This window comes from Bacillus rossius, chromosome 3, assembly GCF_032445375.1.
Source record: "Bacillus rossius redtenbacheri isolate Brsri chromosome 3, Brsri_v3, whole genome shotgun sequence".
In the NCBI taxonomy this organism is placed as follows: domain Eukaryota; kingdom Metazoa; phylum Arthropoda; class Insecta; order Phasmatodea; family Bacillidae; genus Bacillus; species Bacillus rossius.
This window is the reverse complement of record NC_086332.1, coordinates 53,815,210-53,887,298: the sequence shown is the minus strand read 5'-3', so window position 1 is coordinate 53,887,298 and position 72,089 is coordinate 53,815,210. Positions and strand designations below refer to the sequence as shown.

Sequence of the window (72,089 nt, the reverse complement as noted above, 5' to 3'; positions counted from 1 at the left end):
GATGCTTAAGCCGCTTTTAGGACTTTTCGTATCACAGGTATTTTCCTGGACTTAAACAGGAAATTGTTCTTCAAAACGGGAATTTTTGAGTCATTTTGAGTCATTTTTGAGGAATTTTTGAGTCAAAAATGGCCGCCGTGATGTCACAATCCAATATGGCGGTCCGGACACCACACACCACACTCCGACTCCTGGCGCAGGAGCCCCCAAAACATACTGATAAAGTTGATAGAAAATCCTGTACTGGTTATGTTGTTTTTTTTGGTGGGGACTGCAGTTTCATGGCATTCCAGGAAGCAAAGTGTAGTTGCACAGTCCACTGTTGAAGCCGAATTTGTTGCCATGGCTGAAGTAACATAAGAAGTAGCATGGATAAGGAATTTGTTGTTTGAGCTTAGACAATCAAAGTATATCAGTACCCCATGTCTTGTACAGTGTGATAACCAGGGTGCTATCAGCCAGGCATCAAACCAAATAATGTCTGAAAAGGCAAAACATATTGACATAAAGTTCCACTATGTCCTAGAATGTGTAAAACAAAATGTTGTCAAATTCCATTACGTACCCACAAACCAAAACTTGGCAGATCTATTTACTAAGGTACTAAATGGTGTAAAGACAAAGGTTATGACCCAAAAAATTGGAATTAATGTATTTATCATGATTGTACAAACCAACTCAACAAGGGGAAGTGTTGTGATGGGAAATTTAATATGTGTAGAGAATTGTTTTGTACTAATGTTGGTACAACTGACCATTTTTTTTTTGTAAAAATGTTTCGCAGTCTCATGTGTGATAAAATGTATATCTATGTAGGATGCAGCAATGTTGTATTTTGTTGCGTATGAAGGTGGTTAATAAATAGGTAAAAGAAGTATATCTACTTCCTTCATTTTCAAAACAATATATTTATCACACTTGGCATTATTTTAAAGAACTCTGCGTTAAATTGTGTGTCCACATTTCGTAATATAAAAGTATTTGAAACATGAGAACACATGAATTTGCTCTTTACCGAAGTTATATTTTTTACATCACTGGCGAGTACTTAATGACTCGCTTACATTTTTTTTAGGAATATTATTTGATATAATTAGTCTAATTTAATTAATATACAGATATTCTTATTTAATCTGTGTACAGAAATCCTTCAATTAAACTTTATGAGACGTTGCGACGCTAGTGTAAGTAACGTGGCTGAGTTCGGTGATAGTAGAGTTTTCAGTTCCATGAAGCGATGCACGAAAGCGGTGAGCGTTGTAATCGGCCGTAGGATGAACGTGTAACGTCACAGAGAGAATTAAACTGATGGAATGATGGACAAGACTTTGGACAGTCGGCGACTAAGGACAGGAAAGCAGTACACCAAAGGTTGGGTTACACTCGCTGGCTACGAGAGCGAGTTTCGCGATGACAAGCATTGCAGGGCTCGCGAGTCGATCGCGATGGCGAGCGAGTTGGTTGGTGACACTAGCCAACGAGTGGTCTACATGTTGACGGTCGCGGCAGTGAAACAGATAGCCGGGTGATGTGGCAGTACACTGTAATTTTGTTTTGTAAATGAAACAGAAATATTCGTGTAAAACTACAGATATTTGTAAATTTTGTACATTTACATGAAAACAACTGTATCACTACAAAATAGTGTTTGCATTGAGGGGCAACGAAAGACTACCTTAATGGAAAACTACCATAATGACAGAATTCCACCTGGCCTCTTCGGAAAAGGCGGAAAAGTACCATAATGGAAAACTGCCATAATGAGACAGAATTCTGCCATATTTATTTATACACTCTATGGAATGAGTACAACTGCTTTGCTCTCAAAGTAACATATAGAATACGTCGCTAGGTAGCGCTGTCGACCCCTTAACTGTTTCTTAGGTTAACTTAAAAGGTTTGTTATACTTTACTTGAGAGTGATTCACGTTTGCAGTTTTAAGTTTTATTGATTAAGTAGTTGTGCAATTAGGCCTATATTTTAACTGTGTCAATGATTACGAAATCGTTTAGAAATACTCAAAAGAGCTGATTAAGTGAAAACATTTCAGAATGTTAATTTATGAAAGCCTTGAAATCATTTTTATGTACCTACCTATGTTTACCAGAGGAATAGCCTATTTCTGAAATTATATTTCTTCTTATTCTGAAATGCTTGCTTGTTCATGAACAGATTAATAGCGAGACGGCCAAACAACGCCACAGCAGAGTGACAATGTGAAAGGAATTAGCCATGACCTACAGCAAGGAAGCATCCTACCAATTTTCTAGAATTATTTCAGGAATCAGCAGAAAAAATCGGTGGGGCTGTATCGGGACTCGCGGCCATTGGTTTCGCGTAAAACGTCTTTGTCAGCGAGTCGCTATTAGTGTAATGGTTTAAAATAAAAACAATAAATACGAGACAGTGACTACGCACTAAAAAAATGTAATTTAAATTATTTTTAATATGCTACATTGCTATATAAACTGTTAGCATTTTCTATTTATTAGACGTTCAATCAGTGATGCACTTTTTATTATTTACATTTTATTTCCATTTTTGTTGGTTCAGACATAATATCTCGGTTTGGATTAAAAACAGCTAGAAGTTTGACAGCGCTACCTACCGAGTATTCTATACACTACTTCGAGAGCAATGCTGCTGTACTCATTCCATGGAGTGTATAAGAAAATATGGCAGATTCCGTCTCGTTGTGGCAGTTTTCCATTATGGTACTTTTTCGCCTTTTTTTCGAAGAGGCCAGGCGGAAATCAGTCATTATGGTAGTTTTCCAGTATGGCCCCCTGCAGTGATACTATGTTCAGATTTTTACCCGGACATTAATGCTTTATGTTGTCCTAGTACCTCCAATAGTTAAAGTTATTTGTAAACCTTAAATAGATTTCCAGTATTAATTTTGCACAATAATAAGCATAATAAAACTAATTGGCACCCGTCTAAACACACTAGGTAAGTGGTCCTACCTAGCCTCTTCTGAACTGTATAAGAGGCTCCCCAATGGAGAGCTAGTCCTCCGCAATAGTTGTGTGACAGTGGGTGTATTCGCACAAACACCTGGTCTTCCACCCACATGGAAGGAGGGGGACTTTAATCACTAGGATAATTTATTGAGTTTAACCCCTCTGATGTTGCTGCACATCTCTTTATGTGCTGTGGCATGACACTGATTATGTTCTTCCCTTCATTCTGCTGATTACAGAGGCCATTGGTGATCCACACGCGGGAAAGTGGTAGGTTGTGTCTCTGTATCATCATGGCAGGTTTCATACTGGTTGCCACATTCATGCAGTGATGGATGCAGAACAAATTGTAAGCCACATGCAGATCCCATTTGGTGTAGTACACACCGACGTGTAGGCACATTTGGAGCTTCAGTTCCTGGTTCTGATACACTGTTGGATTTGCCCTTGGGTGGTAGACAGGCATTGTGTGGTGTTTGATGTTTCGACCGCAGCACCACTCTTTCCAGCATCTTCCTAGAAACTGGCTACTGTTATCCAAGAGGATAGACTGGGGATACCCCAACATGGCAAAAGTTCACTTATCAATACATCTGTAAGGGTGAAGGCTCATATGCCCCCCCCCCCCCCCCAATGCAGGCCTCTGTCCATCTGTCCCGTTACCACTAGCAAAAATCTCTTGCCTCGGGTATCAATTCCTACGGTCTGGCTCGCAGGACACCTGGTTTGGCAATTGGTTATCTGCCCTGGGGACATGTTCCACCTTGAAGTCGAAAGAATGCAGAAACAGCACCCACCGAATTAGCTTGCCTTTCCTCCCCTGCATCATTTGCAATCAGATGAGGCACATTTTGTCGCGGTAAGACATGGCTTGATAAACATTAATATTATTCAATGCTGATCAAAATTGTCTTATTATTGGTTAACTAACATAACAGATTTAATTAACTGGAATAAATGGTTGATTGCTGCTCGGGTGACAATCGTTATGTCAGTGGCATCGGCTGTTCTTAGAGCTCTACTGACTTGCCCTTCACTTGCACTAAGGGTGCATTATGGTCGTACATGCAGCTACACATGCTCTGTTGAGGCAGCGATGCATCATAGTGGCTTGTGCTGATTGAAGTACCATTAATGGGTGTCCTCACACTCTGTAGTTGTGGCTCGTGCCGACAAATTACACTGTTACGCAGTTTTGCACTGCGTAACTGTAAAGACTACCAGACAGCACCCCTGCCCTTCTGATGGATACCAACCGCAGCACAGGGGCGCGTACCTTTCGATTCCTGCGCGTCTGCCGGCAATGCATCGGGGCCGCTCGGGCCGCTTCGACTCCACTCGGCTTCGCAGGCTTCGTCCGTAACTACCAACATGACGTACTTCCACTGCGGGTATCCAGACTGTTCCTCGGTCGGGGCCCGACGGACTATAAATATGGGCCCAGCCAACGCTTCTGCAGTCAGTCTCTGACTCGCCCGGCTGCGAGAACTTGCGGTGACCACGACCCGCACCAACGACCTCCTCCATCACGCTGCCCGCGGATGTGCCGACCACTTCAGCAGGAAAATACGGTAAGGGACGTCGTCAGAAACTAAGTCCGTAAGGGACTCTGAAATTATTTTCAACCTAGTAGAAAAAACACAAGTCCACGAGGGACTTAGAATAATTTCAAGCAGAAATAATTTGGACTTAGAATATTTTCGCAGAGTGAGGTAACAGAAGTTTTGCCTCGTCTGTAGAATAAAGGGAATTGTCTCGTGAAGGTCATGGGAAATTGAAGTGTTTGACTGGAGCTGATAGTAAAACGGCAGTGGGGCAGTGTGGCAAGTGTCGGAGGAGAGGTCGAGGCCATTCGCATAACGTAAATTGTATCAACCAGCAGTATGTTGATGTTTAGCATGATGTAACAAACTGACACGTCCGTAACCAACGTATCAATAACGTAACTGGATCCGACTGAACATTTCTCTAAGTTCCTGAACAGTGCAGGTCAAAGTAACGACCTTTTCTTTTTAACCATCATTACATAGCTACTTCGTAGGAGGCGTAGAACGACTGACCGGGCGAGTCCACATAGACGTCGCCAACTCCATGGCAGGCATCGATCCAAAACCTCCCTGCCCATTCAACTGATGTAACGGGCGCGCTACCAGCGGGGTTGTCTGCTGAGTTCTCCAGAAGGCAGCTACCTACCAAGGCGAGTAAATAAAAGAATACTCGCCGCAATATTGGCGGGGCACCACGGAATACAAATGCCTACCGCTGTCACTAGTCAGGAGATATGTGAATAGAACTCTAAGCCTATAACAAAATGTGTGTGTAAGAACATAAACATTTTAGTGTAATAAATTTGCAATTTGGGTCTGGTGAGACCTATAATAAGTAAGACCGAGACTATGCACACCTACACCAGGAAAACTGTTTGATAACTTTAAAGTATTGTTTCCTTTAATCATATCACAGTGAGAGTGTATGTATTTTGAATTTAATCGATATTTTTATAAACTGTGTAACATAGTTACAGGAAAATATTTAAACTGTGCTATAAGCAATTTCATTTCAGTTGTCCTTGATTATATTCTGTAGCATGTCTTATTCTATAATGGTAAATTGATATTGTTTGGCAATGTTAAATTCAGGCTAGTAAAGATAATTAACGTAATATTTGAATGTGCCAAAAACCTGAATTGTAAGGAGCCTAATAATTTGACGTTCATTGGTTACCGTGATATTTGCTAAAAATAAAATTTAGATTGCTGTTTGCTTTAGAAACAGGCACTAATTAAATTTGTGTAGTTTGTATAAGTGATCCAATATTGTTAATCTTGTTAATCTGTTCACAGACACCTTGGGCACTTCTCATTGTGCTAGTCATTCAGTAATACCTCAGAAGTTTGTCAAGCCTGATCATTTGTGTAATGAAGGGTGTGATGTTGTTACAAGTTTTTGTCAGTAAAAAAACTTTTATTTCACGAACTTTTGAACCAAATCTCTGAGATTCTAAACCTTGTCCTCCCGCCCTTCCGGACAGGAGGTAACAACACTGTTGAACCTTAAGCAAGAAAACACACATTGCACTAATATAATGTACCTAGCAGCATTCTGAATGAAAGTTTGATTAGAGGTGGCCAATCCAGTAAGTTAGAACCGTGAATCTTCATTATATTAGATAGTAACACCTTTGGTTTATTTATAAAAAAAACTTGAATCCTGGATTCAGCCAGTCCTATAAGTGATTAACCTCTTGGCATGGTCATGTGGTGAGGTAAAGTTTACGGGTCAAGTTAGACACTGCACTGCAATATGGTCTGGGGACACATGTGGAGTGATTATAAAAATAGGATTAATGATTTATAATGTCCAGATTAAAAAGATGAGTAGAATAAATTTGAAGTCTCCCCATAGAACAAAGTGTCTGCCGCAGGCCACAGTCTGGTGAAGAGTGCCGGTAGGTAATGGTTAGGTGGAGAAGATATCATTATGTGACAAAACCACTAAATAAAAGTAAATAAAGTTACATGAAAACTTACAGGTTCAATACATTACAATTCCCTTGTATTAATTACTGCATGAGAAACAGATAGCTAAAGGCCTAGAAATGATGTAGGTAATTAAAATTAAAGAAAATAATTAGTTTAAATAGGTGAATAATATTGGGCTGTTTGCTGTAACTACTCCGTTTGTTGATAATTGGCTTTCGTATAGCTACATAATGCACTCAGATGATGGTAAGAATTAATTAAGACCCAAGGCTGCAAGATGAATTAAGGAAATTCATATAGCATTGTTCCCTTTAGGGACCAACACACATGTCTCACATCACACTTTCCCTTGTGGGCATTACAGGGTTATATGATTACTGAAGTTTTCGTCGACAACTTATATGGAGTGGTTACAATAAAACACTGGGTAAGCTATTTGCATATTGATGCTGGGCTTTATTGCCATAGGAGGTACTGACATCGACCCAAGTGTCTCCCCGGCTCTTTCAGGCCGTTATGCCTCGTCAGTGCCCTCTCTTGCATTATTGGTGCAACGAGAGTGTGGTGCTGTGCGATGTGTTTTTTCTTTCAGGGATTTGACATTTATTTTATTGTATACATATTTTGTTTTTAAATTTATTGGAGTGGGAGGGCAGTCGTCATCCCGGCATGAGAGGCAGCGGATGTGCGAGAGACATCGCTCCGGGATGATAAGAAAGGACTCGACCGGGCGTGGTGTTTTCAGTTTCCTTTAGCTGTGCCGTGCGGGAGCTAACCACAATCTTTTCGAGAAACTTTGGCGCAAGGGGACGCCGGGGCAGTTCACCGCCTCCAATCGACCTCCCCCTCAACCTCGACTGGCGTGAAGATTTAATATTAGTGACGGCGCATCAGAGCGCCCAGTGTCAATTTAGAGTAATTTTTGTAGGGAAATTTAATGTGCAACGTGTAACTGTAAAATGCAAGTGTAACTATTCGTTTAATTAAACGTCCACTCCACACACTCTGTGCGCGATGTGTATATGACAGTGCAAAACCAAACCCGTGTACGTTATTGTGTGAAGTTCCCAAACCCAGTCAGGAATGAGTGTGTTATGCTGTGTAGGGCCCGTAACGTATCAATAGCCAGGGATTCCTACAACAATGTCCACCGCCGCCGGTCCTAGCGGGCCACGCAGGGGCATTTGCACCCAACGACCCAACTCGTGGTTAGCCACAGAGCTAGCCTGGCACCTTCCCAGATACAATTCAATAAAAAAAACAGCCTTCCCGCTAGGAACCATGCCGGATCTCGAACACGATAACCCGGACGACGGCACATGTGTGCAAGTTAGTATAGAAAGGGAGAAAGGCACTGTCTATCCTAGGAATTGTGCTAAAGTGAGCAGGCAGGATGTTAAAGGTAAAATATCTTACACAATTATGATCAGGCTAATCCTTAAATATGAAGCTGCGATCCAGGATCAATTCTTATGACATTGGCAAATGATTTGGAGAATGTACAATGGAGGGTAGCCAGATAGTTGATGGGAATGTGTAAAGCCGGGTTTATAGAAAATGCAAGAACGCAGAAACGCAAGAAACGCAACTACGGTAAAAGTCCAACCTTAACTCTTCTACCAGCACGTTTATTAAAAACGCAACACACGCAATAACGTAAGAACGCAACGCAGAAGTTGTTCAACTTTCTACTTCTTGCGTTTTATACTTGCGTTTCGGCCTTATATACTGGTTGCTTTAGTATGTGGAAACTGAAACTGTCATGTAATGCATATAGAAGGCTCTGCGATTGTAATTAATCGTTACGCTTGTGTTTCTTTATTTATGTTTTGGGCTGGCATTCTTCTAGTGAATACAGCACAATGGAGGAAGCTGATGAATTTCTTTTTCAGCTTATCCAAAATTTTCCTTGCCTGTATGATAAGTACAACAAATATTTTAAAAATAATCATGACTTATTCCTGAAATTTTATTTTTTGACGTTGGCGATGGCCAGCGTCCTTGCTTTATTTATAAATGACTGTGAATTTCTTGCGATTGTCGCGTCCTGCGTTCTTGCGTTTCTGCTTTCTTGCGTTTTCTATAAACCCGGCCTAAGAGGTGTGAAGGCTGGGAGCAGAAGACTCACATACCTTCAGTTATGGTTAGTTATGAGTGATAGATTACACTTCAGGTTGAGAGATGGACATGAAGTTAGATAAGGTTATTTAAACTTGTCGTGTTCTACATTTGGCCTCGGCCCCCTTGTGCGAGTGCTACATGCTCATCCCTAAAACAAACATGGCTGCCCCGACACCGCAGGATATTTTTTACCTAATATCTATGCCTAAGCTAGTATCCTGTAAGATGGTGATGCACCCGGCGCCGATAGATGGCGCCTGCTGCAGAATGTAAATAATTTGGATTAATTGTGTCATTACTCAGGAAAGGAGCGGGCTTCCGCTCGTGTTGGGAGCATCCCGAGAGTCAGAAATTAGTATATGATCAGGACAGTCAGTGACATCTTATAGAACATGCTGCAAAAGCTAAATCTGTAAATATTGACTGTAATGATAATGTAACCGACTTGTATACACCCTTGGCTTGTACTGATCGCAGCAATGCCCTCCCCTCAGGAGGACGAGATGCAAGGAGACTGGCAGACGGTTGCCAGAAAAAAAGTTAAGAGGTCGCACCACGAGATGGCGGCCTCTCCCTCGACCGAACAGGACCCCTCCCCCCTCCTTCCCCAACTCAACAGTCACCCGCGGCAGCACCCAAGGCCCCGCGCGGAAAACCGCTGTTCATGTTCCTGGACCAGGGACACCAATACCCGCGGGTGTACCACGTGCTGAAGAACGCCCTCACTGAGCGTTTCACGTGCTCCAACCGCGGGAAGGACGAAATACTGGTCCACACCGCCACCATCGCGGAGTACACGCGAGCAATCAAGGCCCTTCAGGCCATAGGTGCGCAGCACTCCAGCACCACGAAGTACCAAAAAAATTCGTACTGCGAGGCGTACATCGCCACACGCCCTCGGACTTCCTACAAGAGGAGTTCGCTGCCCTTAACCTTCCAGTCCAGAACCACTGGTTTCTGGAAAACAGACAGAGGCGCGAGAAGTGCGACGCACTGGTTATCGAGGTGCCGCAATCGTGCGACAGCGATAGGATACAGTCTCTGCGCGAATTTGCTGGTATGCAAATCCACGTAGATGACTACCGCCGTCCAAAGGGACCAGCCCAATGTAGCAGGTGCCAGCGCTTTAACCATGTAGGGAAACGATGCTGCGCGGAGGTAGTGTGCAGGTGGTGCAGCGGCCCGCACAGCGCAACCGACTGCCCCACTGGCGGGCAGCAAGAGCACAAGAAGTGCGCCAACTGCCAGAAACCACACTGCAGCAACTAAAAGGGCTTTAGTGCGTACAAAACAGAGAGTTGTAGGCACCTCCCCCCCCCCAGGTCCGTCAGCAGCGAGAGAAACAATCACGCCGCGACATGCGCGAGAACAAGAGGGCTACCGAACAGCCCCCTCTCCAGCATAGAGCGCCGCAGGGCTACTACGGCTCCCCGAGACCCAACCCCTGGGGCCCTCTGCCTCCGACCTTTGGTCAATATCTGGCGCAGGCCAGCGGAAGCAGGTTTGAACCCCTGCAGCACCACTGGGAGCCCAGCCACAATAAGCTGGACTACCCAGTCCTAGCCAAACAACCCGTGGCTGAAGAGGGGGGTTCAAGAAGAACTCAACGGGCCACAAAAATGGCAAAGGTAAGCCCCCGTGCCCCACACATGACAGGCCCCAACAGCCCGCACAAGACAAGCTGGTAGCAACCAGACCCGCCCCCACACAGACGCAGAAAGCGCCCATGCAGCCGCAGGCCGCACCTGTGGCCGCAATGGCAGTCAACGCAGCACCAGAGCTGCCAACTGCCCCTCCAGCACCCTCCATCAGCGCACAGGCACCGCAACTCGCGGATATCCAGGCGGTCATACAAACAAATGAAGCCATAATGAGCAATGCCCGACTGCAGAGTGCCATCGGCCCTCTGTGCCAGCTTCTGGTCATCTGGCTAGACACGAACAACTCTATGGCCGACAAAATTAGAGCCCCATGGATTGCGTGTGTGCGCTTGCTGGGGTCGTCAATGACTAGCAATAATTCGGCACCGAATTGCAGCACTAACGCAACCACTAGTAATAAGTTACACTCCCTCCTTTTGTGGAATGCACGCGGCATAAAAATAAATTACCGGAATTTATCAACCACCTGGATGAATATAAAATAAAAATAGCTGCAATAAACGAAATGCATCTAATACCGACAGACAGATTAACAATACTGAACTATGTCATATATAGGAGCGATCGAGACGTACGAGGCGGAGGATGAGTAGCCCTCGCTGTACACACTAGTGTCAAACACTCTGTTTGCCAGCTCCCTGATTTTCAACATTGAGGCAATCGGAATTAATATAAACATCAATAGACAACAGATTAAATTAATCTCAAAGCATGCTCCACCAGGTAGGTCCCTCAGTGAGGCGGATCTGGACGCTCTGTATGGGGCGGCCCCGAGCCTTCTTGCTGTAGGCGACATGAATGCCAAACACATAGAGTGGAACTGCAGGCGCGCTACAGCGAACGGCAGACTACTCTACACTCACCAACTTAACAAAAACTACCATGTACATGCTCCCACAGAGCCCACACACGACTCTGGCCGACAGAATGACGTGCCTGATATTTTAGATATCGCCCTGAACAAACGTGCCAACACGGGATTTGAATTCGAGGTTGTAAACGATATGTCATTGGATCATTTCCCAGTCCATTTGATCTTCGATGATGCCAACATAGACTCCAACCCACCACGCAAAGTCAGGGACTACAGAAATGCGGACTGGCAACAATTTAAAAATTATTTAACAATAAATCTCCCCGACGCTGCCGAAATAAACATTGAAAACAGCGATAACTTAAATACCGCGATTCTAGAATTAACAGAGAAAATCCAGGTTGGTATTAGCCAGTGCATCCCAGAGAAGGAGGTTAGGTTAGCACACGACGATCTGCCAGAACACATCCGCAGCTTGATTACACAAAAAAAAATCGACTGCGGCGCGAATACACACGGCGTCGCACACAACAGACGAAACGCCGAATAAACGAATTACAGACAGTAATATCCGACGAAATTTCACTCTGGCGAAGCAGCCAGTGGGAAACTAAAATCGCAAGACTCGACACCCAGGATGGAAGCGCCTGGACAATGACGAAGCATATTTTAAATAAATCGGACAAAATACCGCCCCTTGAAACAAACAATGGCGTCGCTTTCCAGCCCCACGACAAGGCACAAGCTTTCGCCGACACACTGTAAACGGCATTCCAGCCCAACATGCAGCCCTGCGATAGGCTATTCACGGCGCAAATTTGCCGCGAACTCTGGGTTAAATTGCGACTTCCCACAATCTCTGAGCCGCTGCTTGCACAGGCATAAGAAATAAAGCGTGCTATCAAAAAAATGAAGCCGCGAAAAGCTCCCGGGAATGACGGCATACAGGCTGTTGTTCTCAAACAACTCCCGAACGAAACACTAGAATATCTAGCCGAGTGCATAAATGCAATGTTTAGGTTAAATATTTTCCCCTCCCAGTGGAAAGAGGCTAGAGTTATAGTCTTCCACAAGCCAGGCAAAAACAAAACACGGCCACAGAATTAAAGACCTATCAGTCTGCTAAGCACTGTGTCTAAAGTCGTGGAGAGTGTTATACTACACAGACTTAATGTACACATTCACGAGAATAACATACTGCCGAATGAACAGTTCGGCTTTCGTAGTACACACTCGAAAGTACATCAGCTAGTGCGCCTGACTGAGGAAATCACAAGCGCATTTAACATACAAGACTACGTAGTCGCTACGATTATAGACGTAGAGAAAGCCTTCGACAGAGTATTTCATGTGGGGATAATCTACAAACTCTACCAAACAGGATTCCCGGACTGTTATATTAAACTAGTCGCGTCCTATTTAGCAGACAGAACCTTTAGAGTATTACTGAAGGAGCTCTATTTGACATAAAACAAATAATAGCAGGTGTTCCACAAGGAAACATTTTAGGTCCTGTACTCTTTAATATATATGTCAGTGACATGCCACGCCCCGCACACCGACTAGTAAAGCTGGGCTGTTATGCTGATGACACAGTGCTGTATAGCAGGTCCCACAACCTCCGACTAGCTACAAACAGATTGCAAGTTGCGCTCACTTAGTTCGAACAATGGTGCACGACTTGGCGTATAAAAGTAAACACAACTAAATCAGAGGCTATTGTGTTTACCCGTAAAAATCTCCCGCCTGCAGAACACAGGCCGCAAATACGTTTGTTTGACGAACAAATATGGCATAAGGATGTAGTGAAGTATCTAAGTGTACACATGGATAGGAAACTACTCTGGCACAATCACATTGACACTAAGCGAACGCAAGCACAGGCTAGGATTAGTGCACTATACCCAGTAATAAGCAGGCGAAGCGGCAGCAAGGTTAAAACCAGCCTACTGCTGTACAAAGCTCTAATTCGCCCAATAATCACGTACACAGCCCCAGTCTGGTCATCATTGGCGTAGCTGTGTTCATAAAGTTGGGGGGGACAAATAATGATTTTGATGTCATGTAAACCCATTTCCCTCCTACTAACACGGGAGGGTCCGGGGGTCCTCCACCAGAAATTTTTTTATTTTATAAGTGCAAAATAGCGCTTTTTAAGCAGTTTTTGTACCTTACCATTGGATATATCGATGTTAAAATTATTACTGTTTCCTTAAGATAAAATTTGATGAGTGAAGAATTTACAAATAAATTTGGGCAGAAGGCAGGGAGGGCACAAGCTCTCTTTTTTTACTCGAATGGAATTAAATAGTATTATTTTACAATCATAATGATATTTTTATAAATTATTTTCTATAACTAATTCATTTACGATATTTTCAATCTAAATTTAAAAAAAAACATGTACACTTGGAAACATTAAAAAAATTGTTTATAATTCATAACCTTCTTCTTGTCCACATAATAGGCTACATCTTATGTCACGACTACTTTGACTGATTAGCCCTTCACATTAGAATCTCCAGCACACGTCACTATTTGATACCTTAAATAACACTGCACATTTTTTTTTGTATTAAAGTATTTCTGCTGTACTAGTGCCCGACTGCCTGTAGCTCGTTATCGTTTACCAAACACATGTCCCCGTCTTACTTATAAATTGAGACGCCATGACGTTTTAATCAAGTACGTCCAGCTCATGTTGATGAGCATGTAGTACAGCTACATAATAAAGTCTTGCCTGTGTCTTAGTAGATCTGAAAAATTAAATTTAAAGGTAATTACTTTCCGACACATGAAAGTACAAAAAGAATATTTTTTAAAGCCAAATAATTTTTTGAGGTTTCACTAAAAATCAAACATACCTACCTGAGATAAGTTTTAAGCCTTCGTAGAGAGCTGAAACTTCTTTCAGCTAAACAAGAAGAGCTGGGTACAACAAGCAGCAATCTCAAAACCACTTCTATATTTGAAAACAGCTGCCTAACTTCTAGCATAGAGTTCAATAGTATTTTTGATACATCCTTAACAGATTTTGGATTATGCTTCTTCAAAAATAGTTCAAGTTCAGTCTTCAGTAACTGAGAATTCACTTCTGGATAACTTGCTAGCTCGTCACAAATTTCTCCCTTTAGCAAACAGTCTTCCAGCTTCTGCATTTTATTTATGCCTTCTTGGTTGAATCTGCAATGCAGCACACTAACAGCAGACTCGACCATCGTGAAGAACTCTCTGCGGAAATATTGATCAACGGTTGTTGCTTCAAAAACATCTGCTGGCCCAGTGAAACGTTTCGTTGGTTTCCTTTGTCTTGGTAACTGCAACTCTTTCAAGTTGTGCTCTGTAGTAAAACTGTTTACCTTGACTTCGTACCGACTGAAGGCCATTAGCCCGGCCTCAGCCCGCAGTACTGGCTCCTGCTGGCGGAATGCACCCCTCGCCAAGTCTCCACCCAAATGAGACGAGCGGCGTAACCTTGTCGCATGGAGGGAGTGTCCTCCCCTCCGCACGCCAACCCCTGAGGCAGTTCTGATCAGCTCGCGGCCCGGAGCGGATGTGCGCGTACCGTGGGGAGCCTTCAAGTTTTGTCTCTGATTCCTCACGACTGGTAACTATAGTCATCACCAAATACCTTTTTCAATGCAACTCCCCACGCGACTCCGGGTCGATTTTTTTTTCTACGGTGCAGGGATTAACCCGGCCGTCGCTACTTTCCAAGTCAAGCCACCGAGTCTAGGGGACACGCTGGGGCCGATCGACCCACTTATGGTTAGACGACAGAGCAAGCCTGGCGCCCTCCCGGAAAACACCCCAATTTTCACGCACAGCTCCTTAGACTCGCCGCGGGAATCGCACCCGAAACCGCGGCTGATGGCAACCTCACTAAGTATATTTTGAAATTTCATTTCAGATCTCATTTAGCTTATTGAGTCATCTATCAGAGTAACTGCTTCCATCATTCCACTAACTAATATGCTAAAACAGTTTTTTGTCTTTTCATTGTCGATAAAATGAACTGCTAATGCACACGTAAGTAGTTTGACTCTGCATCTACAACTCTCTGGTCTACTGCTCAACACATGTTTCTACAACACTACTCCTTACACCCAACACGACAACAAAATTGCGAAATACTTAAGGTTATTCAAGAAATGTGCAAGTACACTCACAGGCGATATGTATAGGTGTATGATAAACGAGGAGGGAGGGAGCTAAGCTGTCTAATGACAGCAGACATTAGGCCTGGTTGCAAAGTGGAAGTGGCATAGTCCTGCAGGTATACTTTATTTCAAATAACATCGGTACATTTTGACAGTTTAAAGTAAAGTCACTTTACTATTTGTTTTTGAATGTTATAATTTCGATGCTGGACATATTTCTTGCACATGAACCTTTGATACATGGCAACCGATTCGCTTGAAATTGCTTAGATTATTGATTTACTCAAATAGCATAACAGTAATGCGGAATAATATTATAAAATAAAGAAATCACGGTCTAGAAAGTTGGGGGGGGGGGGACAGTCCCCTCCACCCAAAAAGTTCAGGGGGAAACGTCCCCCCTGTCCCCACCCTCGGTTCCTACGCCCCTGCTGGGCAACAACTGCCCCTACACACTTACTAAAATTACAGCGAATACAGAACAGGTGTATTCGAAACGCTACAGATGCCCTGCGATACTGTCCAGTAGAAGCATTGCATAGGGAAACCGAGTCGGAAACTCTGCAAGACTTTTACATTCGTACATTGCAAACTTTCTATGATAAATGCGAAAACAACTTAAATCCGCATGTTTCCTCACTTGGAAATTACGATCCAGACATAACACAAAAATACAAACGCCCGAAATACATCCTGGCGCACAGACCACCATAGTGGCTTGTGATTGGCTGGCAGCTCCGGCCAATCACAGCACACCTGCGATTTTTTTTTGTTTTCCTAGCCTAAGTTAATTCTAAGTGTGTAGGGGAGGGTCCAGGTTAGGGGAGGACCTAAAAGTGTCTCAGGCCGAAGCCTATACACTCTACCATGCAGGTTTTTAACTATGCAGGACAAGGGCGCGTGCATCATGTGCTTATTGGGGTTTACTGGCCAGCCATGGCTGCGATTGGCGCCATGACTTCCACCCCATTGGTCACCTAGCTTAAAAGCTAGCTAATGTGACCCAGGTAAAACCTGCATAGACACAGGGGAAACCCTGGGCCGGGTCATGCAGGGAACAAATATCATGCATTATGCAAGCAGCTAACTACTGGACAAGAGGGAAGAAGGGTCCAGGTAAGAAGAGTTGGAGGGGCTGAAAAATCAACCATGCTGAAGTTGGGTGCTTGGGCCTTGCAGCCCGCATTTAAAGGTTGGGAACTCCTGGGTTATTATTTACCAGGGGCACATGTGCCCCCAGCGGCGGGCGACTTCATTCCTCAGCCCAGCCCAGCTGCCCAGGCAGCCACAGTTAAAACAGAAGTGGGCAGACGAGCCAGTAAACCGGCTCGAACTGCGGGCGCACGGAGCGAAAGGCAGCCTGACGTTGCGCCATCTTCATCTTCCTTCTTCAGGTCAACAGCAGTACTTTTCAAGCCAGGGTGGGGGGAGGGAACCAACCTCGCCACCCAAAATCCCCGAGACGATTGAAGGTCGCGCCGCTCGAGACTACTACTGCCACACCTACAGTAGCCCCAGCAGAAGGTCCCTGATGTCTTCCTTCAGAGTTACGATGCATTTCAGTTCCGTTCAGTTCAGTTCAGTTCGCCCACAGTTCGTCTACACTTCGCTACTGTGGCACATCGAGCTCCCCTGCGGTGCCTTCGCCGACGAAGCTGCTTCCTGCCATGCACCGAGCTGCATTCAGGCTACCTTTCACCCCGATAGCCGTAATAACTACTCCACAGGCCGGCCATTGGTCCGCGGACTGCTATTGGTTATTCACAGCCACCCCAGCGAGATTGGAACTCTCGAGCTGGGATCCCGTATCCGCCACCCGCGGGACGCGGTCGGTAGCAGTTGGCACTGCTAGGCTGCCTCCCGTATGCCCACAAAACCCCCATGCACTGCCAGCCTTCGGTTACCCAATAGGGCACAAGGAACTCCCAGCCAACATCCCGCGAGAGAGATGCGCGCGCCCCGAGAGACGACCACCGACTGCACCTGCGTGCAGCCGAGGCCTGACCCCAGCACTGCGGTTGCGGACTGGCGAGAAAATTCTGCGCAGATCGACACTCGTATTCTGGCAGCTTCAGAATTAGAATTAAACATACTGTTATTAGTATAATAATAAGTATTAATTAATAGGATTTTGACCATGTGCCTGACCACATCCTGCAGTGCATGTAAGCAACATTGGACTAGCCTATGATTGACATGCCCAGGCTGGCAGCATAATGTGTCGGATCCCACCACTCCCAGTACACTAGCTGAGCTGTAACCCAGCAGCGAGGCCCGCCAGACACAGACGCACGACACGGTAAGACAATATTGCCTTCAGCTTTGTGCCGAGTACATTGGAGTGCGTATCCGCGTAGCTTAGGCTACAAAATTTACCCATTATTTTTTAGAAATGTGTATTTTTTATTATTTAAGTGAGCAGACTCACCAATGGTTTATAGGTGTTTGACCATGTGTCTGACCACGTTCTGCGGTGCAAATAAGCAAAATTACACTAGCCAATGATTGACATGCCCAGGCTGGCAGCACAATGGGTCGGCATACATGGCTGCGGCAACTGGGGCAACCTGGGTGCTGCGGACATATAGTTATGTTATTTAATATGCGCATATTTTAATTATTAAGTGAGCAGTCTCACCATTGTTTAATAGGTGTCTGACCATGTGTCTGACCACGTCCTGGAGTGCAGATAAGCAACATTGGACTAGCCAATGATTGAAATGCCCAGGCTGGCAGCACAATGTGTCGGGCATACATGGCCGCGGCGACTGGGGCAACCTGGGAGCTGAGGTCTTATGATTAAATTTATTTTTCACTTCACTTGGCTGGCTGGCAGCCTGGTGGGAAACGACTAAAGTCACCCCCGAAACAACCAGTGCCACCCAAACTCAATGCGCACAGCAATGTTCAAGCCCCCAACCCCCCCGCATGGTAGACTCTTTTCTACTCTGTTCAACTCTTCTTCCTGATCCATCCTTCTGTTTCCAGTATTCAACCTGCTTGCCAATAATGCATGAATTTTTGCATCCCGCATGTAAGTGGCCAGGGTTTTCCCTGTGTCTACGCAGGTTTTACCTGGGCCCAACTTATCTAGTTTATAGTCTAGAATTGTCAGTGAGGGGAGTTAGTCATGGCGCCAATCGCTGCCATGGCTGGCCAATCCCCCTCCTAGCACACGATGCAAACTCCCTCTCCCGCATGGCTAACCCCTGCATGATTAGAGCGTATAGGCTTCGGCCTGAGACGCACTTTGAGTCTCTCCCTAACCCAGACCCCTCCCAAATACACTTAGTTTTAATTTAGGTTAGGAAAAAAAATAATAAAAAAATAATCTAGAATTGCAAATCTAGAATTGGTGTATTACTTCTTGCTCTCCTCTTTCCTCCTCTCTCACTCTCTCTCTTTCTTTCCTTCCTCCGGAGTGGCCTTCGGGATTACGCTCTGGAATCCTTCGCTGGAGCGGCCCTTGGGATTACGCTCTAGCATCCCTCTTCCCCTGGAGCGGCCTCTTGAGGATTACACTCTAGGATCCTCCCCCTGGAGCGGCCTTTCGAGGATTACGCTCTAGGACTTCCCTTCTGGAGTGGCCTTTCGAGGATTACGCTCTAGGGCCCTTCCCTCCCTCTTCTTCCTTGATCCCTGCCCAGCAAGAGGACCAGCCGCAGCCCCTCTCTGTCCGGCGGACTGCCGACTACGGGAGCTGTTCAACAGTGACGACTGAGGAAGTCACACCCCACCTCAAGCCACTCCAGCACTGGATGCTGTTGCCGGGACACGCGAAACAGAAGGAGAAAGGAGTGAAGTTAACTCCATAGTATGCTACACAGTTCTTCAGGATATTAGTTAAAGATAATGTTATATAAATAAAGATGAATCTAATCTATACTTCATGTAAGAATAAAAATGAACCCAATATATACCTCCTAGTGAGGAAGCGACAGCATTTAAAAAGTTTGTGAGAAAGGATGTAGGAGGTTTTAAAAGCAAAACTAAAGTTTTGTACGTGTGGAGGTAGTTTTTAAGTAAATGGGTGTGAAGCTCCTTTCCACCGAGCAGTAGTCAAATTTGCAAGACAGAGAAACATAAACACATAACATGCAGCCAAAGAGGAAATGATAAAATTTGTGCCCTATTTATGCTGCATCTCCCTTCCTGCTGTCAGGAGCTGGTATAAATCTTTACATTCGAGTTAGTGGCAGTTTTCTTAAAGTTTTTTGCTGTGCAGTTAACACGGTGCTAGAGACAGAAAAGTTTATAATGCTTTTTGTTTTGTCAAAATTATTTATGTGGCCATTTTGTATAAAACAATTAAAAATTGAAAACTACCTACAGTCTATGTCATCTTTTGTCTGTGTCAGCTGTCAGCTGCTGTATGAAGCATACTCTGTGTCATCAAATTCATAATAATAATAAACATCTATCAGCTGCTTTGAAGTTAGAATCGGCGGATAATCTTATGGTTAGAAGAAAGTTCGCTGAAGGATATCTACGTACGGACTTATTGCAATTTTTTTTATTAATTTATGTATTGGTAATGGTCAGCATTGTAATATAATTAGATTCTTAAGCAAATTCAATTGAAAAAAAAAAAGCACGAATAATTACAAGAATTTTAATGTTTTTTTTATATTATGTTTGCATGTGCATTTGTATTATCATTTACTATTTGTATGTTATCACGAATGGGTAAAATTCTCGCTTCGCGGCTTTTCCGTAAATAAAATTATAAAATCCCAAAAATATATTTTTCGAACTCTAAAACCGTTCCTCTATTTACCCTTGAAAACGGTGTTTCTAATTTCTTACTGGTTTTTGGAGAAATCGCCGTTTATAGCTCGCATTACAATACCTGTGCATTAAAGCCGGCGCCACCATTGTTTGCTTTCCCATGTGCGTCTGGGTCTGGGTCTGTGTGTGTAGTTATGTTTTGGAGTACTTAGTCAAATGGTGAGAATGGTCAATTAGGTTAGGTTAGCTATATCAAAATTACTTTTAAACATTGTGTATCACTTGTTAGGTTAGTATAGCTGCATTAAAAGTACTCCGAAATATTTTTAATTGTTGTTAGGTTTAATTATTGAAATCAAAGAATCTTTAAAGAGCCACAAAAGTAATTGGAACATTTAAAATGGAACCATTTCTTTAATTTTTTTTGTATCAATAGTTGGTTCTCTAGAAAATGTATCTACAGAAATCATTTGCAAACATTTTCTGTAGACGACATGTTTTTTAGTCTTTTTAAAGTTTTGCAGCAGTGGCAAGCCAAATTCTTATATTATTCTATTGATATTATCCATGTTAAATCACAGTTTTTGTCTTGATTCCCAGTGGATGTCTACAAATGTAGAAACTGTGTTTCTTTGGTCTAATGATGCTTTGTAAACTGTCTTTAAGTAGATTCTCTCAGAAAAAGAAAAACTTTAAGGTGTGTTTGTTCTGTACAAATAATTTTATTTATCTAATTTGAATCTAATTTGTGATTCTTTCTAGGACAGGAAGGCATAATGTAATAAAAATGGCAAACAGCAGTTTCAAATCGGGTAGCTTTGGGGCAGTAAAGAAAATATCTGAAAATGATCATAAAAGCAGCCAACTTGAAATTAAAAAAGAAAGTGAAGCTGATGGTTGTAGTACAGTTGAGGCTACATGCTTGATTTCAGCTGTTGATTTCAGAAGTGAAATTTCTCAAAATAATAGTGATGCAGATAAGGAAATTCCCAATTCAGGTGTCAGGGGAGGTTTTTCAGATAAAAGAGAGTTTTTGAAGGAACGTAAGAAGTTGGATAAGAAAAAGTTGTCAGATGAAAAAAAGAGACTACGAGAACAGGAATACAGAAATAAACTTTTACCAAAGGATCAGAAAGTAACAATCGTGGATCAAAAGTTTTTGAGTTTTTTGGAAAAAAGTTCTGACACTTCATCAAGTGCACTTTGCAAGTTCCAAGACAGTTCACTGCACCAGGATCCTAATGATTTTCCAGCTCTTGGGAAAGCACTTCACAGCAAGGTGAATAGAGGAGAAAAAGAGAAAAGCCATAGCATGGAGAACACTCATTCTGGGGACTTAGGTCAGGGCTCTGAACCTGCCATAGGGACCAACACTGTAGATAAGTTGGACAGAAATGTGCCATCAAAAAGATCTCATTGGAGGAATGCAGTTACATTAGATCTTCTGAACATTGCAAAGGTGGGTCCTACAAACTTTAATTTTTCCACAAGAACAATTTAAATTTAGTTTTTAGGATCCCCCATGCAACCTACCCAAAATATTAATTTAGCATGTCATATATTAAGTGAAGCCAGGGGTGGATCCAGAAGTGGGGCCACGGTGACATGCCGCCGCCCCCCCTCCCCCCTTTGAACCCTGAAACATTTTCAGATTTTTTCCTGATTCCTTATCATAGTTTACCAAAGTTATTAAAGTATTATTTTACTGCATTGCTGTAGATCATAGAACTTTTTGAACCACAAATAAAATGTACTAAATATTTCAATTCTAAATGTACTGAAATTGCAGGGACCGGAAAGTTACTTTTAAAAAGTAACTCAGTTACAGTTACAAATACTCCATTGGAAATGTAACCCTGTTACAACTACAAGTTACACTACTGAAATATACCAGTTACAGTTACAATTCTGAGAAAAGTAACTGTAAGTTACTTTAACAGTTACTTTTTGAAAAACTAAAAATGTGATACGTAATATTGTTATAGTTAAAAGCTAATAAAACATATTGTTTTTAGTAAAGATATATGTTTATTTAAACTTAAAATTTTTAAATAGGTCTTAAATTACATTGAGTAATTAGTTCACACTACAAAATTGTTCGCAGAACCACATAAGCACTTCACAATAAGGTTATTTTTATCACTCGACCGAACTTCGAAAAAAATTAGAATATGAAGGCCACGGCAACGAAAATTCTGAACTGCTTTCTCGGCTTCTCGCTTCATTATAATCTGTCATTGCTTTCGCGCATGTGCAGAGGTAGGTTAATTAATTAAACAGCACAGCAGTAAACCCGCATGTCGCAAATATTAAAAAAATGACAATCAAAATACGAGCGCAGGCTAGCCAACATCAGTTTTACAAGTACAAGCAATACCATCGCAAATAATATGCTTGTCGGGATTTTCGTTCTGGGTTTGAAAAAATTAACAAATCGTTGTTCGTTCAGTAAGAAATACATTTAAAAATTGTAACGCGAGAAGTAATGACAATTATCGTTACTTTAAGGCAGAAAAATGTAATTCAGTTACAGTTACAGTTACTGAAAACTTAATATATTGCGTTACCACGATCGTTACCATAAAAAGTAACTGTTACAAGTAACGTCGTTACTAGTAGCGCGTTACTTCCAGTCCCTGTGAAATTGTATTAGAAAATTTAATTTGACCCTCCCCTGATCTTCATTCTGGATCCGCCCTTGAGTCAAGCTAATGTGTGATGCTCGCTGCTGTGTCTAACGTGGTATCGCCTTTAACTGCAAGGCTCTGAACAGCCTTTTTGTCATGCTTAGGGCAACTATGAGATTTGAGTGGTAACCATAACATATGGTGGAGAAATGAAGGTGTAATGCAAGTCACTTGGGTGCTTTCAAGAATCAGTACCAAATGTTTCATGGCTAAAAAATCTTCTAAAAATCATATTTTAACTATTTTCACTCTTCTAAAAATACTGTTTAATAACAAAATGCAGAAACAGAACTTCTCATCTGTCCTCAGCGTATTCCTAAATTAAATGTTTTTTTGTAAACAGACCCCACTAGGATATCTTGAGCAGTTTTCAAATTGCATGGTTTTTTCTGAAGCTCTGCACACACAGTATGTGTGCCCAGGTTGGCAGGGCTCTTAATGTTAAGCCTACTAAATAAAAACAATCCCATAAGGACAGTTGACATTATTTTTCCATTATGTAGCTGTGGTAGACAAGTACCTAACTGTCTTTATGACTAACTGAAATTAAAATGCTAGGTATATAACATTGGCAGTGCCTCTATGATTTGCTTTCAGTTCTGGAACATTTAATTATTAAATACCCTCAAGTATTTGTGATTATTAAACTTTATATTTTGGTTTTACATCTTGTCCACTAAGTCATTAGAGACTAATAAGCACAGGAAAATAATGGTCCAAAATTTACAGGAAGCATCCTTGTGAAGTGATTTTATAATTTAAAACTGGAATTAGGATGACTGGACTGGACTTTAAACTAAGGTAAACCTAAATGCAAGTTATACATATGGAGTTGTGATAATGCACAAAAACTTACCAATGTGAAGTGCATGTTCTTGTAGCATTGACCGGTAGTAGTTGCACAAGAGCACGCAAGAGAACAATTCAGCGCACGTAGTTCACGTGCATGCAGTTGAATGTATTGCACTTCAGCTTCATTATAAGCGGTTTACAGCGGTCTACCTGTTTCCCCATGGTGTGTCTCGCTGGCCGCATATTTCCCTAATTCATAGATAACTAATCTTTACCGAAGTACTTATATAAAACAAAAAAGCACTTCTCGTGTCATTAATTTTATTAAGTTATGTATGTGTGTTTTTTAGGACCAAGTCAATGCCCTTTCAACAACAGCATTGTGTCCTCACACAGATAACTTGACTTTTCCTTTTTTTAAAAATTTCAGATGCTCGATTATTAGATGCTTTGCGGTTTATAAGATTTGATTAAGGACACACTGCTGTTGAAGTATTGCTATTTTGTGTACTTGTAATAACTCTCCTAGGCTCAGATAGTTTCTCGTTATACTTAATTTAACAACTTTTTCAGTCTTGAAATTACTTTTACAATATTTATTATTCTCTTGGAGAAATTTTAACACGTTTTAACATTTTCGAGTTAGGTGTCTGCATGGCTCGGAGAGTCTGGTGGGGTTTGTGTTCTCAGCAGCATGTGTCTATGCAACATGAACCAGCCTGAGTCCAAGCAGATCAGTCTCCCTGCATACCTATAACATAAACAGATAGTGTTACACATTATATTCTTAACATTATAACTTTCTTTAACTATGTTACTCTTGATCCTTTATGCTGTAGGTTCCTTACATTTAAATAAATTGGTTAAAGATAGTTTTCCATTTGAACTGTCTAAAAAATTATCCCATATTCTTTTCCTCCCTTGAAATAATTACTAATATTGTGGTATTCTAAGTCTGTGATGGAAAGGGGAATTTGGGGTTCTCACTCTCTTCTGCTCCCTGTAGACCTAACAGGGTTCAGTTGACAAACAGTTCACGAGGGTCTATCACTTGTACACTTGCACTGATGTCTTGATTTTAGGTTGACTGGCTGCGTACACTCTGCAGTAATGTAAGGTGTGGTGTATTTTATGGACTGCTTTTGAATTTTCTTATGTGGCTTAAATGGTTTCTTGGGGTCAGCTACCCTTCCTGCGTCTTTTCTGCTGTGGCTGGTGTTGACACCGCGAGATGATTCTCTTGTAAGTGGACGTTGGACCGTAATCAACAGGCTTAGTCTGTAGAGTCCAGAGAGTGGAGTCTGCTACCTTCCTTCAGCCGGGAGTTTCTGTTTGACGTGTCCGTTGCTGGCTGCTCCAAATTGGTTGCTTTCCCTGTTTGCCGTTATTGATGTAGACTCTCTTCTGTAGTTTACAATCTGTTTGTATAGTTTGAAGGACTATTTTATTTAAGTGTCCTTTATTGACCTTGGTTTTTCATTATTGGGTTGTTACTGGGAAAGTATCAATGGACCTACCATCCTCTTATCTTCATTGTGGTAAATTACCCCTTTTAAACTTTAAATCATCTTTCATAAATATTTGTTTTTATCATCTCTAATTGTGAATTTCATTCTTAAGGTTACTATCTTTCTCCAAATTATTTCTTTGTTACTTAACTTTCATCATCTAGCTCTTTTTAAGAATTATTTTCTTTACTGGAAAAATTAATCCTACTGTACATTGTTTCTTCCTTAACCCATTATATTTTCACTTCTATGAAAGTTTTATTATTACAATATTACAGTACTATTTAACTTTGCAATATGTTAGCAATTTATTATAATGAAATTTATGAAATGAAAATTATAAAATTTTTCTCAAGGTTTGATTCTAAATTTAAAAACTTAAGAAAACCCTCATATAATCAAAGATAACTAACATTAGTAATCTACCTTGAACAACTATAAATCACAAACATTTTATTCAGGAATAATAATATTATTTCTTTAAACAGTAAGTAATACTGAATCCACAGAATTTTTAAGCATTTATTCTTTAAAACCTTTATTGAATGTAATAATTCATTTTTTTCTGTGTAAATTTATTATTACAATGGCAGTGCTTGCTAATATTTAAGTCTGTTCCTCTTCCTGTGACTGTTTTTATTGAACATGGTCGGCTTGTTTTTGCAGAGTCAGGTTGTACTAAAACGAGAAGAGGACAAAAAGAAACAAATAATAAGATCTCAAAAAGATTTTAAGCCAGCCTTGTGTGGAAACCCGCTGGACTCTTCAAACCCAGAGCGTAAGCGTGGTAAATTCCGGGAAAAGAAAAGAGCGAAAGTGTCTTCGTTAAAAAAGATCATACTCGATGAACTGGAGAAGAAAAAATCTGAGAGAGCAAGGTCTTGTCAGGGTGATCTGACGACTGCAGATTGGGATGCAATATTCTCCGAGATTAGCAAAGAAATAAATGGGTATTTCAAGCATGAGGATAATCTGCAACCACCTGATGATGTGAAAACTACAGACCAGGATTCCGGCTTGGGAATAAACACCTCCTGCTCAGCCGTTGAGAGGAAGACAGAAACCTCAGCTCACGGCATCTCAGCCGAGTCATCTTCAACAGCAGACGGCAGTAGCTCTATTTACGTCAAGCCAAAACCTATGCTGCATAGTAGGAAGTTCAGAGAGTAAGTTTTTTGTAAGTTTGGTTCGATTTACCTTCTCATTTTACTCCTGGAGTATTGTTATTATTTGTTTTTAGTATTTCTACATCTGTATTCATTCACACACCCAGATCTTGAAATAGCAGCTGAAAATGTTTGGGAAATTTTTAAATTCCTTAGCAAACATCCTAAATAGAGTAAATGTTCTGGTTTCTTTAAAAACGAGCAGCAAATTGCATCAGAATCCAGCCAGCAGACGATTTACCCTCACAGTTCTTGCTCTTGCTCGAGAGGAAGAGCCTTGGTGACCTGGAAGCATTTCAACCACACCACTTGAACTCTAATTGACATACTGCTTCTCGTAGAAGTAAAATAAACATGACAAAAACGTCAGGTCAGAAAGAGAGGCCCCTGTATGACAAATCTCATATTATTGTAAATATGTTGTTTATTAACTACAAGATGGTTGTATACCAAAGTAGAATTGCTAAAAACATTGTACATTTCCATTTCAACTATTTCCAAATTTATAATGTTTTCAAAAATGAGAATATACTCTGCTTGATTTCATTCACATAACTCACTTAAAATTTCCATTTTATATTTGATACAAGAAAACAGAATCTATTAAGCTATGGTTCATGACAAAATAACACAAAATACATGTTTTGTTCTTCACATAGTTACGTGGTTATGTTGTTTAGTGTATCATAGAAACCCCACTTTTATACAATGTAAAAATAAATCTTAATTTTAATATGTGAACAATGTGTAGGAAAAAATTTCGGTTCAAAATACTCTCAGTGTTAGTTGAGTAACTTAGCCATATTGTAGGTGAAATAGGCAAGGCACTTAAAATTTAAAATTGGTGTGATCTTTAGAAAAAATTAGGCTGCTAGCTCAAAATTTGTCTAGAGTGCACATACATGAAAACTTGAAGAAATTAGTTGGACGCTGAAAAAATATTTATGTTCCAAAAAAAAAAAAATTACTGTCAAGCATTGATTACTGAAATAACGTCTGTCAAACACGAACTTATTTTAAGTTTTTATTTTATTTATCCTTCACAATAATTCCACGCCTCACAATGGCTGCCATCTTCCGATCACGGAAATATAAGTACAGTACAAAACTGCAAACTGGTTGCACAAAACAACTTACCGACTCAAAAACAAAAATTTATTGTTCGAGGTTAAAGAAAGTTGAAAATTGTGTACTTTTTGTTAATTAAATCCAGTGTTTACTTGCAACTTACAGTGCAAGCCGAAGGACTACATTCTCGGAACAATAATGAAGTTACTCACTATTTTGGGCCATTACCGACTGTGGTCAAACAAATTCTAATTTTAAATATCATTAAGGCTAATGAGAAAATGGGGGGGGGGGGGGGGGGGGTTAACCGCTAGCTCATGACAATGTCTGTCACATTACCCACGGGCAAAAAATCTGGGTTTGACCCCGCCTAGAATCGAACTGGGATCACCCAGAGTGGCACGTGAGTAATCTGAACTCTCAGCTCCCTAATTGTAAGAAAGTTTGAACTATAATAGTTTTTACATAGCAGTAGTCAGAAGGTGTTGTAAAAAGGTTTTTTTTAAAATTCAATATACAAGGGTGTATTAATAAGTAATGCACATAATGTAAAAAAGAAAACGACAATTAATGACAGTATGAAACATAAATTAAAGTATTACCCATTTATTACTTTTCCACTCAACCTCCAAGCACGTGGAGGCATTTGTCCAATGCTGGATCAGTTTGAAAATCCCGGTCTCATAGAATTCTGTTGGCTGCAAGAAGAGCCAAATTCGTGCGGCCCATTTGAGTTCGTCGTCAGAGTCACACTTCTCACCGCCGAGGAACTTTATCACGGATCCAAACAAATGAAAATCGGAGGGTGCAAGGTCCAGGCTATACGGTGTGTGCTCCAAAACTTCCCGTGTCCCTGCAATATTTCACAAACTGGGCAAGACACATTGGTATGGTCTATACAGTATTTTCCGAAAACTTCCACCGTCTTCGAATGGATTTCTCCAACTCTCTTTCCTTTTGCACAAAGAAATCTTATCACGGCTAAATTTTTCTCTACAGTTAACGATTGTGTAATCACTAACACCTTTTTATCTGTGACTGACAAACACTATCGGTACGTGGAATCACGAGATCTTGCATTGCACCCAGACAGTAGCACCCTCTAATTCCCTTTTTAGTAAATAAGTACCTGGGCATCTTATTTTTTTGTAAAATCATGATTTTTAAGGGAAGACACCTATTTAGATAAACTTTAAATGAAAAAACTTTAATCAATTATAAATTTTTATTCAAATCATTTAGTTTATATATACATGGTGTATCGAAATTCATGTTACAACGCTTGAGGGTAGAAAGCTCTTATTATTTGCAACCATTTTTGCCAATAAACATGTTGCCGGAAACGTGTAGTTAAGCCTCTGTAGCCCCAGAAAGAGTCAGCGTAGGCAACCCGTTGTAGAGTGTTATGTTGTTGATGTGCGTGAGTTCGAGTAGAGAAATAACCTTTTTAATTGTGGCACAGATTTTAATTTCACTCTGAAATCAATCACAGTTTCGGCTTTGTTTCACAACATTGAAATTGTTGCATACGTTTTAACGTGACAGCCTAAAGCAACGGCTCAAAAACACGCCCACCTTGAGCAACACAGAGGTGGCAACGGTGACTCATGTTTTCACGTATACGCTGGAGCATGTGTGGAGTCGACCTTATGATTTTGAACGCTTCAATGATTCGCTGTGTAAGCTTTTCTACCGTTTCTACTGGCGTAGCATAGATAAGCTCTTTTATGTAACCCCATAGAAAGAAATCTAACGGGGTTAGGTCCGGTGATCTTGGCGGCCATGCAACAGGGCCCGCTCATCCAATCCATCGGTTTGGAAATGTTTGGTTTAAATACTCTCGCACTTGCAGGGAAAAATTAGGTGGTTCCCCGTCATGTTGGTACCACATCACACGTCGGACATGCAATGTAACCTCTTCAAGAAGACCTGGTAGTTCGTTCTGAAGGAAGTGGAGATATCCGGCACCGGTAAGTCGTGGCGGAAGACAAAAAGGCCCGATGAGTACGCCGTCAACAATACCGGCCCACACATTAACTGAAAATCGTTCCTGGCGAGCTGTAACACACGTTGCATGCGGATTGACATCATTCCAAACATGACTGTTGTGCAAATTGAGAATAGCGTCTTGAGTAAACTTGGCTTCATCGCTGAATAAAACCACTAACTCAGGGTTCCTCAATACTCTTCGAATGTACCAACTAGAAAAGGTCATGCGAAGAGGATAGTCCGCCGGACCCATGTGCTGCACTTTTTGAAGGTGGTACGGGTACAAGAGTTGCTCATGAAGAACTCTCCAAACAGCTATTTTTCAGCATCCATATCGGAACCTTCTGCCCTTGTGCTTGTATCCGGACTCTCCTCAAATCAATGAAGTACATCTTCAAAACTGGGAGTACGAACCCTGCGTGGAGCACCAGCATTTGGTCTTGTGACGGCACATGTACCAGTATCATGCATTCTCTGAGTAAGTCTTGCAAACATGGTGTGAGCTGGAATCCTATGACCCAGATATTGTTCTTCGTACAGACGACGGGCGGCTCGTCCATTTTGTCTAGCTTCCCCGTAAACAAGCAGCATGTCTGTGTACTCACTAAACGTGTACTCCATTGAGCTCCACTAAAACGTCGCTCTTTTCAGAACCACAGCGAAAGAAATGACACCACGAGTTTGCTTGTACGACAGAACAGTCAACGACAGACCACCAGTGATATCAAAACACACTGCGACACTGCGATGTCACGCTGCGCAGTGCTATGGCACGGCATGAACGGAAGAAAAGAGGTGAGGGCGCCACCAACGTAAGTAAAAAGGGGCGGGGGTCAGCATTCGACATTGTACAGTCCTCTCGAGCGCTGCCCGGCATCGTAAACATGTAATTCACCACAGCATCGTCTGTCTCGCACAAAGCCCAACGGGTTGCCTACGCTGACTCTTTCTGGGGCTACGGGGGCTTAACTACGCGTTTCCGGCAACATGTTTAGTGGCAAAAATGGTTGCAAATAATAAGAGCTTTCTACCCTCAAGCGTTGTAACATGAATTTTGATACATCCTGTATATATATATATAATATTTGTTATGTATTTATTTATACAAGCAATTTGAAGTTCAATGTTTATGCAGTGATCAGAATAGGTAAAGTTTACCCAGTGGCGTCTCGTCAGGGCAAGCAAGGCAAGCAGTACTTGCCCAGGCAGTTTCCAGACATTGTATTTTTTAAATAAATATTTTATTCAGAATAGTATTTTACTTTGGCTCGTGCAGTTAGGTGTATGTATTTTTTACACTATCTTCTTGGGACCCAATACTGTGCGCTGCTGTGCGCTATAAAAAAAGAACTCGTTGACACAAAAACATGCTGTTTTAGAAGCGTTGCTAGGTTTAGAAGCGCTGGTAGGATCGCTTTCAGCAGGAAGGCTGCCGCAGTAGTTTCCTTTCGGAAGGGGAGTGGCATGGTACAAAGATTCAGGGAGGGGATTGGCTGGAAAAATACGCGGTAGAAGCTACGAAGGTAACGCTTTCTTGCCGAACTGGAGCGAACATGGCCGAAGCAGAAGGTGGAATTTTTCCGCCGACTGCTTCGGCTATGTCCGGTACAGTTCGGCACGGCAGGTGGCGATGTCGCGTTTCAGTCGGCGGTCGTCTCTCGGGGCGCGCGCATCTCTCCCGCGGGCTGTTGGCTGGCAGTGCGTGGGGGATTTGTGGGCGTACGATGATACTACACTCCCACTTAGTATATAAGTAATGTAGAGTAGGTATTTTACTATCAGAATAATGTAAGTCAATCATTATTTTTCAAAAATAATGTATTTAAAAAAAATATCAATTTTTCTACCTGTGGAATAGTCAATGTTCAGTTAAGAAAACTACTTAAATAGCACCATTTTGTACCTTGAAATCCATATTTTCCCGGCGGAGGGCCCCCAGACCCCCCCCCCCCCTTCCCAACCTAATCATGTTTTGGTGTGAACGGAGTAATTGCTTCCCCTCATGTAAACCTCACGCCTCGCCACTGAGTTTACCTATTAGATTTTATGTATAACTCTATCTATTCCAGATCCTGGATTTAAGATTAGATAGATTACATATTTAGACAATATACATTATGTATATGAATATTTTGCAATCCTCACTATACTTCATACTTACCTACATAAGAACTAACAGTTAGTTAAATAAAAAAATCACTAATGCTCATAGTTCAACACTTTATTTTTAAATAATCAGCTATGTAAGGTTTTTATTAATTTTCACTTTATAGTTACATTAATTATAAGTTTTTGAACTAAACCTAAAACTTCCTTCCATACTATATTGTGGGTATGTCGAGGATTTTCATTTTGGATGAGTACTTTTAATGTACTTGGTCACTTTACTCGAGAAAATGCCAAATGCAACATGATATTCATAAAAACTGATGATCTTAAGTCCACTCCAACAAATTTAAAAGTTTGGCGTTGAGATTTGTGTACTGTCATGGCAAATACAGATCTTACTATAAATTGGTGTTGCTGCATGGTGCATTCCAGTTGACCTTTTGATGAGTCAAGAGTGATTTTAGGTATATGTACTTCTTTCACCAGTAATGTTTTTTGCCTTTATTATGTTAGTCATTTAAATAATTATTGCTTCAAAAATAGAACTCTGAAAAATATGGAAGCAGATTGTGTGTAATGCTCGCAGGTACTGTGATCACTTTGTGACGCCGGAGATAAACGAGCTGACTAGCGAGTTGATTCGTGAGCTCCTGCGACTACAGGATCGCCAGTACCAGCGCGACCCTATCAAGGCTCTCAGCAAGCGGAAGTACGTTGTTGGGTTGCACGAGGCGAAAAAGTACTTGGCTCTGAAAAAGGTCAAACTGCTAATAATTGCCCCTGATATAGACAAGATAGAGAGCGCAGGTAAGAAAATAATTTTTTTATGTCAATTTGCTTAAGGGTGTGCTTTACCTTTAATGTCTTTACATAATATTTACATGGCACTCTGTTGAAATTGTAGACTTTTTAAAAGGCTTAGCTTTCATATCTAAGTTACTTTTTAAAATTTATTTTGAGTCATGCAAATACTAAACAGAACTAACAGCATTACAGACTTTTTTGCATTTTAAGTCAATGTTGATATCTTCTTCATGATATATAGTTGGAATTTCTTTGATAAATTTTGTTTGACTTTACTGGGAGTTGGGCTATGTGACACGTTGATGGATATGGACATTAATGTGTCAAGTACAGTAAAGCCCTGATTATCCGCGGATTTGGGTGGCTAGGGCACCACGGATAGCATTCGCGGGTAACCCGAAAAAAGACTAAAAATTAGTTGCAAACACAAAAAATATATTTCAGCTTTAAAACCATATTTTATTGTAAAAAAAAATAAAAAATTGCAATAATAGGACCAGACAGAGGGGAGCCATCACTTTGCACCTGAGCTAACCATTCCGCTAATGCCAAGTCAAGTTCATTATAGTTGGAATTCTTCATTGTTTATCGTTTTTTCATCCCAGAGGCACTGTCCGACACTGATGCAAAGGCCAACAGTTTATCTTTCTTCAAAAATCTTGCTCTGTATCCCCGATCCCATAATCAAAACAGTTCTGCGTTCTTGAAGCACCAATTTTTATTTCATGAGTCATTTTAAGTTTTTATGCAATCGTTAACACAACCTTCCTTCGTTTTTCAGACATTATTAATTTCAGGAACTAACAAAACACTAAACTTGAGCACTGACAAAAGAAACATAAAACACGACTGATCACTTAACATGCTTACTAACAAATGACACCAGTAGAGGCCCACTCTGGTTGTCAGTATCAGTAATCAGAGAATGTGAAAGCCATGACTAAAATAAAAGAGCAAGAGCCTGCCACTCATCCACAAATTCTGAGAAGGTATGTAGGAATACAATGCACCTTAATTGGTTCCCTGTTGGCTTGGCTTAAATCTTTTTTTGAGATTTGTAATGAAATAACTTTTGCGGCACTCACTGATAATTTGCACAGCAGATCATCTGCTTGCGGATAATTGAGGCTTTATGTCATTTTAAAGTTTGGTTTGATTTGTTGAGGGTGACACTTCAGGGGTTATATCTGGATGCCACGCAGCTTACTACGTGTCACAAAATGTGACATGAAATGTGCGATAAAATTTGTGATGGAATTGTCAGGTAATTATTAAATTTTTGTGTGTTAAAATAATTCATTAACCATTTGAAATAATTTAATAGATATTATGTTCCAAAAAATACTATTTTCAAAAGAAAGTTTGAATGTAATACGGCTTAAATATAATACAAAAATTACACATTTTGGATGCCAATATTAGCACACACACTTGCCAAGTATGATATGTCAGCTTCCATCACCTTCTGAAAGATATTGAACATTGACAAGTCCCATTGATGACCTTACAAAAAGACAGGGTGATTTCCAGAACTGTGCAGTGAGATTTAGGAAACTGTAAGTATTTTTGATATAATAAAGAAGTATTTAATGAAACAAAATACAGTTTCTTTCTGTGTAACATTATGTTGAATTTTCAATGAATGTGGTCAGTTTTATTTTTTAGGTGGACTCAATGACATTATTAGTCAGTTAAAGGAGACTGCTGCCATTCAAAATGTACCTTGTGTTTTTGCACTTCATCGTAGAAAAATCGGTTACCTCACTCTCAAGAAGTGCCCCATCAGTTGCCTAGCTGTGCTGAATTACCAAGCATGTGAGGTAAGACCAGGTTTTACGTATCTTCGTAATTTAACTTTTTACCGCAGTCTTAATTTAAATAGACATATTGTGGACAGTGAAAATATAAATTATTTTATCCCTAGTATAGGTTTGACATGTCCTCTCATGTTACTGACTAGTAAGATGCTGGGTTTCAATTCCTGTCCGGCCATGTGGGTTTCAGTTTTCCCTGGCAAATGCTGAGATGGTTGCTTGCAATAGACTGTGGCCAATTTCATCCTCAAATTCCATGTCAAATTATTCAGTATCAACAAGATGTGAACACCAACCTTAAAAAAACTTAGTTTATCTGTCAACATACTTTGGGTAATGGTGATACCATACTGCTCGAACCAAACGCCTTTTGTTCCTCGAAATGGCGTGGATTGTCATATTCACATTTTAGATGACACAACTGTATGCAGGCTCTTACAACAGAATTTTTATCCACTAAGATGTTTTGTGTAGGCAATACTTTCCTCTCTTCTTTGACACCAAGTCAGCAGAAAAGGTTGTCTTAAGTCCTTTAAAATAATAATATAAAGTGAAATACCATCAGTAGCAAATTCCTGAAACACACACAAATAAATATCAATACATACTTCCATTTCCGCATCCATGCATCCCATCCTCATGATCTCAATGCCAACGAGATGTTAAGCCTCCTTCATTAGTAATAAAAATTAAAATGCAAGAAAAAAAATTTTATCCTAAAGCCCATTTTTTTTTCAATGAACTGTTAAAAACTATAACATCAGCAAATAATTAGTATATTCACTTTATGCACTTAAAAATTATTTTGCAGTTTCTTAAGTCCCTCTTATGCATCAAGGTTTTTTTGTCACTAACATTACCTCTTTCACCTGCTTAGAAAGTGTTTTGAGTTTTAAAATAAATCAGTTTTAGTTAAAATGGAGAGTTAGTATTTTTGAAATAGCTAGTAATAGGTAGTAAGAATTGTGTGTACAATTATATTAAATAGCATTTGATTTCAATACTTAATAATTTAAATATTTAATACTTCTTTTGTAGGCCCAGGAATCAATCGCAAAGACACATTTTCACTGTTGCATCAAAAATATTTAATAGTTATAGAGATAGTATACGTTTTTTTCTTATTTTAAACGACATAGAATTTAATATTTAATTATTAGTAGTTTTATGTGGCAACAATGAAGTTACAACACTGTCACATGATTTGCCACATTTTCATGGAACTAATGAAAGTAATTGAATAATATTTTAACTGTAAGTTTAAAATAATTTTTAAGTGAAATGAATTACTTGGCCAATACTTATTTGTGAACATAGTTAAATGTTTGATATATTCCAAATAAAATGCATCATGAAAGGGCATATGTCATGGCAAAATTCCTATGCAATGTCAGTTTGTGTTGCTGCTTCCAGAAATATCAAAAGTTACATCATGTATTATTGCAGTATAAATTTATTTAAATAATCTGAAATCTTATGAATAATAAAAAATAAATATGCACTGGATACCTTGAAAGTAATGACACATGATACATTTAGTTAAGCATAACATATATTTGAAGCATGTTGATCATATGAGTGTAGAGTTTAAACACGTGCATTTTCAGAAACTATAAAAATAATTGTTTAAAAATTAATTTTTTGTGATATAATCAGAGCAAAAAAAGTAAATAAATTTAACAAATAATATGTTCACTACCTCACAGTGATATGCCAAAATAGTATAAATAAAATAGAAAATTCATTAATGCTGAACTGATCGTAGAATCAGCCAGTAGTTCTAGTACTCATACCATTACCCACCAATGTGGTACATCACATCACTACCTGCTTTGTTACATAGTCTTTCTCCTTGCCCATTCAGGGAGTTCAGACCCCTCCATATTGGATATTCATGTATTTCTTTATAAATTATAATTTAATTCGAAGTTAATGTTTTTAAATTATTTTATATATTTTTTATTATTTATATATATTTAATTATATATAATTTAAATTAAAAAGCTGTCGGGAAATACTTAATATCAATATTAATCAAAATAATCTGTAGTTGATTTCATTGTAATTATTGTAACCATATTTATTAAAAGAATGAATTGTTTTAGCTTTTTTTTTGACCCACCTGAGAAGTGACTGATGCCACTCAATCTGGTCCAGTGCCATAGGATTTTTACCATGATGAACTTAGATTTTTTAATATTTTATCTGTTAGATAATTCACAAAAGAATACATAATATAACCAATATGGAAGGGATCTTGCCACCTTAAGGCTGGGTCTTGCACGCTGCATTGTTTATATAATCTTCTTGTCACTACTATTAAGAATTTTCATGTAAATTTATTTCAATAGTTCTTTTGCATTTGCTATTCGGTCAAAAATTTTTGAGCTGCGAAAGGTCACACAAGTAATTATAATTATGAAGACTTCTGTGATTTTTCACTGCTATTAGATATTTAGTAAATTTATATTTATATCATTTTAGACCTAACATATATTGCAGCAGAGATGTCATAAAAAGATGATTTGTGCCAATTGTGTATGTGCTGGTGTCTCCTTACTGCTTGTAATCTCCATTCTTTCACGCATGGCAGCAGTAACAAATATTCAACATTTTTTAGATGAAAATTTTTTTTTTGCCATTTTAAATAGTGAAAGGTCAAATCCTAATTTTATTGAATCTTAATCACAAATTTGAATCCCAAACAGTACCTGATTTGATTTGATTTGATTTGATTTGATTTGATAAATATACATACCTCTCGAATCTGAATCTAGGTGTCAAGGGTCAAAAATAATATAATTTACAAGAAATGAAAAAAAATGGTAATCAAGCATTAAAACATTCAACTCCTTAACTGTTTATTTCAAATAACATTTCAAAATTAATAAATATTCTAATTTTATTTATAAAATTACATGTAAAATGTACAAAACTTGGCAAACACTAATAGAATAGACGTAGTACCTATACTTCATGATGAAAATTTAATTAACTACATTTCATCCAATCATTTTTTTCTAATCCTTTTCCTCTAATATTGAAATTTTCGAATATTGAGGATTTGACTGTCCCCTCTCAAATTTTAAACTTGTAATATATATATCACATTAAAATGCCTCCAAAATTATATTAACTTAGTTATGTAATTAAATAAAAATTTTAACTCTGTAATCAATATGATCAATTGCATCCATGAGAAGTATATTAACATTGATCAATTTTATCTATGAAAAGTTCTTGTAATTGAGCCTTTACAATTTTCCATTAATTTTCAGGACACTTATCAATACACATAGTGTCATATGTATGTTGACTTTTCACAGAGCCAGGTGAATGCATTACTTGAAGTGGTAATGTTGGCACGTCAGCAGTATGATGATGCTAGTCAAAAAGGTGAACCAAGGAGAATACAGGTATGGATTTTACTGGTGTGCACAAATATATTCCTAAACAATTTGGGACTGCGGGTGTTCTGAATTTTTGGATAACCAATCATCTACCGGTACCATCCTAGCAATATTTAACCAAGAAGTAGTGATGTTAAACATAAACCTGTATATATATTTTGTATCATATCTTACAAATACATACCTTACATAAAGTAGTGCTGCAGTGCCACAGCACTAGTGCCTGCTAGCAGAATTACATGGCGTGCAAGTTTGAATTTTCTTTCGGCTAGCCCGTATTCAGAAAATCTGTGCTTTACTGTACTGATTTGCCATGTCTGTTGTAAATTGTTAGCCATCATAATTTTTCCCTAAATCTGCTAAACATATTAACATTATTACTACAGAATGTCTGTTAAATTTTCACACTTTCACAGGTTTTCCTATAAAAATTTTTCAGGAATTTTGAAGTTACAATAGTTGCTGTTTCAATTAAATTTAGCTGTTTTGAGGGGTTGAGATAAAAACAGAAATATACCATTATGGTTTCAACATTTTACAGGGTATAACAATTATCTTTTATATTTTTTTTATATTTGGCTTGTTTAAGCATAGTATATCATCTAGTGGAATGCATGAAATTATTAGTAACTGGCTGCTGCAAATAGTTTATGCTGTGAAGTCATTGGCATTAGTATTAAATTAATCTTTTGGTAATATACCTCAACTGTAATATTGCTGTATATTGACACTGTTTTATTACCCAACATGTTATCTTTGCTTTAATGAAGGCAGATTTTCAATACTAAATTATAGACCTGTGCGAATATCAGTTTCTTAGTTTCAGTTGAATATGAACATCAAATTATTCATGAATACAAATATTAGAGGTGTAAAAGTAACGAAAAAAAAGCGTACCCGTATGTATTCGTTACTATAACAATTAGTACTCGTTACTATCGTATCTTTACGTTACTCGTTACTTCTGATACCGCATAACATGCTATGTTATGTTGCAGCAACGAATCGAGTCGTATTGCGTCCGCGTACAGTATGACGTCCCGTAAATAATAATAAATAGAATATAAACAATTAACAATATTTGATAATTAACAGTTTTTGTTAACCAAGAAACAATTAAATCTCATTAGAGCGGCTTTATTATATTATCTCTTATAAGATAAGAACAAAAAAACGTGAAAATATGCGATAATAAAAAACAAAAAACATACATATTTCTAATTTGTAACAAATACTTTCTTACGTTGTTTCTGTTCCAATCTCAAACTTTGTCTACACACACAATACCTTTAATAAACAGTAAAAAACTTGGATGACGAATTTCCAAATTATACTTTACTTAATAAACAAACATCGTTCTTTGTAATGTAAATTCATCGAAAATGAGCGCGCGTGCGTAAAACATACGAAAAATGTGAATAACGAAATGCAGCCGTAACATTTCGTTACTCGTTACTAGATGGCGCACCCGTTACTGAGTACCGAATACATACGGTTTGCTACAGCTCTAACAAATATTGAATTAAAATAATAAGTATGAGAATTTGTTATGTTGTGGCAGTGTAAGTAAATAAGATTAAATACATAAATACAACCAATGACATTACACACTGCTGTAACAGTGGACCTTTTAGTTTCACAAGGACATGAGGAATGAACAGAAACAAGGTGTGATTCCGTCTGAATATAAATACTCTATATTTATTTAAATGATGAAACTTATAAAAGTTAAATGAGGGACAAATATATCAGATGTATTAAAATGCGTTAAAATAAATTTCAATTACATAATTAAAAAAAGCTCTCGGATATTTTAAAAATACAGGCTGGCTCTAATTAGATAATTAAAGGTTTCATTTAATGTAAATAAACAAAAAAAATACAAAGAGAGACAAACAATCCCAATGTAAGCGCTTAAAGTCCAGAACGAAAGTTTTATATAGTTCCAAGGTTCGCAACGACCGGGAAAACAGGGAAAATAGGGAAAATTCAGGGAAATTGAAATGGGTCAAAACCACAGGGAAAACTCAGGGAAATTTGTTGTGCGGGCGGCAATGACTGTGTGTGTGTGTGTGTATATATATATATTGATTAATACATGTATCACAAGCACATTTTTTCTTAAAAACAAAATGGGAAAGTTGGGGTGCGGGTCGTACATGTAAATCAAAGTAATAGATAAGCCACGAGTCCCGGGAAAGTTTAGTTCACCATACAGCCGTGCCGTGCCGTGCCATGCCGAATTTCATGCTAGGCGGCCCCGGACTGTGCCGAGCTGCGCCAAGCCAATTGTAGAAAATGGCGGCACCGTAGTTCGTATACGTTTGGCCGTTTGTGTCATAACTTTGAAGTATCCGGGGTACGCTGCAAACTTTATGAAGATTGTTTAGTGAACGTATTTTCATTTATTTAGATATATGTATTTTTTCAAAAGTGCTGCAGCTGTGGTGGCGTTTTTGTGTAGTTGGTAGTATTATGGTTTCATGACGAGATTTTTGCCTATCAAACACAACAAAAAGACCGCGAAAATAGTTACACATTGTGTTATTCTGAGTCAAGAGTTCTACAGAAGCAGTTCAATATATAGGTTTGTTTGACTCGAGGTCTCTCGTGCTCCTCGGGAGTTGAAAGAGTTGGGAGCAAGTTGACCTGAGGGCAAAAAGAGTTGGTAACTTTTAATACACAAAGAAAACGCGATTTGTTGTAAAATAATGATGGCGGAAAATATAGCAGACATCGTGAGAAATTTGTTTGGAAATGAAGATTCATTTGAAGATGAAGTAGCTATTGATTTATCATATATTGGGCTACAAATTATGAGAGAGCTTGATGAAGGTAAAAAAATATATAAATATTGCTTTTTGACTTTAAACTGCCTGTGGTATGCATAAGCCAGGGTTGCCACTGGTCCCTAAAAGTCCCTATTTTTCCATAGGTCCCTTAAAAGTCCCTATATTTTGATAGGTCCGTAAAGTCCCTTTTTTTTAAATTTTGAATTGGATTCATTGGAAAATTAGCATATTTATTTAATTTTTTATGAATGTGTCATGAACAGTGGCCATCAACACGCTTCCACACATCCATAAAGTTTTGCATCTGTCGAGCTACATTTTCCTGCATCTTACTACATGTAAGTTTTACAGTATTGATATTGTTTTATTATTCTTTCACTGTTTTTATTAAAAAATATTGTGTGAACAAATTGAAATTTTATGGGGGAGATAACATTCTTAAGCCCCAATGAAGATTAACTGAGGGGCACACATGCTCCACCTTGGTATAACACAAGTTGTTTGTAGCATTTTATTTCAGGTACCTTCTATATAGCTTATAATCTAGTTGCAGAACATATAATGACAAAGTCGTCATTACTTAAACCAATACTGAAATGTTTTCAGTGTCTTCAGCCTAACAAGAGAGTGTTAGACCAGAGTTCACTTGATATTGTTACCATCAGCAAATCTCTTCCATTGAACATAAATACAAACCTGCTTTTTGATGAGTGGAAGTTATTGCAGTCAGAACCAGATCAAGACATAATTGACAAGTGTGAAGTAAGAATTGACAAATACTGGTATCATTTCATGACATTAAAAAATGCTTTAGGGTCTCCAAAGTATCCAACAGTTTCAACTGTAGTCGAGCTGCATTGGCAGTATCACATGGAAATTCAGATGTAGAGAGAGGGTTTTCAACTTCAGTGAGAATTTTAACAGAAGACAGGTCTTTGTTGTCAGAACGCACTCTCAATGCTGTGTTAATTGTAAAGTCAGCCTTAAAAATATATGACAACAAGCCACATTTGGTACCTGTAACAAGAGAGCTCCTGAATCTTGCAATGTGTGCTCATCAGAAATATTGTGCTTATTTAGAGGAGCAGAAAGCAAAAAAAAGGATTGGAAGCAAAAAAACTGGAAGAACAGAGGAAAAAGGTTGAAGAAAAGCAGCATGCTATAATGTTGGAGAAAAAAAAGGTGTCTATTTTCCAAGCTGAAGAGAAGTTGAAATATTTGAGAAATAAAAAAGAGAAAAAAAGGAAATCTGCTGAAAGGTTATTTTCAGAAGCTAATAAAAGACTTAAAGAGGCACTTAAGTCAAATGATATTGCTGCTTTAAAAGAAGAAGCAAGTCTTGCACAGGCAATGAATGATTGAAGGGGTTATGAAAGTCCAGAATAAAAGTTATGGTGGAAAGGGAATGGTATGAACAAAATATATAATGTTTTTTCCCCTAAATTAATTTATAATCAAAAACAGCATTTATTTGCATTACTTGTTAGTAATATTTGACAAAATGTTTCTTAAATATTTTCTAACACTGAAGATTGCAAGACTTTAAAAGAAAAATAAGAAAATTGACATTTCTTACCGTAAAACTTCAAGGTAAATTCAACTATAAAGTATAATATTATGGAATGACATACACACATTGTATTTTTGCTCATTGGGGAGAAGGGTGACCATTCTTTTAACGATGGTATTGAACACATTATCTATTGTGGTTTTGGTTGTAGCAGAACAGGGACTCAAGTTTTATATACTGGATTACTTGGTATGCTGAGTTAATACTGTGTTATTTGTTGTACTCGACCATAAAATTGTATGAAAAATTCTAGAAATGTTAAGGTTTCCGCAAAATTTCAGTCCCTAAAAAGACCCTAAAAGGTCCCTTTTCTTATTCTGTCAGTCCCTAAAACACCCTATTTTTGGAGGTCCAGCTGGATGGCAACCCTGATAAGCTAACCTGTACTAGGTAACTATTGCAAATCTTTTGATTGTTAAATAAAGGACGCCAAATAAGTTATATTGTAATGTTTTTCCGCTTCAATGTCATCATCTATTAAAATATTACCGTCATCACCAACTGTAGCTTGATAACATATTGACTCCATCGTCAAAGTCGCGCCAAAACAACCAGCAGACGACTTGCCCTCGCAACTCTTCCTCGAGAGGAGGAGCATCGAGAGCATGACCTGAGTGACCTGAGAGCAACTTGCCCCCGCGAGTAAAACGACCATCCGCCATACTGCTTCCGGAAAAGGGCGCCCCGAGAGTTGACAGGTCAAAAAGAGACCTCGAGTCAAACAAACCTATTAATTGAAATTTTTTAGTCAATTGTGAGAAGTGTTTTTTTTTTTTTTGAGAAGAAATCAACGGCGGTCCTCTTATTATTTTCTCATTAGAAATATAGGTTACGTTCACGGGTGTGTGCTAGCACAGTTTCCTTAATTGTGCAATGAAAACACGGTGAAACTTGTGAGACTAAGCGATTCAGTATCGAATGTGTCTTGCTACTCTACATTAGGCCTAGGCCTATTTTTGATAGTCTGAGTGGATAATTGTGCGACATTCACGATGTCTAAATTCAATCCTGCTTGGCTAGATGGATCACTGTTTCCTGACTGGAAAAAGTGGCTACGTCGTGTTGAGGGTGATGACAATAGTGCAAAGTGTATTTTGTGTAAAAAGGTATTTTCTTTGAGTAGTATGGGTAGGCAGTCTGTGAAGAGCCATCAAGAAGGGAAATTTCACAAACAGTTGGTTACTGCGAGCAGTATTTCTGCATCTATGTCAGCATACTTAACAAAGCCTTTAAATCACCAAGAAACGAAGGGATCAATTATTTCAAGTGTTTCCACAGCACCAAATTCTGAATTAGCATCCAACACACCAGCATCCTGTTCATTGTTAACTGGATCATCATCATCATCATTCAGTGCTCTCAAAGAGGCATCTTCAGGTATGGCAAATAAAATACATTTTCAGGGAGACAGTAATGTCAGAAAGGCAGAAATATTGTGGGCATTACATGTTGTTATGAAAAAAGACAGTTTTAATAGCCAACAATGAATAAACAATTTGTTTGCTAAAATGTTTCCAGATAGTTCCATTGCTCAAGAAATGCAGCTTAGTAGTACCAAGACAGCATACTTACTTACTTATGGACTTGCCCCATATTTTTTTCACAAACTTACAGATGAAATCAGATCCACAAAATACATTGTTGCGTGCTTTGATGAATCCTTCAATAGGATATCAAAGGTACAACAAATGGACATAGCTGTACGTATATGGGATGTCAACAAAAATCAAGTAATGACCAGGTACTGGAATTCTTCATTTTTAGGCCATTCTACAGCTGATGATCTCTTAGAAGGGTTTCAACAGGGACTAAAGGATGTGGAACTATCCAAAATTGTACAAGTATCCATGGATGGGCCGAATGTCATGAAAAAATTGAAGGCAAAAACTAAGGTGTGCGAAGAAGATCCAGATATATTAGACCTGGGATCTTGTGGTTTCCATGTTGTTCATGGTGCCTTTCAAATGGGTTTTAGAAAGACCGGGTGGGATGTTGTTCAATTTTTAAGGGCCCTATATTCTGTGTTCAAAGACTCACCTGCTCGACGATCAGACTTCAGACAAGTTACAAGTTGCAGTGTTCTTCCGATCAAATTTTGTGATTGTCGGTGGTTGGAAAATGTCCCAGTTTGTGAGAGAGCAATACAAATTTTTCCTCACTTGAAAACATTTTTTAAGACCAGTAAATTACCTGCTACATATTCTGTTGAGAAAGTGAAGGATTGTTTGAGGGATCCTTTGTTGCTAGCTAAGCTGAGTTTTTTCCTGACAATGGCTTCTTCACTTGAACCATTTTTAAAGAAGTTCCAAACATCGAAACCAATGTTACCATTTCTGCATAAGGAATTGGAGGACTTGCTAAGAGAGTTGCTGGGACGTTTCATTAAGATGGAAATTTTGAAATCCAAGACAACTGCATATCAGCTTATTAGTATTAATTTGGACGATGTAAGTCTGGGACTTCCACTCTCAAAGTTGAAAATTGGATTTGCTGCAAAGCATGAGTTAGGTGTGGTTGATGTAAAAGAACTTCAGAAACAAAGGTTCCTAACAGAATGCAAAACATGCATGGTTCAGATTGCCAAGAAACTTGTTGAACGTAGCCCAATAAAATACAAAATGGTTAAAGCTGCTTCTTGTTTGGACCCTAGAAAATTGTTAGACAAACAAAACAGGAAAAGTGTAGGACAAGCATGGATACATGTTTGCAAATTCTTATGTCTGCCAAGCACCTAACTGCTCTTCAGTCTGATAGAGCTAGTGTTCAGTTTACTAAATTTTTTACTAATATCAATTCTGACAAACTTGCATCATTTAATGTACACAATAATAGATTGGACACTTTTTTTGCAGATATGTTGAGTGGAGAAGAACAGTTTAAAGATATATGGCTTGCAGTGAAAATTATATTCTCCATCAATAAGGAGATGCTTGTTGAAAATCTCCATGAGGAATCTTTGATTGGCCTGCAACGAGTTTGGGATGAAGTTAGTAATGCTGGTGGTAATTGTATTCAAATAGATCAGGAAATGATAAAATATGCCAGAGGAGCAGCTTCAAGGTACAAAGGTGCCCTGGAGCAAAAACGTCAAAATGAAGAAGAGGACAAGAAGTTGGACAGATATTGTAAGGAAGAAAAAAAAACGCAAGACTGTAGAAATTCAAGAGCTGCTAAATAAAAAACTGGAAATAGAGAAACAAAAAGAGCATTTAGAGATGAAAATTAAAAAAATTAAGAAAAATATGTAATGGGCTTAAAGAATAACCAGTACATATTTGTAATATTTTGTGAATGTACATTGAATATGCAAGATACCTAAACATTTTTTTTCCTATGCAGCAGAAGTGGTATAACATTAGGCGTATGTATGTCTAAATGTTCACAGCAATTTAGCAGGTAATAAAATAGCTGATAATACCTTTATGTTAGTAGCATAGGTATGCCTGTATATTAGGTAAAATTGTTCTTATTGTGATTATTTTATTGCATTATTTTTTTTAATTTAGCATAGGGAAAATATATTATAGGACAGGGAAAACAGGGAAAATTCAGGGAAATTTACTGAAACAAGTTGGTGGGAACCCTGAGTTCTTATTTCTTCAAACGTAGTAATTTAAATGTTATTCCGAAGGTTCATAAATATTGTAGGACCGGAGGTCTGATGCTAGCTGGCCGGAGTCCAGCAGTCAACATGGCGTCAGGGCACCTTTTTGTTGGAGAGGGAGTGTGTGAAAATGCGGCTAGGTCCGCATCCGGCTCTTGGACCTGTCAGACAGGGAAGGTAGCTTCTAGAGCCCGAAACGTAGCACGTCCGGAACTGAAAATCGCGGGAGTCGCGGGCGTTTCCATAATTTCAAATAAAAAATTATTAAAAGTAATTAACTACTATGCTGTGTACAGATGGACTAAACTACTTAAAGAATTTATAGGGATAGGATCCCTTGTCTAATTGGCTACATCTTCGGTTACGGCCGGACAGAAGTCTTGCTGTGCGTCTCGCCGATCCGCCGATAATCTAATGCAGTCCATCTGGAATCACGACACGAAGTGTGTCCGGAGGGGCCGCATCTCTTAATTAAAAGGAATAACTCAATCAAAAGGTATGGGGGGGGGGGAGACTTTGGCGTCCAGACCGAAAGGTTCCAAAGTTACACGAAGATCCCCGAAGGGCTAAGCAGACGGAAAAGGCGCTCGCCGCGCGCTCACCCGAGTCGCAGGCGGGCTAAGGTCGCAATCGCACCGCGACTGCTTCCAAAGTTGATTATTACAAGCTGTCTCTTATGGGAGGGATGAGTAGTGCGCTCTGGCGGCCAAGATGAGAAACTGCCTGGAGGGTCACAGAAATGTCCGCTAGAGTGCACTGGGCGCACTCGCAACCAGCGGACAGAGCTAGGTTAGGGATTTTTGCCGCTGCTAGGCCTCGCTGAGGGCTCTGTCGGACAAGGGCGTATGTCCTTGGAGAGACCATGTACTGTGTGCAGGTTCACTGGAGGTCGATGCTCCGGATTGAAGTTCTCAAGAAGCCACAGGGGGGATATGAGGTAAGGGGAGGTCAAAACCTGCTAAGTCGCCTGGGAAAAGCGTCGTGTGGACCGTCCCGAGGACTGTCATATACTCCTCGACGTGCTGCCAAACAGCTTACATATGCTTGCCTCCGAGAAATGAAAGATGCTAGCGCGGGGCTTGGGGTAGCGTTCGCTAGCACGAAAAGTCATACTGTTACAGGGAGAAAACGTGATGCAAACCGCGGCCGAGATGCTGCGATAACCAATCCTCAGCAAAAGTATCTAATTGGGCCTGCGAACAAGCACAGGTGCACTGGGTTGCACAAGATCAAGTCGGAGAGTACAGTAATGGAATAAAAATTAATTGAAATTAATATGCAACATTATTTTTTTGGTTTTCTTCTTTAAAAATGAAAAATTTAACTTAAAATTCAAAACTTGTGCCCAAAAGTTATGATAAATGGCACATAAGCACGCCATCAAATCAGTTCAAACAGTTTGTAAAAGTTAGATGTTATCTAAAAACTGACATCGTCCAGGCCTGCGGCCCCTTTTAAGTTCGATATGCCACCGCCCAAACATCACCCACCCTCCATTCAAACCTCCCGCCTACCCGTGCGTACGTGTGCGTGCCTGTGTGTTCGCCCGGCAAGAGGGCGCTGTCGAGTCAGTGTGCCGCATCCCTAAAACATAATTAAATGTAATTGTGTAATTTGTTTTAATGTTTCCCAAGTGCAACGTGACGGCAGATCGGCCGGGAGGGTTTTATGTACTTTTAATTAAAATAGTGTATTAAAATATAATAGCGTTTCCGGACATTCCCGAGGAAACCCGAAGCCAGACAATATTTAAATGTAATTCTTAATAATTGTAATTTGTAGTATTCTTTTTCATTATTCAGAAAATGTCACGTAATTTTTAAATCATCCTTGTCATGTTACTTTAGTTTCCCGTGGCACAAATTCACAAATATCTTTAACGGCAATTGTTTCGGCGGGAGGACGCATATGTTAGTCGAGCCGAGCCATGAGCTCAGCCCAGTCTTCCGCCATCAACGACCAAGAGTAGATGCTTCAGCACTCCGGGGACCTCACCGCTTGTTTTCACCGCTAAGTAATTCTGTTTAACTTTAATTCTTTCCAAATCGTTTTCTTTTCGTCCTCGGAGCTCCTCTCGGTCGGGGGACTGTTTAGTTAATCATCTTACGACCAGTAACAGTCTTGTTTCTATGTAATACGTAATTTCAGATGTGACCACGTGGTGGGTCATTACACCTAAACCGATTCGTGCCGCGGGCGTTTTATACAGTTTCAATCGTGTACGTGTGTGAGCTGAATTAGCCGAATAAATCAGGTGTGTAAATTTAACGTATTATTTTCTTATTTTAAATCTGTATGACCACGTGGAGTGTGACGGCGTGTGGGACGCCTAAGAGCCCACTGCGCAGATAATAGCGTGCCCGATGCTGAGAGCGGGCAGGAATTAGTGCTAGGTGTTTTCAGGGGGTAAAATCACGCCTCACATGGGCGACGTCACGCCCCGAGTTAGGAGTCAAACCGGGTCCACGTGCCTCACCACGTGGTGGCGCCCACTAACTTATCACCTTAAACCCGTCCGAACAACCCCCGGCCACAACAAGGGCCGCCGCAACAAGTGCCCCCGCAACAAAACTGTTTATGAAACAATTTTTGATCAGTGTAACTAATGTTGCTAGGAGTTCAAACGATTGGGATTGAAATACAAACAAAATTTATAATATTCTTGCAATATAAAATACATTCTTATTTTCTGCAAACTTAATAAATATTATCTACCACTTTCGTCTGAAATAAAACCACATACAACCAACCAATACCTACTGTAAGGGATTGAAAAAAAAAAAAAAATAAATAAACATTGGCTAAATACAGAACATTTCTTAACTACCTTACAAAATTCACTATAGTCCAGTCAGTAAGTGCTCAAAAGAAGGATGTAGAGTGTATGGAATATGCGAGAATTTTTGACTTGGGGACTTTGTTAGGAGTAGTTAGAAGGTAAACATACTAAAAGTCCCCGCCCCTGGGAGGTGAGCTAAAGGTGGGAGGGGGGTGGGAAGGGCCCTTTTTTTGGTTTTTCACTTACATCTCAGAAGCGGTGGACTGTAGAAACAAATGATCCAAACAAAAATGAAAGATAATAAAATTTCCTATGAAAGGTTTTCTGTACATATTTGTCGAATTCCCAACGGTTTTCGAGATACACGTTATTTAAAACTGATAATTTTCGATAAAATCATTTTTATCTCACTCTTTTAGTCAAACATTTGCTTCTAATGCCTCCCCCGATCATTTATCAGAAAAATTATTAGGAACGAAGTTGTAGAGCGTTAAATTACCTTTAATTTGATATAAAATTTCTCCACTGTTTCATTTTAACTGTTGTAATTTTCTATCTTGATGAATAACAACACTTCAACAATGGAAATAAGCAATTGAAACAAAAACTTTTTTTAGAATATAATTATAGGTTTTACTATATTATTACAAATATATAGTCATTCAAAAATGAAAACAAAAGTGCATTCAAGACAAAATCTTGTGTTTTTGAGGCGGAAGGGTCGAGTCTCATTCATCTTAGTCAGCAGTGGAGACATCGTCCAAAGATATTGGTAAAGTATTGTTGTCATAATCACCTTCTTCCTGAATTAATATTGCGACTCCATTTTTGCAATTGCCCATGCAATTTGGGCATGCCACAGAGCAGTTTAACGAAGCTTTTCTACAACTATATCTGCCACTGTCACATCCTTTGGTACATCGGCAAAATATCATCTTCAAGATTTCTTCAGGGGCGGCATCCAACTCTGAGAGTTTCGGAACTAGTTGGTCATTCCTCCTCTCCCAACCCCAATTTGGTGCCCCACCATTAGGTTCCTCCCCTAACCACAGTTGTACTTGGTGGTATGTCCGAAATGCATGCTGCTTAAGCGCTCCTTCACTTGGAGGGAGAGTTGAGAGATCAGGCTTCATGTTTGCAACTATGTTGATAAATGATTTGTAGCGAAACTCGTTGAAGGATTTTTCTGTAGCTGGAGCGCCACACCATGAGAGAATACTCATGATCCCAGCTGTCTCAACGGAGTCAAGGGAAGAAGTACAGCTGGAAAATACCTCAGCTGCCCGTTGTATGTTCTTGGACTTCTGGTACATTTTGACAAAACCCACTTTACTTTTGCGATACGTTGCAGTTGTTGTATCACAGCCTGTGAATGCATGTAAAAATAGCAGATGGGTATTGTCCTTAATTTTCAACTCCTACTGTAGCTGTTGTGATGAATATACACTCGTCTTAACCTTTCCTCTTCCAGGTTTTACCAGGAGAATGTTACGTTCAGTTGGAGATTTGGCTACCAAGATAACAACCAAGTCGATGTCATCTCCAGTAATGGCTACCGAGGAATTTTGCGATTTATTGATAGCTGTCATTACAATATCAACATCACCTGAAGCTTGAAGTGAATCTATCCCATTTTTCTTCAGCTTCACTATCAGTAGGTTTATCAGCTGACTCTTATTATGAAAATTGGAAAGGAAATCGTCTTGTTTGACCTTGATTTCACTTTCCAAACTGACACTGATGTCCACTCATCTCCTGAGTCGATATCGTCGACTCTGTTCCGCTGATTTCGTGCTGTCTATGTGTCAGTGTACTCATCAAAAACCACTGTACAACCTCTCCCACGATAATGGGTCTTCAGAAATCTAATGTAACCATCACAAATGGTTGATACAGTTGTATCTTTTTGCCAAACAACTTTGTGGACCAGGAATCCCCCATCAACAACTAATTCAAAGGTAGTTAAATCAACATCATTATCAATTTGCTTAAACAGCGCGTATATTGCTGACTTTCTGCACTTCCTCATTCCACTTTCATTGAAGAATGCCAAGGGATATGGAGCCAGTTCATATTGCATATAATTCTTCAAATCCTTGTCCGATTTCTTGGTAATGGAAATTTGCTGAAAAAGCAAAAATGGATCCACAACAACTTTTTCATTGTCAATCTGGATTGTCTAATTCATTGAGGAAAGAGGAAGTGCACGATCTTTCCGTGACAGTTTAATATTTGTGAATGGCAAGTTTCCAATTTTTGCCATTGCTCGTTTGCCAATTGTAACTACATCGTGACATAATATTGTATCATTTCCCATGACTCCTGTTGCTAGTGACATGATTTTCTCGGTCCTTAGAAAAGGAGGGTGGTAATCAAACCATTGCGCAAGCTTTCCAATATCACTTGCATCTCGACTTTGGCGAGCCTCTCCAAAATCTTTGTGCTGCTCACTTGATGAAAACAAAACACCACAATATTCTTCGAGTGAAGCACATGTCTTGAGTTGCAGTCATCCCAATTACCCATTTACTGAGAGCACTATCTGTCATACCTCTACCATGGGTCATGCAACCTCTGCTTGAGAATAATCGCATCAAGGTTGTCTCGATGGTCATATCTGACCACATGCCTGACCAGATCTGGTCATTCCTTCTCATAGTGAGTAGCCTTTGTTCACGAACTTATCGTACTCCTCTGGTGTCAATTGAGTAGAGAGGCTCTCCATATCCTGTACATATAAGTGGCAAGACTTGGCATATGGGAAGTGTCTAGCAGCATGAAAATAGGGTATCATTTGTTTACAACAGTTCAGGTGAGCAAGGAAATCACCAGACCTCTCTGCATGGATGAACTCCTTTTATCAAATTCACCATTTTGAGGTATTGGATCCATAGCATCGCAGTGGGTCCATTGTTTCTGATACTATCGATCGCTTCTCCAAATTTGATAGCCACTGATTCCAGTAATTTGTCTTGGTTCAAAGAATTCAGTGAGGGAGGCTCGGAGAGAAAATCTGATGTAAGGGTGCTGATGCATGTCTGTCTGCTCTTCCTCCGAGAGTTCGACTTGGTCTAATATAATGTTTGACAAGGTATTTTCAATGAGAAAATGACCCCGCACTGCTCTGGCAAAGGCGTACCCATTCAGCATTTTGTCCACTGATAATGGAGCATATATAGTGGATAAAGCTTCTTTCAAACCAGCTCCCATCATGAGGTATCCTACACACCCTAAAAATGACAATAGCCGATGAAATCCGCCGAGACGTACAACACAACTTGACAGCTCAGAGAGTGATGTATCTGTTGCAGCTGCAACAATATCCCTGGCTTTCCAATATAGGGGTTGATCAAAAGTTACGAATATATGTTTTTGATCGGTTTGGTCATACAATTTGTGTGCATAGTGCAGTGCTGGGTCATTCCATGTCAAATCAACACACTTTTAATAAAAATTTTACCTCACCATCTCAGATTTTGATGAAATTTTGCACAGATGTTACCTCCATACAGACTAACAAAAATATAAAATTTTAGAATGATACATCCATCCGTTTTGAAAATATTGCTTTGTAAATTTTCGAAAAAACACTTAAAAACGCACAACAGGCATATTTTAAAATTACCATAACTTTTCTCCAAATTAAGTTAGAAAGGTGAGACAGGTGTCATTTTGCAGAATTTGGTATGGCCTTTCATGTGATATGTAACACTGCCCCCTCCCCTTACAAACTATTTTATAGTCTGGCCCCCCTAACCAACTGCCATATGGGCGCCCTTGCCGTGAGCATACATAAAATCGTGGTTCTAGTATTATTAAAATGTGGAAACTAACAAGTTCTAGTGTTGTCACAAAAAACGAACTTGAACCCAAATTTGTTGACACGAACTTGAACCGAACTATTTTAAAGTTCGGTTCGAGTTCGAAATTTTGAACGTTCGTACAGCCTTATGCAATACTACTCTTCAAATGTCACACGTGAATGGAAACTTATCAAATAAGCGTAGCATAGCAATTATATATCGCGTCTATTAAAAACATTAGTTTAAAGAATTAAAAACATTTATCCAGGACTCTTTTTGGTCATTACATATTTGGGATTGTTACATCTGGACACACATTAATGTTAATTGTTGCTGACATCACATAACACAGTATAAACAAATACTAAACGTCCAAAATATAGGTATACGCCACAACTGCATTGCCAGTTCACTATCTAGCACTAGCTGCCGGCAGAGACCTGAAAGATAAGGTGTAGCGCTGTAAGCAAATACCGCGTCTACCATAAAAGGCAAGTGAATGGGTGTTATGGGTTTGACAGAGGGGAAAATAGATGCACGGGGGAGGAGTACAGTTTAATATAATATTATAATTGCATCGTAAAATGTTATTGGTCCCGAAATGTTTGTATCAGTACGTAGTGTAACATAGTTACACTTATTTGTAAGTGAGGAGTATTTCAAACTTTTGGGCACGGTAAATGAATCTTACGAGATGCTATAGCTTCAATTATTTAATGTGTACTACTTTTGGTGGTGAAGCCTTTTTGTACCCTTGTTCTGTTTTGTGCGAGTACATTACAATAATCGTAATTTTCACCGCGACTGATACTGGAGAACATTGTAAAAAATCTCGCGTGTCTAAAAATTTCATAAATACGCATGAACAGATGAATAGAAAACAAATTGCAATGACTACTAAAGTACTATTCCAGCTTCTTTAACAATTAATCGTTAATTTGTGGTATCATATGTGGTTTTCTACTAAGATTATGCTTCATTTCAAAATAAATTTTGACATACTTTATATAGTAAATTTAAAATACTTATTGGTGGAAAATAACTTGAAAGTTTATGTATTTTATCGCTCAAAGACTTGTTGGAACCTACAGATTCGAAGCAATTCGATACCCCAAAGATCTTAAGGGCAAGCTTCAAGGTCGCGGTTGTGAATCACGGTCACCAGATAGCTCTGGGGTGGAGCTGAGAGCGAGAGATCGCAGACAGAGATAAGACCGTGGCAGCGAGTGAGCAGAAGGGTGGAAGGGGGGCGCCGGCGGGATCAGGTGTTCATCCGGTGTTGCCAGCTCTGTGTCCAACTGAGGAGAACAGCCGCGTGCCTAGCTAGGGGCGGACGGTTAGGCGAGGCACACCCACTCAGCAGAGCTTCAGCACTAGAAGCCCGGTGCCCGGGACAGCCGGAATCTTCATTAGGCATCATATAGAGCAGGATTTTTTTGGAGATGAATTCTGATAATACGACATTGATAACGTTTTTTTAAAATTATAATCCTACAACCAATGGTCAGTTAAACTGAAATCTATTGCATGTCACGTTCAAGGATGACATGCACTTACACGTCCCATAACATAAGCCCCGTCACTCTGGCGGGTTTTCCTACACACACATTTCATTTTATGAACAAACCTATTTTTTTTAATTAAAAATATTTTAACTTATCCACATAATGTATGCGAATATTACACTTGTGACCAAAGGTTTGAATTATGTTTATATATAAACATGATTCTATATATATATATATATATATACGAGTTATAGGGCAGGACTATTTTCATAACATTAAACAATTTGTCATTTATTAAAAAATTTAACAGTAGTCGAGATGCGTTTCTTGAAATATATTTATTTATTTCAAGACACAAATATTTCGTAAGAAATAAAATACGATGTACATACATACATATACTTGCTACACATTGGCAATGTAACGAAATGTAAAAAATGAGGACCTAATACAAGTATGTATTAAAACTTAAGTTTATAAAAGAATTGCCAAGTGCAAGTACAATAGGTAAATCAAGTATTCCGTATCGTTCATGGATATGTGTTCTTAGCTTGCAAACTTGTAAACTGAAGTAATCTGTTAATTAGTAGTATAAAAATAATTTATTATAATTAAATATAGTATTCCTTACACAGAAAAAAAAATGTTTTTGGACATTTTCACAAAATTCCTTTAGAAATCGGTTGCCAAGAAATATTTCGTAATATTACTAGAGAAAATATAGTAAATTTCTACAAACCATTGTTATGGTTATTTTTGAATTTATGATTTGCGTTTTTCTAAACAAAGCTGGATATTTACTGTCGCGCTTACGAATATTGCAATATAATATTATATTACGACTTTTTTGTACAAGGGTACATTTTTAACCCTTGGAAAATGTAATAATATTTAGCAATTGGACTTCATAATTGTTTATTGTGCTTTTGTGCGTGCGCATTTAGTCGTGGAAAGTTATACAGGGAAATGTTTATAAATAACTGTAACTAATTCAGGTACTGGGACAACCCAAAGAATAAATGCCCGGGCAATAATACAATCCCACATTTGCAGCGATTTGCTTTCGTGCAAATGTACATATTTACAAATATCTGTAATTTTGTGTGCATGAATATTTCAGTTTGATTGAAAAAAAATTACATAGTACTGTCTAAGCTTTCCAGTATAAGAATCAACAGTGTTTCAGTCATATATTGGCTGTAACGACGGTAAAGTTATGCTTGACGAGCTGTCAACAACTTTGCAGATGCAGCGTTCCTAACGAACTATATAATATGTAAACATGGAAATTTTTATAGTTGGTCTTTTATGATCTACAGGCCAGTGCGGACAAGACCTACAATAAATGCAGACTGACAAATACCAGATTAGACAAAACAAGGTTGGTTACCAAATCTGTTAAACCTCTTACCTGAAACAGGGACGGAAAAGTAAAAAGAGGCGAAAGAAGTATAGGAATGTATGTCCGGGCACAGACGCCGGCGCTGGTGACGGTGCCAGATCAATGACAGACCGACCTCTGACGTCACGGCGGCCATCTTGGACTCAAAAGTTCCTCAAAATGACTAAACATTCCTCAAAAATGACTCAAAATTTGTAAAAATTTCCCGTTTTTAGACCTTAAAAATACCAGTGGCTAGAAATATCCATATTGAGGCTTAAGCATCCATGTCTACAGCTTCCGATAAGCCTCTGACGTCATCATTGAATATGTCATCATGTAATAAGACGTCACCGTTGCAATTTCCGTTACGGCAGCCATCTTAAAAATCATTATTTATTATCCGATTTTAATGAAAAAAATTAAATTTTTTCATAAATAGCTTTTTTATTAATTTTTTAATTTTTTCATTAAAATAGGATAATAAATAATGATTTTCAAGATGGCTGCCGTAACGGAAATTGCAACTGTAACGTCATATTACATGATGACATATTAAATTATGACGTCAGAGGCTTATCGGAAGCTGTATACATGGATGCTTAAGCCTCAATATGGATATTTCTACCCGCTGGTATTTTTAAGATCTAAAAACGGTAAATTTTCCCTCGAGACGGGAATTTTTCCCTGGAAAATGGGACATTTTGAGTCATTTTGAGTCATTTATGAGAAATTTTAAGGAATTTTTTAGTCCAAGATGGCCGCCGTGACGTCAGAGGTCGGTCGGTCACTGACCCGGCACCGACACCAGCGCCTGACGCCTGTGCCCGGACATACATTCCTATACTACTGGCGAATCGAATCACAGCCAGTATTATCAGTCTGTATAGGCCTATAAATAGAGATAGGTAAATTTCGCGCATTCATTTTGTCGCAAGCTAGTATGAAAACATTTATACTGTTCCACTGAGTTCATTTTTGGGCGATAGTTATTAGCTACCCCTCTGCGATGCCCAACTAGGAGAAGAAAAAAAAGTAAATCAGGTAGTGCTGATCAACTAGGATAAGAAATCAGCCAAAGGAAAAGCAAACATGGGTTGAGCACATTTAAAACATTTAATTCTATCCTGATTCCAGATTAATTCACGAAATTTCCGAGTCCCTACATAGAAGTAACGTGAAATCAGTACGTGTGTACGAAGGTTCGTATTTACTTTGTCATTTTCTCAATTTTCTAGAAGTGGCCATCCAAACCTCATTAAAAAATATATATTTCCTTCTAGTTTCCCATTACCAAGCAAATAATGATAAATCAGCATTTATTAATACACACAGAGATTTTCAGTAGAGTAAAATTGTGCTTAATGCATGAAAAATAATTATATATATACATATATATACATATGTATATATATACATATATATGTATGTGTGTGTTTGTATGTATCATTGAAATATAACTATACTTTGAAAACGAAGTTTTTTTGCGAAACTGAGATCTCTCCAAGATAAAGAAGTTTGTTATAAGTTAGTAAGAACTACACATTAACGTATTTATATGTTTTTATCATTAATTTCAGTTAAGTGTAGGGCATTTTTAGCTGAAACCGATTTACGTTTTTAATATTCAATTGCTGCAAGAAAAAAAACCTCATAATAATAAAACATTAATGAAACCTGCCAGAATTTGTATAATTTTCATCCACATATAACTTCACAGCTAAAGTATTACATAATAATTAAAGTTGTTTGCGTTGATTTTTAAAAATTATTTTCAGGCAATTAATATCAGCTGAGAATGTGTCAAAATAATTACAAGAAATGTTTTATGTATTTTTGAAACATAAATACGGTTCCATACGTTTCAAAGCTGTAAATTTTACAAATATTTTTCTTTATTGATCAGTAAATTCAGCGATATGAGTTAATCTTTATGAAGGATCTTATCAGAGGATGTGGCTATGACAATGCTCAAAAGATTGGTATTGTGAAAAATGTGTCTAAATCAGGATTAACACAATATTAGATTAACTTTTCTTTAAAAAATGTATGTTCCCTCTGCCATAATGTTTAATGCTAATGATTGTACCTACAACTAATGGTAACCGTGTATTAATTATTACATTTACCGGTACTACAAATAGTTATTACGTAGAATGACCACTTCTTAAGTTGTTGCGAAATGTGAACCACAGTTAAAGAAAATACATTAGGTTTGAAAATCATGTTTTATATTTCATATTTTACAAAGAATTCAAAATAATAGTGACATTTACTCATTCAGTATAATATATCATACAAAATAGAAAAATGAGAAGAAAAACCATAGGCTATAACTGATAGTAGAAACACAGTTTATATCAGCATAGAGACCAAAAGACACGTATATTACTACAACATACAAAACAAATAAATAACTATAATCAAAATAAACAACTATAATCAGTTCTTCGGAATTCATTGTAAACAATATTTTAAAAGGTATGTCTCCACAGAATTAAAATATAAACTTCAGATAAAATTATAACCTTATAAAAACTCATGTACAGTTACTTCCAAAAAAAAATTGTTTTCTTTCGTTTAACTTAATGTTTTCGATGTTAGAACAAATTTGAACACAACAGAACATTTTATGGCAATCGTCTAGAGTTTCAAAGAACAAAAATATCTTACTTCAATTAGATTTACATTCATTTATCCCTTGCTTTTTCCGGGTCAGTTTTTGACGTCTTGATTGCTGTTTCTCTGCCAAGCTTCTTTCAGCTTCCAAAATGTAGCCTGGTTCTCTAATGGCTCTGTCTATGCTTTGATTTGGCACCACTATCTCAGGCAGAAAACACCTACGATAAAATCTAGTCAGTTTCGGCAACATTTCTGTTTCCCGCATGAGCTCATCTCTTTCTACTCTTTCTACTTGTAAATTCTGACGAACAACAGACATTACCATGAAGTAACAGTATTCGCGCTATGTATGTTTAAAGTCCCTTGCAGCTCATAAAAATAAAGGTGTGAACGTTTAATAATTAAACTTCCGTTTCATTGACACGTGGAAAAAACTTTCTTTTTCTTATTGCAGTTTCTTGGAGCCCTTGGTCAAGTCCGTCAGGGCTAGCACTGAAATATCCGTATTAGAGATCCAAAAATAAACCACACTTCTGTACAACTAATCCGGTTTGTGCTTGAAACCTCTGAATGGCAATATGCTCATTGCGACCACCGTACTCCATTGCCAGTGTCGAAAACGGGGGCATGTAAAGTAGGTAACTGTTTAACATGATTTGAACAGGACATAGATTCTTTCCGGCGACAAACAACGCCGAAATTACTGACTTTTAACCGCACACGTCTCATTTTGTGCCATAGCTCACAATCAGCTAGCATTTTTGTTCGTTTCACGATATTAGTTCTTTCTCCAAAAGTGACTTGCAGTGATTCGATGTAATCAACATTAATTACATAAGTTGTTTTGTCACAGAAATAATACTCCTAAATATACTAACTTGTGCACCTGTTAGATGTCAGACATGCAATTATAACATGACAATAATATACATTTTTAATACTATTCATTACTATTAAATAAAAATAAACGTTAATTATATAACGTTTTTCAGTCACATTATAGTAAATATAAGACGTGTGTATAATCACAATGGCAATCCATCGGTGAGTGGGCAAAGGCGTCACTGAAACTCAGAAATTCTAAATTATTACTACTTTTAACGTAAATTGATTTTTACATTAAATTAAAATTTTTAATAAAATGTTTGTTTTACATAGACGTATAAAATAATTTATTCATGGTAAAATTTAAAAAATGAATAACATAAAGCATATTTTACAGAAATATTTCGGGATTGTTTTCTCAGTTTCTGTTTTATAATCTATTGTCGCTGAAAATAAGTGCCAGCTCGTAAAATTGACAGTAAAGATTACAAAAAAATTATAGACAAAATTGCATCCTAATAAAAATGGTATTTATAGCTGCATATAAAAATCAAAATTGCCCCGCATGCATCCGCAATTTTACGGCTAACATTGTCACTAGAACAAATGTGTAATGTATCATTAATACATTTTCAAACTATAGGCTTATTTTTACGCATAAAATGAAACGTTAAATTCGTTTGAAATGGTTTTAGAGCAAATATATTTAACAACTCTTACAAATGTTAAAAATTAATTTCCAGTATTCTGTTTTCAATAATATTTTAAAAGTTTTACAGTATGTCAAATATAAATGTCTCATATCCGTGTATATATAATATATATATAGCACATGTACATACTTTTTATTTTTAGCAGTAGGCCTACGTGCCAGAAGCATTTTCTTTTTTTGCGGATTTCTTTCGCTTTGATAATTGTGGCCGTTTCTTGAGACATTTTGTGCTGCCGATAATCGCACACTGCGTACCAAGACTTGATAAATTTCATTGAATAAGTCATACGTAGTCGAGCGTCACACTAATACTAAAAAAGAGAGAATGAGTGACCTCGGTGAGACGCTGGCGCCAAACACCTTTCCCCATCCCTTCCCCTCATGCAAGGTAGCCGAGGGCGCAACTAACCACGGGCCTCAACGCCATAAAAAAAATTTATTACAAAAAGTTCTAATTGACAGAATGTGAGTGTCGCTATATTTTTTTATCTACTCAGGTCTACCAATAATATCAAAGTTTGAAGCAAACCTTCATAATGTAATAGTTTGTGCGTCTTCAGAAACATTTGCATTTTCAGGAGAAGCCTAAACCTAAAGATAGCAAAAGCTATTCTATGTTATTTTTTAAACTCGTTATTAAAATAAAAATTGATCAAGTATGTATTCAGATAGGAATTTGAGATCTGTGTCACAATAAATGTGAAGTTAAAAATTTTAATAAACATTTGGTTTAGACAGGATTTTTTCGATGAAGCGCCGGTGTGCATAACAGTGTGACATAAAATCCTCCTAAATTATATACGAAAAAACGACCACAGAAAAAGCTATTTAAAATAATGAACAAATTTAATTTGTGAAGACGAACTGCGCGAGAACAATTTATACTGTTTTTAATACATGACCATCATGCTATCAGTTTTTGTTTTTATTTTCTGTCCTGTAAAGAGTTAAACACTAACCAGTGAAGTTGTAAATGCAGAACTGTCAGAAATGTCAGTACCTCGCGCGCAAGGCGTGACAGATGACTAGCCCGTGTTCGTCTCCCTGGCTCACAGTCGCGAGGGGTGGGTGACCTTCCAGGAAGGAGCTGGCAACATGGCAGCCTGTCTCCGCCACCTAGCGCGTCATCCTCTTCCCCCCTGGCACCCCTCGCCCACAACCACGTGCTGGGCCTCGCGGCCTCAATGTTTCCATTACAAATAATCATCCTGTGACTATGTTTTTAAAGATAGAGTATCAGTCCCGCTGACTTTTTTAAAGAATTCAACTCAGTCAAGGTTCCAGTACAGCCGTTTAAGCGATTAAATGAATAGCCTGAAAAATATGATACTTTGAATATTATATCACATAATATCACCATCTTGAAATAAAAAATTAAAACTTTTAAAGATATAGCGCTGTTAAGGTCTTCAAAATCTACAACATAGCTTTTGTTTGACGCCGTTTTCACAAAAATTGTAGAAATCGCGCGGGAATTTGTTTTGCATGTAAATGCCTATACCGCGGCCGGAGTCAATTTGGTTGAAGCCCGGCCTTAATGAAATTTAAGAACAACCGTTACTAATACTTATCTTTATAACACTATCTAACAATGTTAAAATATATGTTATGTGCGGTATTCTAGGGTTCAATATAAAAATGTATAAGTAGGCCTATTATAAGTAAGCATGCATTAAAACCCGCCATTTTGTAAGGTATGTTCATGATTAATTTACATATAGAATAGTTACCTAAATTATAATGATATGTGAATATGTTCCTTACAATTTTTAACTGTATAAATTGAAACAAAAATTTGTTTTAACTACGATGCATGTACACAAGATAGGCTAACTTTCAAAATAAGGTTTGAATGAATACAAGGTTTCGCCAAAGCTATTTTCTGATGCAAGAAGTACATAGTAAATGTGTTTTTGTGTGCTTTACTGTAAGACCTATCCTACTGTAAATTAATTTCATATTGTTAACTTAATATAATATATACTCCATAATCTTTTATCTTTTCTGCACACATTACTTATTTTGTGGATGTGAATTGTAAAACTTCGATTCTTGCAAGGCCCGAACACGGAATGTCAACTTTCTAATGTATTCTATATACATTTTTTAAGTTAGTAATGTATTCAAAATTTAAAATTTTTGACGTGACCACGTCTAATAAATAGATGAACGCCGGCTGAACGCACGAAAAAGTGTCCCGTTACGCACATTGACCAGTTTCTCTGTGTCCCGTTACGCACATTTTATATTGCTCTTTGCTAACCTGAACCTAGCATTGCGACCGAGTCCGTAGCGTAATTCTGTTTTCATGCATTTCAATGTAACATTTTCATTGCTCTTTGCTAACCCGTTCCTCCTAGCATTGCTGCAGAGTCCGTGGCGCAAATATATTATTTTTGACAGCATCTTGGTGTTGGGTAAGCCATTTTCCTTCACATCATCCTTGAAACACTCCCATTCGTTTCCTACTTTTCCTATCATCGTCATCTTCTTAACAGAATAACACAGATTGTAAGGAGTTAAATTGCAAACATGTATAAACGTTATAGTTAAAATAATATCTTCGTTAAAGTAATAAAAATATTTGAATTAATGAGTGCAAATAAAAGTAAATTTATCAATTAAATTGTAGATTTCATTTCACTCCTTTGTATCCATACAAAATAGTGATAATTCAATAAAAATGATTAAATTTTATTCATTAATGAAATGATTGCATACTTTTATGTTTTGTTTTGACGTATCACGTTAAACTATCGTCCGTAAACTGACATTACAGACAACCAATTTTTCCTGTATTCTATTTATATATATGTGTGTGTGTTTGTGTGTGTGTAAACTTTCTAATGCATTCTATATATGTACAACGTGTATCTAAAACATACTGACAAATTCTGGCAGAATATTCCTGGCGAAAATACAAGACGAAAACCTGTGTACCATACTTTTCTCTTAATGGATTCGGAGTTTTGAACCCCTAAAAATAAAATTTTCTTATTCTTGAATAACTTGCACTGCATCTGATGATTAGAACGCAAATTGTTCACCACGAGATACGTGGGTTGTAATGAACATCCTTCAATGAATATAACGGCATTTCTGTTTTAGCAAATTTTATCACCTGAAAAGCTAATAAAAAATTTAAAAATAAACCAGGGCAGGCATTACAAAGCACGTTTGCAAGATGTAAAGTTTCCTTCCTAAAAAATCATATGCCACAGTTTACTTACTGATGTTAATTTCAAGATATAGAAAATTCCATTTTCGGAGGTTCGTAACTCGATTTATCAGTAAAGTGGTTATTAGGCTTTCGTCTTGTATTCTTTCCAGAAACAGCCTGCCGAAGTTTGTACGTATGTTTTAAATACTCGTTGTGTATATATGTCAACTTTATATGTATGTATCTTTATTGGAAGGCTGCGGTGTGCTAGGGTTAATGGCTGTCGCTCATTAGCTGTTATAGTCTCTGTATCATATTTAGATATACCGTAGCTTCAATTACAGAATAGCCACTGAGCGACAGGCAGCAAGCCCTCCCATACCTTAGGCCGTGGCCTTCCACCATAGACGCTCTTAACGACACATATAATTTAGTCTAAAATTTGCCTCAATATAGATACACTACTTAAAATATAACAAGACTCGCTGGAAAAGGATTGAAACTAAGGCCAACGCGAATGCGAGTTCAGTAATTGAACCTTCAGAGGTAGTATATACATAGGTGGGTAGTTACAACGACCATGTTCTACGTTATATGAGAAGAGACATAAGTTTTCTTTCTGTAGCGAGAAGTTGGCTGAATTTCAACATAACACAATAATTATATCGTGAACTGTCATTCAATTTCGAAAAACAGATATAACTTCCATTGAGATGAAGTCCATGTTGTCCGAATTTTGACGTTCACTTTTTTAGAAAGTTTTTGGAAGTCCAATAGTTTTCTGGTAAAATAAGATCTTTGCAATCCTGTTTACAGAGACCTTTCTCACAAGCTAAACGTCAAAATTCGGACAATGAAATAGATTATAGTAGTTCTGTTTAAATTATGATTACCAGTTGTGATTGCAATAATAATAATTTATGTGTAATATACTGTAATGCCAGTAACATTCACTTTTAAGTTCACTTAATTGGTTACGAAGCAAATATTATGTTGATCGATAAAAAAAGGTAATCTTAATTATACACAACATACATTTATAAAAGTTAAATTAAAGTTAAAATTAAAGTATGGACATTTGGATTTAGAGAAAATATAGAAACTAGTATCTAGGTCCATTGCGGGGGAAAAAGACAAATTCTTGTTTGACTTTTCGATCAAAAACGTAGACTACACGGACTTCATGTTTTTTTTAAACTTCGAAACGAAATTTGGAGAAACAATTAGCAAATGTTCATGTAGAAAATAGTACACTAGCAAACTGATTAGAATAATATTTACTGGAGTAGTTCAGCTTCAGTTGCCTGAGCCAGTGTCTAGTAATTCGGGTCAGCCAGACAACGCTGACCAGACAGAGCGGAAAACTGTTCCAGCCTATCAGGACGCGCCATTGGTATTAACGCAACCTCGCGCGATAAGAGCAGAAAAAGTTGAGGTCAAGCCGATATTTTGTAATGCGGAAAGTGCCGAGATCGGCGATTTGTCAGAGTTTAATATGCTGTTATCTTCTCAAACTATTAACAAATTATGTTGTTTTATTCTCTACAAATCAACGGTACATTTGTTACAAAACACGAGTCAGAAACGTCAAGTGTATTAAAAAAGGTATAAATAAGAAGCTTCGTTCTGAAGTTGTCAGGCAGATGACAATACTAAACTATTAGGTATGTAGTGTAACTTTGTATCTAAAGTTCTATTTTTTTTTGTTTCGCTTGCAGTAAAATGTAAAATAAACATGACTGATAAATTTACTTAGTAATATTTTATGTACCAAACCTGTTGTACGGTTTTTATTTAAACGAAGTGGTGTTGTATCACACAGTAACATCCACAGGCGCCAAAACAGTTAAGCATAAAAACGGCGTTCCTTTAAACGAAAAAAAAATGTTCTATCCGCTCTGTCTGGTTATGTATGAAACGAGCGTGATGAGTCCAGTGTCGTCTTGTGCTTCTCAGCACATCACAAAGCCGTTGCGTTGGCTGCTAGAGCTGACTCATTCCACCCCTATCAGCCGTCCTTCATTCGTCTCCGTCTCTCACTTCCCCCCCCCCCTCCTCTCCCGGGTGACATTCCGTTTTCCTACTAGTTCGCGGGGTCTCCACTTGGATACGCTCTATACGCCCGTGGCCGAACGCTGCGCTATCCTACGAGGAAAAAATGAACCACTTCAACTGACCGCGCGCTAGAAAATATTATCTCTCACGCGCTCTTCATTTGGAAAAGAGTTATGGTAATTTTAAAATATGCCTATCGTGCGTTTTTGAGTGTTTTTTCGAAAATTTAGAAAGCAATATTTTCAAAACGGATGGATATATCATTCTAAAATTTTATATTTTTGTTAGTCTGTATGGAGGTAACATCTGTGCATAATTTCATCAAAACCTGAGATGGTGAGGTAAAATGGGTGTGTTGATTTGACATGGAATGACCCTGCTGTAAAAACTGTGTCATATTCCGATGGAGGAGCATTTATAAAAGGAAGGTTAGTCACTCAAGTCTTTTCACTTGGTTTCCCTCTTGTAATACAATGCATGTACCCCTTCCATTCTGGAACTGCAATACCTTGCTTTTTGGCAGCCAACCATAAGATGTCATGTGTTGCAGGATGTGGTGGCTCTTCTGGTATATCAATGGGCGCCACAGTCACATTTTGTAGACCTCCTTTCATCGCGGCATATGTTTCTAGTGGAATAATTCCGAGTTTCCCAGTTTCAGCAGACAAAGGCATCATGTTCATTCTTGGTATTTCTGAACCTTTTTCAATATGGTTCGATGGAGTGACACATTTGATCCCACCCATAGCATGGAAGGTATTAAGCACATCTATGGTGCAAACATTGAAATCTACATTATCAAAAACAAGTTGGCTGAATGCAGCTGGCTTGTAGGTTAGCAAGGCGTGGGCAATCGCAGATAATTCTAATTTTTGTGCTTCATAGTATGATGAGCTGAAACCCAGACTTGCTAGAAGATCAATTAAGTTCTTTGAGGTGTATTTCCTGTGTAGCAGAAGGGAAATTCCTGTCAGTATTGGTGACAAGAAAGTACGAGGTCTGACAACTGATGTGATGGCATATCCAATAGCAACACATTTTTTTCCTTGATTCCTCAGTTTTCTTTGTTTTTTTAAACATAACCTCCTCAAGAAACATTTGGAGGGATTGGGGGAGAGAATCTACATCCTTCAAGAAGTTATCTCTTGGTGGGTGAGTGTTATAATTGTACACTTCACTCTGAATGTCTTGCCTTATTATCTCAGCAGCTTTTCGGACGAATCTGAGTCGCTCTGCTTGCTCATTGTTTTCCTTGTTATCATACCAAGTGTCTCTAAAACAAATTACTGGTACTTTAAATCTGTTGGATCCTGCGGTCACGATTATGCGATCTTTATACCTCTTCAACAGTTCTGTTTTGATAGTTCTCCACTCAGGTTTCCTCCCAGTAATAGCACCCATAATTTTGTTTAAAGTGAATTGACAGTCACTATTCCCCTCCAGTAAGTCACTAACCTGTTCCATTGCATATGAAACATAGTCTTCATAAGTGGATGTTGAGGGTTTCTGGTATAATGGCCTCACAAAGTCCAACTGACATTCATCATGATACACAGCCTCTTCTGCAACTAAATCATTCACGGAGGAAAGATGACCCATCACTTCATCTCCCCATTGATCACGTCTAGCTCGAGCAGCATCCATACTTGTTACTTGTATGTCAGTTTTGTTGCATCCTTTTGTGATATTGGTAACTGAAAATATCTTCCTACATATCTCCTTGGGCTTCTTTTTCTCAACCTCATCACTTTCAGCACAAAAGAAACATTTTGTTTTGAAATTGAATTAAAATTGTTTGGACCTCAAAGTTGCAGGCTCAGGTGGTTCTGATGATGTTGAAAGTAACTGTCTCTTTAAATGACCCTTGATTGATTGCGGTCTTGTGTAATTTTTTCGACATTTAGTATGAATCAGAAGGGTATCCAAACTTTCTAAAAATGAGCTATTGCCATCTCACCTTTCTCTACTTGCTTTAACGAGTGATGATAATCCTTTTTTTTGTCACTGTGGAAACACTATAACCCGGTTCATTGATTGTTTTATCACACACAAAACATAGAGTAGCCATTGTGCTCTCTACACTGTCAACATTTGCGTATATTAAAAAAACACACGTAAAACATACCCATATTACAGACACAAACACTTTCTGTACAACGCTCGACAAAGGTTTGAAGTGAACTGAAGATAAAGAGACGTGAGTAGGAAACTCCATCCCCCTCCACACGGCCTTTGTTTCTCGTAGGACTTCCACAATGTTAACCCTTTCCCGGTCGTGAAGTACCAGCGACTGTCATGTTATTTTTTTTAATTACTATCAGTCCATGTAAATATTTTCTTTTTACGATTATTAATAATTAAAAAACTATTATTATAAAAAAAATTGTGTTTCATTTGTAGTTACTATATTTCCATTGTTGAAGTGTTGTTATTTATCAAGATACAAAATTACAGTTAAAATGATTCATTGGCAAAATTGTTTATCAAATTAAAGGTAATTTAACACTCTACAAATTCATTTATAATAATTTTTCTGAGAAATGATCGGGGGAGGCACTAGAAGCAAATGTTTTTGGTGCTATTTATTGACATTTTAGGCAGGAAAAGTACAGCAGGTTTACGCATTTCTCATTTTTTAGGACAATAACATGGAACACCAGCCTGCTGCCCAAGAGGATACTGACGAAGCCGTTCAAGAGATCATAAACTCCTTCATATCCCTGGTGCGCAGCAAAACTCCTGCAGAAAGCAACGGTAATACATCACCTTTCCTGCAGGCCATCGAAAGGATTAGCAAGTCGTGAAGCTTGACTGCTGTAATGTTTGTATATCGCCAATTCAAAATACATATATTTTTTTACAATTTCATTTACATGCATTATCTTGACCTTCCATTTATCAAAGAGGCAACAAAACCTCTAACCTAATTTGTGGTTCTTTGAAGTAAAAAAACATAAAATCATAGTAATAGAGAATTTCACAACTGAATTTCTAATTCTACAGTACCTTATTGAATGTAAGGAATAATTTATCTGTAATATATACCAACAATTACAACAAATATACACCAGATTATTCAGGATTCTGAAAATAAATAATTTGTAACTACAATCATATAGTGAAATCAGGTTTCATAAGTTATTCTCATAGAGGGGTAGCTTTACAAATTCTCAAAGGGTAGTCTTTCACACTTTCAGGATATTATTTAAAAATTATATGGCTATACAAAATTTTAGTTTAATAGTCAAAATGACTTTTTCACAAAAAATATATATTTTTTTATGAACTTTCAGTCTTAAGTAAAACATTTTTACAATGCTATCAAAGGACTTAAAAATTCACAGCCTAATTGATAACAATATTTGTGTATGAAAAAAAAATTAAATCCCAGTGGACTTATACTGAGAAATTATACAGGACTTAGAGCAAGTTGAATTTGTATAATGTATAATACTATATTCATTCTTATTTATAAGGCACATTCACTACCAAATTTGCCCATATAATATTTTCCAATATTAAGTTCTCAGTATTTGCAAGGTTTAGGAGGTACCAGAAAAATATATGCACTTGGTTAATAGTAGGCCTGTGCAAATATTTTGAGTTCAAATTAAATATGAATGCCAAATTATTCTCTAATATTGAATTTTAATAAAATAAGAATTATAATCCCACAATTTTTTTTTTCACGTCATGTAACAAATACGTAAGGACATAAAAAGTAACTGAGCAGTTAGTGGCTTCTTGGCTGGATTTTAGTTTAGCAATATTATAAATACAATCTCTGCTAATTTGATCTGGACTAAGGAATGGTTATTCACATTTTCTTAAACATGTTTCATCATAAAGCAAGTATGCTGCTACTGCATGGTGTTAGATCAATTGTAACTATCGATTTATAAACCATTGAAACTGTGGCATTTACTTCTTTTACTGGCCATGGCAATAGTGTGACCATGTTCTGGTTTTGTAGTGCATGATTGTTTAATTTTTCCCACTTCTTGTGCATGTGATGAAAATACAAATAATATTTTATTTTCAAGTTTGAAATGACAAATATGCAGTGTTTTGAATATTTGTTGCATGTTGAAAATGCCGCTATTTTTCATGTTTTTGATTATGAAGCCTTATTAAAAAGGGTATTTATATCACACAAATTACTTAACCTCAACAGTGAACATTGGTATATGACAAACTCATTATGTATGCTGTGTTAAATATTTGTAAGTAAATGAATATTCTTTATTTTGCAAGTGTTAGTATTCAAGGTCAAATTATATTTGAATATTCTCACAGGCCTAGTTAAAAAGGTTGATTTAAGGAAGAACCTAACTGGTATATCACTCTCTTGTGAGACTTGGCAGTTCTACATGAAAGAAAGGATAACTTGTCACTTAAGAGATTAATTTTCAAATAACACCATGCATAGTGCTTTTTAAGATGAAACTTTATGCAGGTTTACAATTCAGATACTAAAGAATCATCTCTCTAACCTACACACAGACAAGCGTATGGGCAAGAGAAAATGTGAATTTCAACTTTTTTTGATTTAGTAATACATCAATAATTCCAAGCAATTTACAGTAAAACCTTTTTGTTGCGACCCCATTCATTGCGACCACCTCTCTATTACAACCCGATTTCGAGGAACCGTGAAAAAATTGCCGAAAATCGGACAGAAAATAAGTTTCTTGTGGTGAGCAGGGTATGAAAAAATCCTGATTTTAAAAAAAAAATAATAAAAAAAATCAGATTTTTTTTGATTAAAATCGGGTTTTTTGATTAAAATACAATTTTTTTGATTAAAATTTAAAAATTGTAATCTGTGTAATATACAGTACATTTTCATGACTGTTTTCATGACTTGACTTTGCTCTACAGTACAATTAATAACAGATTAATTCATTTTGTAAAGACAACTAGCCTAATTTTCTTACTTTGAAATAACCACATTTTACATTGCATAATGTTTTAAGGAAACATTAATAATGTCACTTTATGAAAAATTTTAGTACAGTAACATAGTTAAGAAATATGTCTTATAGAAAATAACTACATCATTGAAAATATATCATATTTAAATGTAACTTTGTCACTTCTGTCATCCCTTATAGTCTAAATAAAGTAATTTAAACCAAAACCACAATTTCCTTTTTTTCTTCTTCTCAGAATTGCATACATACGAGAGTATTCAAAGTAAAACTTCTACATAAAATATTACTTATTTACAAGTTTTGCAGCTTTTTCTGTACCCAGTCAATTTCTTAATGTTGACTGAACCAAACCAGACATACCAAAGAACTGAAAATTTCCTTCGTACAGTTTTAAAAATAGTATTAGACATTGTTGGAAAACAAACCTGTTGCCAAGAATATATGACACACACAACACAAACACATGAGGTAGAGGAGAGAAGAGAGAAAATAAGATGGCATTTAAAGTTACATTCCACCCACCTATACTTAATGTGTTTCAAAATAACTATAAATACATTGTAGAAGAAATTAAGTACTATGTATTCAATTTTCATTATATCTTTGCAGCAGTAAATTTTTATGTAAGTAGGCATGATTACTTGGTTTAAACAATACAGTATGGGAAATATTAACGTTCATATTATCATATTATAATTTTATTTTATTCACTGATTTAAAAAAAAAATTACATGATTTAAATCATAACATTTTTAAAAAAAATCACATGATTTAAATCACAATTTAAATCATGCTGATTAAAATCAACATACCCTGGTGGTGAGTAGCGTGTTACTGCGATTCTCTTGCCGAGTGCTGTACTGCTGTAGCCAGCGCATATCTAAAAATAGATACCACTTCCTGTCGACCGCTGTCAGCGCTTGACAACCCCCATTCCACGTCCCTTTGCCGGCAGGGTGCAGATAAAGGTTTTTGTGGCAACGTGTTTACGTTTAGCTTTTTGCGAGTGTCTAGTGTGGTACGCAGTTAAGGCAAAGCTACCTGCTGGATTTCTCTTGATTTTGATTACTATCGGTTGACAATACACACAGACCGACTGGATGCACGCCCGCCTCGACTTGTTTTAACTGCTGCAGCGATGTTTATTTTGACAGCTCAAGCAATTATCTTTTCCCGTGGGTTGATAGAAAAAGGTCGCTTCACCCAGCATAAAAAAAAAACTACGCCACTTATTCCCCGCGCAGGAAACACACTGGCTGCCGTCTGTCTACCCCGCATTTATCTTTCTTCTAACATTCCACGTCTCGCTTCTCGCGTGAGCAATAACTAGGGCCACGATTATATGGTGAATCGCGAAATTTTCCGCGAATTTATATGGAAAATGCGAAAAAAGCAATTTTTAAGAAAAACCACTAAATAACACCGAAATTACACAATACAAGTCTCTTATAGTTTAATGTGAAAAGCTTGATAGTCAAGACTTGCCCGGGTCCTGGTTGATAAGCTGGAAAAATTCCCTGCCTTGCATTTCTACATGCTTCCTCTAATCAGCTTTAGGGCGCCGTCTGGTCAGCGTGTGTGTTAGTGAAGCAGGATGATAAGAGCGACGCTCAATGGTAGTTCTAGCGCGGTAAAACCTCTAAGTGCAAGGCTCTGAACTGGCGCGCAGTCATCTCGTTCCCGTCAGATAACTGTGAAATTTGAGCGGTGACCGTAACATTATATGGCGGAAAAATAAAGATAAAGGTGTAATGCATTTTCCTATGATACTTTCAAGAAATTTGTAACGGGTTTTTTACTACGAAAACATGCCTTTTAGCCATTTTATCTCAATAGAACCAGTTGGGCATTAACAAATTCTTAAATGCTTTTCGTAAACCGACTCCAGTCGGATATCTAGTGTAGTTTGGAAATCGCGTAGGTTTTTCGTGGCTGTGCGCAGCAAACGACTGTAGTTGCCATGCGTCACGCGCCGAGAATGTTGTTCGGCAGGAAGGGCGAGTATAGTTCATTTGCGGCAAAAATGAATACTTTTACGGCCCTGCTAAATTTTTCCATTAAAGAAATTTTGAAGTTTCAGTGATTTTCTAGCAGAAATAATGTTGTGTAACTAACAAACAAATTGTATCAAAACAATTAACGGTAAATGGCTGTCGCGGGGGCCCTTAAAAATTTTTCATTTTACCAGAAATGGACTATACAAACCTTGCTTTCGTTGCACGCAGTTTGGAGAAGGGGAGGAAGGATGTTGACAGTTTCACATGCAAAAGGACGTTGAGGGAGGAGGGGGAGAGAGACACGATGGTTTGTATGCCTGGGAGGGATGAACCTTGAAGTCTGCACAAGGGAAGGAGAGGTAAGCTGTATGACGTCATGCATCCGCCGTCTGTGCTGCCGCCAGCCTGTCTAGACGATATTCCCGTGCTCCCACTTACGTTGCACAAGCTACTGCTGCCGTATTTTTAAAGGAAATGTCCCATTATTTTTTTATTATTCTTACATGAAAATTATTGGAAGTATTAAAGCCGACACAAAAATATGCTGTGTGTTAAAATGAACAGATTTTAATGATCTTTCATTTCGTTTTTTTTTTTTTAATTTTTTTTCTTCTGATTTTCACATTTTTGTCAAAATGTCCAATTTTTTGACGGTTCCCGAGAATGTATTCGTAAAATCACTGCTTCGTTAAATCCGGGGTTCGTGACATCGGGGTTCTAGTGTATTTAAATACGGCAAGCAGAAAACGTACATGTAAACTAACCGGTAAAAATAAACTGTCTATTGACATATTTTCTTTAGAGGTGGCCTGTAGGGCGACGGACTTGTCATGAAGGTTGAAGTGGGTTTAAAGCAAAGCTGTCTAGCATTGTGAGTGACAGCATCCTGCCATTGTACGTCTGGTTTCTTGGCGAGTAGCGGTTTGATAAAAAAAAAAAAAGGAGGGGGGTTGAAATCAACTGAAAATTTCGGAAAACATCTATTACGACAAAAAAACCCCCCCCCCCCCCCCCCCCCCACACTATTACGACCCTATTCGTGGGAACCGTGAGGGGTCGTTTCAGAGAGG

General features: G+C 38.2%; 1 protein-coding gene across 5 annotated transcripts; it reads left to right on the top strand.

The window, feature by feature from the left end:
- The first annotated feature begins 19,369 nt into the window (after nucleotides 1–19,369).
- Nucleotides 19,370–66,951, top strand: LOC134530704 (selenocysteine insertion sequence-binding protein 2). Of its 5 annotated transcripts, none has more exons than XM_063365799.1 (7): nucleotides 19,370–19,692; nucleotides 20,693–21,389; nucleotides 25,584–26,083; nucleotides 31,836–32,056; nucleotides 33,719–33,873; nucleotides 37,194–37,283; nucleotides 66,728–66,951. In XM_063365799.1, the coding sequence occupies exons 2-7, from the start codon at nucleotides 20,718–20,720 to the stop codon at nucleotides 66,890–66,892; spliced, it is 1,803 nt and encodes a 600-aa protein (XP_063221869.1). In that variant the 5' UTR covers nucleotides 19,370–19,692; nucleotides 20,693–20,717; the 3' UTR covers nucleotides 66,893–66,951. The 5 variants fall into 5 exon arrangements, with proteins under 5 accessions (XP_063221869.1, XP_063221867.1, XP_063221870.1 ...); XM_063365797.1 differs by having other exon boundaries at nucleotides 19,400–19,733; XM_063365796.1 differs by having other exon boundaries at nucleotides 19,473–19,692; nucleotides 20,698–21,389.
- The last annotated feature ends 5,138 nt before the right edge of the window (nucleotides 66,952–72,089 follow it).

Coding starts and splice junctions, on each gene's coding strand:
- LOC134530704 (XM_063365796.1), top strand. CDS start 19,575: ATGAAGCATACTCTGTGTCATCAAATTCATAATAATAATAAACATCTA. Junction 21,390..25,583: donor ATCTTCTGAACATTGCAAAG/GTGGGTCCTACA, acceptor TTGTTTTTGCAG/AGTCAGGTTGTACTAAAACG. Junction 33,874..37,193: donor TGAATTACCAAGCATGTGAG/GTAAGACCAGGT, acceptor GACTTTTCACAG/AGCCAGGTGAATGCATTACT.